General features: G+C 37.4%; 5 protein-coding genes and 2 long non-coding RNA genes across 7 annotated transcripts; 2 read left to right on the top strand and 5 right to left on the bottom strand.

Annotated features, from left to right (window-relative positions):
• Window positions 1-17,958: 17,958 nt before the first annotated feature.
• On the bottom strand, window positions 17,959-19,054 carry LOC123322475. The gene is made up of 2 exons (XM_044910451.1): window positions 18,508-19,054; window positions 17,959-18,115 (listed from the first exon to the last, which is right to left on the bottom strand). The coding sequence occupies exons 1-2, from the start codon at window positions 19,011-19,013 to the stop codon at window positions 18,094-18,096; spliced, it is 528 nt and encodes a 175-aa protein (XP_044766386.1). The 5' UTR covers window positions 19,014-19,054; the 3' UTR covers window positions 17,959-18,093.
• An 11,092-nt stretch (window positions 19,055-30,146) lies between these two features.
• Window positions 30,147-30,749, bottom strand: LOC123322471. Its single transcript, XM_044910447.1, has 2 exons — window positions 30,403-30,749; window positions 30,147-30,258 (listed from the first exon to the last, which is right to left on the bottom strand). The coding sequence occupies exons 1-2, from the start codon at window positions 30,747-30,749 to the stop codon at window positions 30,147-30,149; spliced, it is 459 nt and encodes a 152-aa protein (XP_044766382.1).
• A 180-nt stretch (window positions 30,750-30,929) lies between these two features.
• LOC123322470 lies at window positions 30,930-34,770 on the bottom strand. The gene is made up of 2 exons (XM_044910446.1): window positions 32,257-34,770; window positions 30,930-31,439 (listed from the first exon to the last, which is right to left on the bottom strand). Exons 1-2 carry the CDS (start codon window positions 34,768-34,770, stop codon window positions 30,930-30,932), a joined length of 3,024 nt encoding a protein of 1,007 aa, XP_044766381.1.
• An 81-nt stretch (window positions 34,771-34,851) lies between these two features.
• On the bottom strand, window positions 34,852-35,216 carry LOC123322466. Its single transcript, XR_006539122.1, has 2 exons — window positions 34,975-35,216; window positions 34,852-34,917 (listed from the first exon to the last, which is right to left on the bottom strand). It is a non-coding gene; the product is annotated as an uncharacterized LOC123322466 (long non-coding RNA).
• A 564-nt stretch (window positions 35,217-35,780) lies between these two features.
• On the top strand, window positions 35,781-36,130 carry LOC123322467. The gene is made up of 2 exons (XR_006539123.1): window positions 35,781-36,007; window positions 36,065-36,130. It is a non-coding gene; the product is annotated as an uncharacterized LOC123322467 (long non-coding RNA).
• An 81-nt stretch (window positions 36,131-36,211) lies between these two features.
• LOC123322469 lies at window positions 36,212-38,737 on the top strand. Its single transcript, XM_044910445.1, has one exon. The coding sequence runs from the start codon at window positions 36,212-36,214 to the stop codon at window positions 38,735-38,737; it is 2,526 nt and encodes an 841-aa protein (XP_044766380.1).
• A 28,611-nt stretch (window positions 38,738-67,348) lies between these two features.
• LOC123322468 lies at window positions 67,349-68,877 on the bottom strand. The gene is made up of 2 exons (XM_044910444.1): window positions 67,898-68,877; window positions 67,349-67,505 (listed from the first exon to the last, which is right to left on the bottom strand). The coding sequence occupies exons 1-2, from the start codon at window positions 68,875-68,877 to the stop codon at window positions 67,484-67,486; spliced, it is 1,002 nt and encodes a 333-aa protein (XP_044766379.1). The 3' UTR covers window positions 67,349-67,483.
• Window positions 68,878-72,089: the final 3,212 nt, after the last annotated feature.

The raw sequence follows: 72,089 nt of genomic DNA, 5'->3' as shown, positions 1-72,089 counted from the left end.
GACCTCTTCCAGTCCTTCGTAATTCAACTCCTCAATTTCTAATGCGAACGCCTCCATTACCTCAGATCTTCTCTTCAGTCGACTCCTCTGAAGTAGATCTGTCGCTTGGCTCTCACTGGCACACCTCACTTCCCATAGCTTGGGGAAGTCTCATTTCTCAATACGAGGACAAACATCTCCTCTTGGCTGCTCTTTGCTATAAGATCTTCTCGACCCCTCAATGTTCGTCTCAAACAAGTCCTCGTTTCTATTATGAGACCCAGCTCTAGACCGAAATCTTCGTACTCTCACGATGCCGCCTCTTATATCGCCTCTTCCAAAGTCTCCTCTAAGATCTGCTCAAAAATAGCCTTCTCATTTAATGGCCACACGACCCCTCAGCCGAGACGTCTCACCAAAGTCACCTCAAGCCTTCTCATCCAAGCCAACTCAAAAGACCAGCGAAGCCAAGCCAGTCACCTCGAAAAGGGCCTAAAGTGCTCAGGCAGTCATCAAAACCCCTCCAAGACAGCTCATCTCATTATCGACCGCTCATCACACCAGTCATCTCGTACAACGCAAGACTCCTCGACGAATCTGGATCGGAACTCTCGTTCATCTCTGAAGACTTCTCAAGACAGCTCAGCCTTCCTCGAAGCCAATCCAAAGTCACCATCGTTGGAATTGGTGGAGCCGCCTCAAGATCAAGAGGATCAGTACTGATCACACTGAAATCTCTTCACAATCACAAAACCGTGAATATAAATGCTCATATCTTGTTATCTCCATTCACTAATCTACCATCTTTCAATTGTTGCACACGACCACGTTTGCCACACCTCGACAATTTGAAGCTCGCCGATCCAGAGTTCTACACCTCAAGGCCAATCGACATCATATTGGGTGCTGATGTCTATGGTTCCATCATTCTTCCTCAACTCCGACAAGGGCCAGATGGGTCAACTTCAACAGCTCAGCTCTCGATCTTTGGATGGTTGGTCCTAGGTCCAATATGCCCTCATCAAGAAGTCTGCTCAAGTGTGTCTCCTCAATACCATGCCACTCAAGAATCTGACCTTCAAAGCCTTCTCGAAAAGTTCTGGGAACAAGAAGAAGTCAAGTCCACCTCCGTAAGTCACCTCACTGCTGACGAGCAGGAATGTGAAGACCACTTCAAGACCACTCACTCTCGACTTCCTTCTGGACGATACATGGTAAGACTCCCATTAAAATCATCATCTAATCTTTTGGGATCTTCCAGACAACGTGCCTTCCGATGCCTCCAAGGACAATTTCGCAAGTTCGAGGGAAACCAAGAATATTGCCAGCTCTACACGGACTTCCTCACTGAATACGAACAACTCAAGCACATGAAGAAGGCTCCCTCAGACATCTCGCATCCCAGATACTATTTGCCGCATCATGGAATTCTCAAGCCAGACAGCTCCTCCACCAAATTGCGAGTAGTGTTCAATGGTTCCAGTCCCACCTCAACCGGCCTCTCACTGAACGACATCATGCACACAGGAGCGAAACTTCAGTTAGATGTTATTGATGTATTGTTCTGGGTACGTCGCTTTAAATTTGTGTTTTCCACAGACATCACGAAGATGTACAGACAGATCATGGTGCATCCAGACGATTGGGATCTCCAATGCATTCTCTGGCGAAACTCAGAAGATGAGATAGCGACGTACCAATTCACCAACGTCACCTACGGAACCAAGGCTGCTCCCTTTTTGGCCATTCGAGTCCTCCTCCAGCTCATCAAAGATGAAGGTCACAAGTATCCACTCGCCATTCCACCACTCACCAAAGGTCGCTATGTTAATGATATCTATGGTGATGCAGACACGAAGGAAGAACTCTCAGAAATCGCTCTCGACTTGAAAAATCTCTGCATGGCGGGCGGCCTCCCCTTAGCAAAGTGGCAATCGAACTCTCCTAGTACGCTCAAGATGGTAACCGAGGAAGAAATGATACCATCGCCGATCTGATTTGATGACTGTCCTACTTCAACGAAACTTTTAGGCGTACTCTGGTATCCTCAATAGGATTACTTCTCATTCAAAATCAACTCAAGCTCATCTGGGTCTGTGGTAACTAAACGTACTATGTTATCTCATATCGCTCAACTCTTTGATCCACTTGGTTTAGTATCCCCTGTCACGATCAGGGCCAAAATGTTGTTGCAGGAACTTTGGCTCCAGAAACTGTCATGGGACGAACCACTGTCACCTCAACTCACAGAAAGATGGTGTAACATCAGAGAAGATCTCAAATCATTGATCAATGTACGAGCACCTCGCTGGGTAGGCACCCAAGAAAATGCTACCATAGAACTTCACGGCTTCTCTGATGCTTCTCAACTTGCCATGGCAGCAGTCCTCTATCTCGTAGTCCGCTCACCGTCCACAGGATCCAAAGTCACATTGCTCTGCTCGAAAACAAAAGTAACGCCTTTGAAACGCCTCACAATCCCGCGACTCGAACTCACAGCATCTCTCATCCTGGCCAGGTTAACTAATTATGCTCATCGTGTTTTAGATACACAGATACACTCAACGACTTTGTGGACGGACTCAACAGTCTCTCTCTCGTGGATCACTTCTCACCCAGCACGCTGGAAGGACTTTGTTCGAAACAGGGTAGAGCTCATCCAAGACCTAACTCCAACTGCGCAATGGAGATACGTTTCCGGCAAGGAAAATCCAGCGGACAGTGCTTCTCGTGGCTTCTCGTCATCTCAACTACTGAACAGCACTCTATGGTGGACGGGACCACCATGGATTTCCAAGTCACCAGATTCCTGGCCCAATCGTCAGCCGGCAACGACAATTGACCCCGAATCTGAAGCAAGACCCACCAAGAACCTCCTCACGGCCGTAACTCAAGACTACTCGTGGGATCTTATATACAGGTATTCTTCTCTCAATAAACTGTTAAGAATCACCTCTCTCTGTTTAAGAGTCCTCGCCCGACTCAGACACTCCTCAACTCTGAACTTCTCAACTCCGCTCACCTCAACTGACTTGGAAAAATCAAGGATCTATTGGATCAAGACTACTCAACAAGTGTATTTTCCTCAAGAACTCAAGGCTCTTCAAAATGGTACTGCTCTGTCATCCTCACATGTGTTCAGTAGACTCATGGCGTTCATCGACCATGAAGGTGTCATTCGTGTAGGCGGACGAATCACCAACGCTCTCTTAGACCCAGATAGCAAGCATCCTGCAATTATTCCTCGAGCTTCTCAATTGACTTCTCCGATTAAAGATTCTGCTCACAAACCAACACTCCATGGAGGTACACAACTCACACTGTCCACCATCCGACAACAATATTGGATCATTGGAAGAAGAGCCCCAGTGAAATCCCACATCCAGAAGTGTGTTATATGTGCAAGGCAACGAGGTATAAGAGCTCAACAACTCATGGGACAATTACCAGAACAACGTGTCAGACCATCTCGTTCCTTGTAAGTGGCCATTAGGGCGAGTAATGACCATGCACCCAGGGTCCCCTCAAGACCTCCACGTCCACTCTAACTAGACCGATCTCGAAGTTAGCAATTCTGCCAGTCTCCTCTCCAGAAGCAACCAAGAAAGAATTTCAACCTCTCTAGTCATCTCGATAACTAACGCTGTTAGTTATGGCGGGCGGAATGTTGAAAATTGACCGAAGCCCCCCTCCGACCTCTCTCTAGTCTACGCTCCTGACCAGCTCCGGTGGCCACGTATGGTACCACGATTCTGCGGTGCGCTGGTTGAACGACGCAGCGGCCCCACTTTCAGTGTTTTTCAGGAGTGAAAAACCACACATTTACATATTTTTCTGAAGATTCTCTTTGTTAGCTTCGTTGAATTAACTTCGCGCTGCTATCAATGTGATTTTGTAACGCCTCATTTTAAGTTCACCTCTTTTAGTTGTTCTCAATTTTTAAGTCTTCTCGCACAATCCTGGTGCTAAATTGCTCTTCTCATAAGGTAAAGTACACTCAGACTACTCAAAATTATTAATTACTCCATTTTCATGACAATTTCACTCTGAAGAAATTAAGTCCACGTGCAAGAGATTCAGAATCTAGAAATAGATTCCGAATCCTTGCGAGCACTGCTCAATTGAAATGTCTACTCAACTCAACTCGAACCATTGCCGGCTCAGAAATATATATTTTATTATATTTCATAATTTATATAGATTTTCAGACTTCTCTAGATCTTCTCACATGAAATTGGGTATGTAGCACCAGGATTGAAACTTCTCAAGTTCATCTCCATAAAATTGATATCTGATTCATTGTCTTCTCGTAACACTCATTATTATTAGAATCAGTTTAATCATTTTTATTACAACTCTTATGATCACCTCTTATACATATTACTAATTCATGGTGTTGAGTTTCAGATGAATGAATCCTCATATTCTCCAGGGTGGACCCTGGATGTAGCTGTTTTCCTCAGAACAGGATATGAACACCTCAAGTTTCGTTAAGTGATCATGATAATGCTCGATACACCTCGACCTAGGCTCCACCCTGGAAAGTCTGCTCGAACACTCATGTCTACTCATTTGGTATGGTCTACTCTTTATAATATGTACTCTCATTGTTTCTCTTCTATATTCATTCATCGGACTCAACATGCATGTTAGTTTTCTCAGCCTTCAGCACATCTCAAAATCTACGATTAGAGATTTATTCAACTCAGTACTCTCATGACTTCTCTTAATTTATCAATTGTTTCTTCTATTTTTCTGATGAACGTTCTAATCGTGCTTACTTGTAAGCAGTTCGTCTCTGTAAATGCTGAATTCATTGATAGATTTTTGCTCTCTTCAAGATCATCTCAATGTATATGAATTATACTATGTTCTTCTCAGATTAATTATGATTGTCATTTTCATTTAATTAATTATTATCGAACTTCTCATTTAATTAGAATTTATTGCCCTTTTCATATTATTTTTAATATTCTAGTGCTTCTCAAATTCATTAATTCTGTGCTTCTCATTCAACTTGTGCTACTCTTGTTCTGCTCATACTTACATTAACATTATTGATCAACTCAAATTTAATGTATCGATTTCTCGTTGATGATCAGACTTAGACATTGCAGTTTCACCTCTGGCCTATTTCTCTGTACTCTCGCGTCTTCTCTTTAAAATTCAGTATTCTAACCTTCGCGTTTTCTGATAGAAAAAGGAGGCTCTCGCAATCAATTTTCAATTGATTGCCCTATCACTGTGTAACCGTTGTGTTGATATTGAATTTATTGAACTCCTCAACGTCTAAGTCTGACATCAAGTGACTTCTCATTTGAACTGCTCTGGACCATCTCTTGTTTTTTAATTGGATATTGTCTCTCTGAGTTTATAGATGTGGTTAATATTAGTTGCTCTTTACTGTATTAGCTTCATGCAGGTGACATATTCATTTTATGGTTGTGAATGATACTTAATAAATGTTTTTATACCATCTCCAACTCAATTATCTTTTAATACAGTCCACTACTCTTTAATTAAAAAATCATAACACCCTCGATTTTTTAACAACGATCCTGATCGATTTATGGCATAAAAAAATTACGACCAAAAAAGTGCTCCACCGCCACTCGCAAGATCCACCCTGTATATTTTATGGTCGCAATCGGTTCTGTGACCTCCAAAGATCATACGTACCAAGTTTCATCGAAATCGGACCACCCCATCCCTCAAAAGTATGCACACCCCTGTTTATTAAGGCATTCCACCCCTACTACAATACTCATGAATGGATCCAACCTATTTTTTAGCAATTCTACAATTGTTCAAATCACTATTCTCCATATATTAACCCACTCAGAGCCCCTTCTGCCCCCCTTCCCCGTTAGAGTGTTGATACTACTAAAAAATTAAAACTATAATACTATATCTCGTAATTTATTCATAATATTACCGTACCTATTAGTTCGAAAGATTCGCAATTGTAAATAACATATACCTACAGGACATCTAGCAATATGAAAACTAAACGCCCAAACCATAGCAAGGTAGGCCCAATCCGTGCTGGCCGACCATGTATATATCTAGCAGCGACGTAATACGATGTATTCTACAGTCCAACTTGGTGATAACTGCGTGCGACGTAGGTGCTGTACGGTACCATAACTCGAAGCGTTTCGCTAGGCTCCTGCGGCTGGCCGACCTAACCTAGCGTGTTTAGCGTGAGGAAAGAGAACTTCGAAATAAAGTAATTCAGGGCGACTGGGGCGTCATAATGATCGAATTAAGTTGTAGTACGTTATACTAGGGAATAAATCGAGATTTGAATATCGAAATTGATCATTTGAAATAAGTTTCGAAGAATAAAATAATTATAATTATTTTCTATTTCTCGATTATTTTTGGGTCGGCCCGGCCGACCCTGCATACCCTGACGAGCCGTCATTGAAGAAAAGTTTTAAAAATGGTGAGACATTGTTATATTTGCAAAATTAATCCCAAGGATCCTGGAAATGAAGGAATATCGTTACATTCGTAAGTATACGTTAACTCAATGTTTGTTTATGAATTCAGTGTAGACTCGTATCACGTGAAATTTTACCGTATACGTTTTTATTGTTATAGACTTCCCAATAATATAGAATTCAGAAATGTTTGGTTCTCTCTGCTTGGCTTAGAAAACGATGGGACGTATCCCAAAGTGATCTATATATGCTCGAAGCATTTCATGCCTGATGATATTATTTCTAATAAAATTGGTAAACGTTTATTGAGGCCAAATGCTCTTCTAATACCAATTCATAATGCATTTGAGCCCGTTGAGACTGAGACTTAAAGGTGAGAATTATCAGTGTTCGAAATAATTTTTTAGACAGTAATAACCAAATTGATATTTTAGCACTTCTCCCAGCAAAAGTATGGTAAGCGTTTTATCTGTATCAGACTTATCAGAGAGCAGCCCTCCGAAGAAGATACCTAGGGTTGAATTATTTACCGATTTCGATGTGTAAGTTTCAATTTGTCAGTGTTCCATAATATTCTATAATATTTAATTCTTATTTACTTTCCTTCAAGTCCCTTTAGAAATGTTGCATCACCTTCAAAAAGCACGGCATCTGAAGGAGTCAATAGGTATGTTGAAACTTTCACTAAATATTTAAAAAGTGCTGAAAATAATACATGAATAAAATTTACAGACCTTCCACTTCCTTCCAAAGTGGATGCACCACTTCCTTTCGAAGTGATGCATCGTCCTCAACATATACTGCATCTGAAGAGGCCAATATATCTAGTTCCACATTGACTGCACCAGAGACATAGGAAGTTTTGAGTATGACAGCAAAGGCAGAAAAAGTATCAACAAAACAGGGAGCCATTAAACCTAAGAAACTTCTAATCAAACGAAAAAGGTAAAGCTAGGTGTGGCATTGAAAGTTTTGGTTTTGAAGTATGGTTTTTGTTTTTAGAAAAACCTATGTTGGGGACATGGATGAAGAAGAATTCAGATCTCCCAGAACAAGAAAAGAATTTGTTATTTTGAAAAGAACAATTTTCTCTCTTCGGAAAAAAGTTCAAACCCTTCAGTCAAAGCTGTGGAAATCAAAACAAAAAATAAGTAACTTGAATGATCTGCTGAAATATTTTAAAGAAAAATCTTTCATAACAGAATCATCTGAAAGTGTCCTAAAGGTATTGTGTTTTTAAAACCTAACATAAAACTATTTAATTTTTCATAATGAATACGAATATTGTATAATTTATGTTTTTTTTTGTAGGCTTCTCTTTCTGGTTCAAACAAAGAAATGTTCGAGAGGATGTTGAAAGGGCCATCAACACAGAAATATAGTCCAGCATTGAGATCATTTACGTTGACTTTGGCGTTTTACTCACCAAGAGCATACAATTTTGTGCGTAGTACATTCAATCGTTCCTTGCCACATCTGAGTACAATTACAAAGTGGTATAAGTCAGTTGACGGTAGTCCAGGTTTTTCTCAGGAAGCTCTCAATGCACTGAAAATTATTCATTCCGAAGCAGAAAAACAAAGCAAATTTGTATTATGCAACTTGGTGTTTGACAAAATGTCAATCCGTCGTCAAGTAGAATGGACAGGTAAAAAGATGTGTGGCTATGTGGACATTGCTGCAAATATAGATTCGGATGTTTTACCTGAAGCTAGAGAGTTGTTGGTTTTCATGCTAGTTGGTTTGAATGGGTCATGGAAAATTTCTGTAGGCTACTTTTTCTTGGCAGGACTTACAGCTTTCGAAAAGGCAGAGTTAGTAAAAAAATGTTTAGTTTTTTTATCTGAATCTGATGTAATAGTAGCTTCTCTCACGTTCGATGGCGTCCCAGTTAATTTCAATATGGCTACTGAATTGGGTGCAAATTTTAATGATCCTCGCAGTTTGAAGACTCACTTCTCCCACCCTGTAACTGGTGTTACGTTTGGAATAAACTTAATGATTAATCAAAGACCTGTTGAGGGTGCTGGTTTATTCTAGAACTAAACTACATCTTCCTATAAATCAAGTTACATACATATGTACAAAAGAGACATGCGTCATAATGATAAAATCAAGATCCTAACATCTCCCTTCTTTTATTACAAAAATAAAACTTTTAATTTCCATAATTCAAAAACAAATTGTAATTACATCTGTACTCCTAATAATTTTCCTATTCTATACTAAGCTTAAACTAGTCATACCCAATAATAAATCATTGAATTCAATCATAAGATTTAGAAGTAAAATCTTTTATATTCAAGAAATTTGGATATTTTATTGTTCTACCACTAGATCTAGTACCTGCATTGACATAATTTTCTGAATTTGCTGAATTATCGATATTGCTCTTATTTCTACAATTTTCTATATCATTTTCCTTTTCGATTTTCATAATATTATGTCCAGAATTATATTGTTTTGGACGTAGGAATTTTCTATTCCGTCTCAAAACATTGCCATTTCTGCCTAGCTTCACTAGATATGATCTATCATTATGTAAATCTACAACAATACCTTCTTCCCATTTGTTATTCAGAATATTTCTTACTAATACTTTTTGATTTATTTTCAATTTAGGCAGTGATTTCGCATTTCTATTATAATATTTCCTCATTGATAAACGTTTCCTATGAAAACTCTTTATTTTATTTCTATCATAAACTTCCGGAGATAATGATTTTTCCAGAATAGGTAGAATTCCTCTCAGTCGTCTGCTGTTGAGAAGTTGTGACGGACTTCCAACATTATTCGATAATGGCGTGGTAACTCAGGGTGGGGGATTGTTTCACCACTTTTTTACTAGATTAAAACACTCGAAATTGTAAAATGCTTTATTGGAGAGCATGTCATCTCTTCATCGCAGTGGACTGTACTCTACTGACTTGACTTGCACACTCGCGGTGCCCATCTGCCTTTTTATTGCTTTTTACAATGTTGCCGGATCACTAACATACCGCCGGCCTTGAAATGGCTACATTTAAACAAAAACAAAACAAAAAAAATACTGCTACAGATAATGTTTTCAAAATAAAACAGTGTTGTGAATACATGAACAATGTAAATGGTAAGTATGCATACAACTAAGTTTTTTCTTTCAATCTTAAATTTTAACATTCCTTCTTCTCGCAAATTGAGTTCATATTCTCGTCAATAGGAAGAACACACACTTTTGTTACAGGCCTTTTGAGAATGCTACCGTCGCTGTAGCGCACTGACACAACGCACACAACGCTGTCATCACCTGGATGGAGACTTACGATTCTTCCCATTTTCCACATCAGAGGAGGTACGTTGTCTTCCTTTACCAATACCAATGCTTCATTCTTGATGAGGTTGGAACCATTGACCTTCCATTTCAACCTAGTCTGCAAGCCATTGATATACTCATTGCTCCATCGTTTCCAGAATAACTGTACCATCTTTTGCCTCTGCTGATACACCTTCAATCGACCATCAGGAATATCTACATAATTAGATTCAGGCAAACTTGTGAGGGGTCGCCCAATGAGAAAATGCGCAGGCGTGAGTGGGGACATATCATCAGGACTAGAGGAAAGGGGGGTAAGTGGTCTGGAATTGAGTATGGATTCAATCTGACACAATATTGTTGAAAAATCTTCATAACGCAATTGACTATTACCTATTATTCTTTTTAGATGATGTTTCGTACTCTTAACGCATGATTCCCAAATGCCTCCAAAATTGGGCGCCTTTGGTGGAATAAATTTCCAAGTTATCCGCTCATTACTAAAATGCGAAGCGATCAAATCACCATTAGACTTGAAGAAATTCAAAAGTTCATTGTTCGAGCCTACAAACTGGGTTCCATTATCGGAAAAAATCATGTTTGGTCTTCCTCTTCTACTTATAAATCTCTTAAAACATAAGAAAAATGCTTGAGTACTCAATTCTGTCACTAACTCAATATGAACTGCTTTTGTAACCATGCATACAAATATGCAAATCCAAGCCTTGGTTACAGTTGGCTTACGAGCCTTACCTTCCTTCAAATAAAAGGGACCAGCGTAATCGCATCCTACATTGATAAAAGGAAATGCCTGAGATAGTCTTTCTGAAGGTAAACTACCCATAATGTACTCGCAAGCCTTTGGGTTTGCCTTAAAACATCTAACGCATTGATGGATAATTTTGCGGGCCATATTTCTACCTGCTAACGGCCAAAACTTTTCTCTTATCGTGAATAATAATTGTTGTGGACCACAATGAAGTAATTTTTGATGCTCATTGCGCATTATAGAAATTGTAAGTGGATGGTTTTTAGGTAAAATTATTGGATGCTTTTTATTATAAGCAAAGTTCGCTCTCGAAATTCTGCCTCCTACCCGTAAAATATTTTTTGAATCAAGAAACGGATATAAGCTTACAAGTGAACTTGAATTTTTCACACATTTTCGTTTTCTTAAATCAGATATTTCTTGACTAAATGAATCAAATTGAGCTACTCTTAATAAAGTGTCGAATGCCTCATCTATCTCGCTTATACTTAAAGGACCAGCCTTCTTATGACTAGACTTCCTTGCATTGAATATAAATCGCCAACAATAGGCAACAACTCTTTTCAGTTTTCCTAAATCTGAGAATTTCGTGAAAATTGAATCATCATTGTTCGAAGCAATATTTGAAACCGTTCTTGTTTCTGGAATTTCTTCCAAAGTATTACAGTCTTTGCCTATAGGGTATTCATCACTGTTTAATTGCAACCAACAAGGACCTTGAAACCAAAATTCAGTTAGATCACTTACTACGGCGCCCCTTGATATCAGATCGGCAGGATTTTCTTTGGATCTGACATGATACCAATCATTGCTGTCCGTCAAATTCTGTATTATCGATACTCGATTTGCTACAAAGGTTTTCCATCTCTCCGGCGAACCCTTTATCCAATGGTATGCTACAAGCGAGTCTGTCCAACAAAATGTTCTTTGAAATTCTATTTGCATTGCAGTTTTGACCTTATTTAATAATTTTGAACCTAAAAATGCCGCACAAAGCTCTAATCTCGGTAGTGTTAATTGTTTGATAGGTGCAACCTTACTTTTTGAACAAATCAAGTGACATTCTCTTCCGCTTGAACCTTGACTCTTTATATATATGCATGCACCGTAACCTTTTTCAGATGCATCAACAAATAAATGAATCTCTAAATATCGTGCATTTTCACAAATAACATGTCTAGGAATTTTAACAATTTTTAATTCTTGGAGATGAGTTAAGAAATCAATCCAATTTCTGTTCAAACTATCTGATACTGAATCGTCCCAATTTCCTTTTTCTTTCCAAACCAACTGAAGAATGAATTTAGCCTTTATTACTATAGGACTAACCAAGCCCATGGGATCAAATAGCTGACTGATTGTGGATAAAATTGATCGCTTTGTTATGTTTTTACTCTGTTTCAAATCATTTAATTCTCGATTTATTTCATACTCGATAGTATCAGAAGATGCATTCCAACGCACACCTAAGGTTTTACTATTTTGATTTTCACTCAAATTAAGTACGCTAGATTTAATATCCCTATCAATATCGAAACGACCAACAAGATTAGGTGCGTTTGTTAACCATTTTCTCAATTGAAACCCTGATTCTCGCAATAAATTTGTTACTGTTGATTGTAACTGTAAAACATCTGATTCATTGTTTCCGCCATCTAAGTAATCGTCAACATAAAAATTTAATTTTATAGATTTAGCAGCTGCTGGATATTTTTCCACATTTTCATGAGCTATTTGTTGCAGTGCTCTAATTGCTAAAAAACTAGAAGACTTACTCCCGTAGGTAACTGTCAATAGTTCGTAACATTTTAATTTTTCTGTTTCAGAATTCCGCCAGAAAATTCTTTGAAATTTAGTTTGACTGTGGTGAAGCCATACCTGTCTGTACATTTTGGAAATGTCTGCCGTTATAACGTAGGTTGGTACTCGAAATCTTAAAAGTATATCAATCAGTTCACTTTGTATAGAAGGTCCTGATAATTGTAGGTCATTTAAAGAAATATTATTGTCTGATTTTGCTGAGAAGTCAAACACAACTCTGCATGGGGTGGTATCACTATCCTTTAAAACTGGATGATGTGGAACATAATATGCTGAACCATCATCTTCGAGATCATTGATATCAACCTCTAATTCCCTAAGGTGTCCTAATCGTAAGTATTCGTCAATGAAATCTATGTATTGTTGTTTAACGTTTGCGCTCTTTGCCAGTTTGCGTTCTAAGTAATAGAATCTTTTAATTGCCATTTCCTTTGATTTTCCCAATTGAAAAGACTCGTCCTTAAATGGAATTTTTACTACAAATTTATTGTCTGGAGCCCTACTGAAATTTGAAATGAAATGTTTCTCACAAACATCATCTCTTATGTCAATGTTTGTACAATTTTCAATTTGCCAAAACTTCTCTAAGTTCTCATTCAACAACTCGTTCGCTTCATTGTCAATTAATTGCCACGTTACTAGAAACATGATTCGTTGCTCTTAATCCAAAGTTACTTATCTCTCCGCCTAATATCCAACCTAATTGAGTGTTTTGCAATATCAGACCGTTGTCAAGCCTTATTTGCTCCATGAGTAATAAATGATAGAATATACCTACTCCGCACAAAATATCAATTTCTTGACTCTTATTGAAATCTGGATCTGCTAATAACTTATCTCTCGGAATGTTCAAAACGCTTGAATTAAAGTCATGACTTGGCAAATATTGTGTGATCTTAGGTAAGATAAGACATGGAATAGTTTCAGAATATTCATTTACCTTAGAGTATATTCTAATTATCATCTTGTATCTAGCGATTGCACTGAAACTGTTACCAATACCTGATATAGTGTATTTTATTGGAATTTTTTCTAAACCTAACATATTTGATAATTTTTCAGATATAAAATTACTTTGTGAACCTGGGTCAAGTAACATTCGTGCCTTTATGAACTTTCCATATTTATTTTTAACATTTATTATTGCAGTTGATAGTAAAGACAATGTTTTGCTGCCTGCCATGGCTGCTAATGATATTGATTCAGAAGTATTTATTTCCGTTGAAATGCCACAAACATTATCTTTAGTATTGTCACGCTTACATTTATCCTTATCCGTGGTATTGACTCGACTATTAGCATTAGATTTATTTTCGCAGTGTAATAAAGTATTGTGATACTTATTGCATTTTCTACAGCTCGATCTGTTGCATTCATTAACGCTGTGATTGGGATTTAAACAATTTTTACATAACTTGAGCCTTTCACTTTCTTTCACTCTATCCTCAATATTTAAACTCAAAAACTTGTCACATTTAAATATAGAATGATCTTCCTTACAGAAATAACATGAATACTTTTGATTTGTTTCTTGTCTCGTCATAAATGCGTTCGTTTTTCTTTCTCTAAAACCTATCTTATGATTTTCTTGTTTTTTCTCAGAATTTAATCCTAATTTATCTAATAATAAAAATTTTTGTTTCAGGAATTCACTAATCTCGTCCATTGTGGGTAATTCACCTTTCAGGTTAAAACCTTCCCAGTCTCTCCTGGTCCTGTTATCGAACTTTGAGACAATTAAATGTATAAGAAGTGTATCCCACTCCTTCACTGGTTGACCAAGATTTTCTTAAGATCGCAAATTCTTAGTGAATGAATCGTAAAGATTTTTTAAATCGGAACTATTTTCTTTTGTCATTACTGGTATTTGAAATAAATTATTGACATAGGTTTCGATAATAATTCTTTTATTTTCATATGCATCCTTGAGAATTGAAAATGCTACTGAATAATTAGCACTAGTAATTGGGATGGATTCTATTTTTTGGGAAGCTTCGCCACTCAAACATGATTTTAGATAATAAAACTTTTGAATTTCATCAACTTGCTTATTGTCATGAACTAATGAAATGAATAAATCTCTGAATTCAAGCCATTTTTCGTATCTTCCGCAGAAACTAGGTAACTTTAATGGTGGTAATTTGACTGGTGTTGAACTGTTTTTAATACTGGATATGCTATTAATCGATTTATTGTCTGAGTCACTTAAATGCTGTTCATAGTTTAATAAAATTGACTGAATTCTAGATGTAACCTCGAAAAAAACATCTTCAAACATTTGTCTTTCCTTTTCTTCTAGATCGCAATCACCTTCTTTAGATTTTTCATCGTACTGAACTAAATATTCAATATGACCTTGATATTCTTCAAATTGCGAATATGTTTTATTAATTGCATCTAATCTTACTCTAAATTGCATAATAATACTATCATCTATTTGTAAATCTTGTTTTTCCAAATAATTTTTTAATCGAGTCAATGCTGCCTTGCATTGACCACGCTTGAAACGTAGTTGCGTTAAATCTAAATCCGCCATTATTAAATTCAAAACAACCGTCTAAATAATGAAATTGTCGGAAGGTGGATGGGAGTTGGAGGTACTCACAATTGCCTATGTGCGCTATCTCGCGACTTGGATACTTGGATTATTGTTTATTATTGCGCCTGCCTAGGTGATCGTCGTCTCCTGGGGCCTGCGTGCTCGTCGTCTCCTGGTGCCTGCGTGGTCGTCGCCACCTTGTGCCTGCGTGATCGTCGTCACTCGTCACCTGCTGCCTGCGTGATCGTCGCCACCTGCTGCCTTGTGTCCTTGTCTCGGTCGTCGCTGTTGACTCGGACCTCTCTGTCTCTCGCTTGATGCGTACGATGCCTCGTGGAATTTTCCGTGCTCAATTCACTTGTTATTTCCTTTCCTGGATTATTTTCCAATCCAATCCGGTTGAATGGACCAAATTTATGGTAACTCAGGGTGGGGGATTGTTTCACCACTTTTTTACTAGATTAAAACACTCGAAATTGTAAAATGCTTTATTGGAGAGCATGTCATCTCTTCATCGCAGTGGACTGTACTCTACTGACTTGACTTGCACACTCGCGGTGCCCATCTGCCTTTTTATTGCTTTTTACAATGTTGCCGGATCACTAACATGGCGTATTACGATATTCTAGTAAGGCTAAAAATGGATCATTACCGCTATGTAGAGATTTCTTTAATATATTTTTTACTGTTTGTACTGCTCTTTCAACCATTCCATTCGACTGATGATGATGTGGACTTGACAAAGTATGCTTAAAATTCCAATTATTAGCAAAAGTTTTAAATTCGTAAGAGGTAAATTGTGGACCTGAATCTGAACAAACTTCTTTTGGTATTTCTTGTCTAGAGAAAATATTTTTTAAATTTGTTATGATATTATTTGTAGTCGTATTAATATTCAAATTAGATATTTCTATGAATTTAGAATAATAATCCAACATTAATAGATAATTTTTATTATTGAAGTAGAATAAATCGATTCCAACTTTAATCCACGGCTCATTAGGAATATCATGATTAATTAGAGGTTCTTTCACATTTTGTTTTCTATATAGGTTGCAAGTTTTACAAGAATCACTCAATTTATCTATTTGTAATGATAAACCTGGCCAAAATACTAGTTCTCTAGCTCTGTTTTTAATTTTTTCTTTACCCATATGTCCTATATGTAATTGTTTTAATGTATCTTGTCTTAATTCTTCCGGTATTAAAATTTTATCACCTTTGAAAATTAAACCTTCCATAAAAGTTAATTCATCTCTATAGGTCCAATAAATTTTCATGTCATTTTCTAAATTCTTTTTGTTATTAGGAAAACCATTTTTTATTAATTTCACTAAATTTTGCAAGTGACTGTCAGTTTTGATGATTTGTTTGATTTTTTCTATTTTTAAATCGGATACAGGTAAATTCTTTACTATTGAGCAAATATGCAAATCAATATCTTTTGTGAATACATATTCTTCATCAATATAGGCTCTTGATAAAGCATCAGCAATTTTCAATTCTTTCCCCGGTTTATATACTAATTTAAATTGGTAAGGTTGAAGTTTCAAAGGCATTCTTTGCAACCGAGGAGGTGTTTTAACAAGAGGTTTTGAGAAAATTGATATTAATGGTCGATGATCAGTTTCAATAGTAATCTCTCCATTTGTAAATAAATATTGACAACTAAATACTACTGCGAGCATTTCTTTTTCTATTTGCGCATAAGATTTTTGAGATTCTGTCAAGGTCCTCGATGCATAGGCAATTATTTTATTTTTCTGTTTGATACAAGTACCAAGACCTTTTGAAGATGCATCACATGATATAATTATGTTTTCATTTGGTTGAAAATATCCTAATATAGGTTCTTTTGAAATAATATTTTTTAACGATTCGAATGAATTTTGTTGTTCATGATTCCATTGAAATTCAATATTTGATTTTAATAGATTTCTTAGCGGTTCTGTTATACTAGATGCATTTGGAATAAATCTTTGTAAATATGTAATCATTTCTAAAAAAATTTCTACGTCTTTTTTATTCTGAGGAGTTTTATAAAATTTAATGGCTTTAATTTTTTCTTCATCTGGTTTTATTCCACTAGAAGTTAATATATGACCCATATATTTGATTTCGGTAATGCCAAATTTACATTTGTTTTTGTTCAGTTTAATATTATTTTTTCTACAAATATCCAATGCAATCTTTAAAATCTTGTCATGTTCCTCAATGCTTTTTGCAAATATCAAAATATCATCTACATAAATTTTGATACCTTTAACCGAAGAAAATAAATCACTTATACGTTTGAAAAATATTTCCGATGAATTACGGAGACCATATGGCAATCTTTTGAAACAGTATCTTCCGTAAGGAGTATTGAAAGTTGTAAGTTTCTTACTTTCATCATCCAATTTAACATGCCAAAAACCGTTACTACAATCTAGAGTGCTGAAATACTTAGCTCCTGATAACTCGTACGTTAATTCTTCTAATGATGGCATATGGAAATGTTCTCGTTTTATGGCTTTATTCAAGTCCTTGGGGTCAATGCAGATTCTTATATCATTACTAGCTGACCCGGCAAACGTTGTTTTGCCATATAAATAATTTCCATGTTGTATCATAAAAAAATAGAAATTAAAAATTTTGTCTAAAAAATAAAAAAAAATTTAGGGGTGGACTACCTCTAACATTTAGGGGGATGAAAAATAGATGTTGGCCGATTCTCATAGATAGCTGACCTGGCAAACGTTGTTTTGCCATATAAATAATTTCCTAATGATTAAATTACTAAAATGGCTATTAAAAAAAAAGGGTTGATCGTAGGAGGGTGAAAATTGAGGATTGTATGTATTTTTGTATGTTGTATCATAAAAAAATAGAAATTAAAAATTTTGTCTACAAAATACAAAAAAAATTTTAGGGGTGGACTACCCCTAACATTTAGGGGGATGAAAAATAGATGTTGGCCGATTCTCATAGATACCGGATAAGCACAAAAAATTTCATCAAAATCGGTCAAGCCGTTTCGGAGGAGTATGGTAACGAAAACTATGACACGAGAATTTTATATATTAGATTGGGCTTACGAACGATCACCATTGAGCTGACCCAATCGGTTGGCTCCGATAATTTCTCTATAATATTTTCGTCTTCTAAGTCTTGAAGTTTTTGTTTCAGTTTTTCGTGAAGATTGAATGGAATTTTTCGCGGTGGTTGAATTATTGGAGTTATATTTGGGTCAACGTCTATGTGATACTCATCTTTCAAACATCCGATACCTGTGAACAGATCATTATAATTAGAAAAAATTTTAGCATAAATTTCATTTTTATTTTCGTTTGATATTTCAGAAATACTATGATCTTCATTATTTTTAGTCAATATCTTGAATTTAATTATTTCTTGTAAACCTAATATTGCGCATTTTTCAGTATTCATTACATGAAAGTCTACATTTTTAATAACGTTTTTATATTTTGTTTCTAATGTACAAATTCCCAAAATTTTTAAAGTTTCATTTCCATAAGTATTGATATTTCCGGTAAATTTTTCTAGTTTGACATTTTTTAATTTTTTAAATTCATAATATGGCAATATATTAACACCTTTTGCTCCTGTATCTAGTTTAAATTTAACATTCAAAAAATTATTCAATTTCAAATTTTCATACCACTCAGTTTCATCTGCAATATGAGATATTTCTAAAGAACCTAGAAAAAATTCATCTTCTGGAGTATTGTTCTCTAAAAGACTGATATTTTTAGATTTACACATTTTCGAAAAATGATTTAGTTTATGACACTTGTTACACTTAGCTTTATATGCTGGACATTTCCCACGTTGATGTTGTAGACCACATCGTTGACATTGGCGATGAAATTGAAGTTGGTTCTTGTTGATTGATAGTTTCTTCTGACCTGCATGATTTTGTTGATACGATTGAATTGGATGCTCTTGTGGTCTTGATGTTGTTGGCCTTTTATAGTTTTCAGTTTGTTGAATTCTATTCATCTTAAATTTTCTTCTGGACATTTCATTCAATTCCTGGGATGAACAGATTTTTTCCAATTGATTTTGTGATTGCTCTGCTGCTTTGCACGTATTTATTGCTGTTTGTAGATCTAACTTTGGTATTCTTAGGAGAGTGTCTTTCAAATTTCTGTCTGTGATTCCCATGACAATACGATCTCGAATTAAACTATCGGTTAATTTATCAAATTCACATGTGGAACTCAGTCCTCTTAGTGCATTCACATATTCGTCGATTGTTTCTTCCACTTTTTTATCTTGTAGAAAAAACATGTGTCGTTCGTAGGTAACATTGATATGTGGCAAGAAATATTTGTCGAATTTATTGATGAGATCTTCGTAATTTTCTTCATTGTTTTCATTTGATGGAAAATTATTATAAATACGAATCACATTCAAAAATAATGCTGCTTTATACTTCGAGTCCAAATTCGTTTGTCTTGATGCCTTCAAATAAATTTCGAATTTTTGTTTGAAGAATCGATAATTGTTGGCTAGATTTCCGTTGAAATTCATTTCTGATGGAATTTTCACATTGGTGTTCATTCTTGAATGTTGAACTGATTGATTCGAAGATGATGATGACGTTCCTGGTTTTGGATTCTTCGATTCTTCTGTCATTTAGCCACAATTTTCACTACTTGAATTTTTAATTTTTTGTAGTACACTTAAATTAGAATTCGAATCAATTTGAAACAAATCCTAATACCGACTGCGCCATGTTACGTTTGGAATGAACTTGATGATTAATCAAAGACCTGTTGAGGGTGCTGGTTTATTCTAGAACTAAACTACATCTTCCTATAAATCAAGTTACATACATATGTACAAAAGAGACATGCGTCATAATGATAAAATCAAGATCCTAACAGATGTATTCATTTTTTTGGATCCCTCTCACATGATAAAATTGGTAAGAAATACATTTGGCAGTCAAAAATCCTTGGTAGATTCCAGGAATAACAAAATTGATTGGAATTTTTTGATACGGTGTAACGGGGTTTTCCTCGGTGTACTCGAGCGCCAGCTATTCTTTAAGGGAGAATAGCAAACCTACCCTGGCAGCTACTAGCCGGAGACAGGGTTCCCTGGTGTCTAGGATGTTAGCGACGCACAATGATAGGCAGAATCAACGTATACAACTTTTATTGGTCGATTCGTAAAAGGGGAACACAAATGGCACTATTACAAAATTCTTACAGTGACTCGAAATCAGTGAGATTTACAGGGCAAAACGGATGGAATGACACGGGATCCGATCTCAACGAGCGAGATATAGGGTGATCCTTATCAGAGCAAAAGGTCAATAACTCCGAAACCGCTGGATATCCAGCTGTACCTAAGGATCTCAAAGATGCGTCTTTGGTAGTAGAATCTGTTGAATATTATGTTTATTTAGTGTTGAGCTATTTTAAATACAAGAATGTGTATTATTTGTTGCATAGCGAAAGCCACTGTAATGTCAATCAAGTCGTTTTCTATGAAAGTATACTGACATAAAGGTGAATAACGATTGTGAAGCTGAAGCTGATGTAGTATTGTGGTTGATGAGATAATAAAGAAAGTAGTGTACACTTTTGTTTAATTAAAAGGATCCACCAAAACCTCTTATCAGTCTTATCATCACAACAGGTTATGGGCCCAGAAGTGCTAGTATAATTGGAGATTAGAAGATTACTCTTTATTGTCCACCCGAAGAAAAACCACAGCGAAGATTAATACAAGATGGCCGGCAGTGACGAATTTCGTATTCCAAAACTTGAAGATAACAATTACTACCCATGGTCTATCCGAGTGAAGGCAGCTCTCATACAAAAAGGTTGTTGGGAAGCAATAGATCCTGGATTCATAGGGGAATTATCGAATGAACAGAAAAGGTCCAATCAGAAGGCCCTTTCTTTTCTACTCTTATCAGTTAATGACAATTACATTGAAGACATTGGTGATGTCAAAATGCGAAGGATGGTTGGCAAATACTAGAAGAATTACACAACAAATTTGGCCTATTACACACTGTAATGCTACTGAAGGAAATGGTTACAGTGAGTAAAAGTGAAGACATCTCAAAGCAAGAATATTTGAGTAAAATACAGGATTTGAATAGAAAAGTAATGAAGACAGGAATCCACTTTCCTGATAATCTTTTAGCCTGTATTTATCTAATGGGGTTACCGATAAACAAGTATGAAGGATTAGTACGTAATCTAGAGAAGGAAGATTTAAAACTAGACACAAAAACTGTAAAAGCGAAATTATTACTAGAAGAAAAACGACTCAGAAGAGACGCCGAAGAAGAAAATGAAGTTAAAGCACTGTTATCAAAGAATAAACACTGGAAGAAATCTGAAAATGGAAACATGAGTAAAAACAAGAAGGAAGTTCAAACAAGAGTTGTTATTTGTTTCACTTGTGGTGGTAAAGGACACATATCCAAATTTTGTAAAAAAGCTAAACAAAATGAAGACAAACCAGATAATGAGAATGAAGAAAAACGACTAGCTGCCACAGTCACAACAGAATATAGAGCTCTTTGTGTTCGTGGAAGTAAAGTAGGTGAACCATATAAATGGACTTTGGATTCTGGAGCATCTGATCACATGACACCATACAAAGAACTCCTACATGAATTCGAAGAAACAGATATAGGAAATGTAGTAACAGCAGAAGGAAGAATTATGAAAATCAAGGGAAGAGGAAAGATTTTCTTAGATGTCCAAGAAGAATATGGAGGACATAAACTTGAAATATCAAATGTTTCATATGTACCACAACTTGAAGACAATTTGTTGTCAATAAGTCGAATAGAAGAGAAGAATTCAAGGATTGTCATCGGAAAAGGTATGGCAGAAATTATTAATAATAATGAAATTGTTTTAAGGGCCAAAAGAAGAAACAATTTATATGTTTTTGAGACGAAAAATGTAATGAAGGCAGGAAAAGCGACAAGTACAAGTATCACATGGCATAGAAGATTTGGACACCTGAATATGACATCTTTAAGCAAAATACCAGTCATAAAATGCACAAATGACAAGCTGGACGAAGAACAAAGGTGTGACATATGCATTCAAGGAAAAATGAAGAAAAACCGCTTTCCGGAGGTAAGCTTAACAAAGACTAAAGCAGTATTAGATCTTATTCATACAGATGTTGGAACGATATCAACACCATCTCTCGGTGGGGCAAATTATTTTGTCACATTCCTAGACGACTATTCTAATTACATAGAAGTTGCTGTAATGAAGAAGAAAAGTCAAGTATTTTCTGAATTTAAGAAATATAAATTAAAATGTGAAAATTTCCATAACAGAAAAATTAAAAACCTACAAAGTGACAACGGTGGAAAATATACAAGTAATGATATAAAGAACTATTTAGAAGAAAATGGTATTAATCATAGAAAAACAGTTCCTTACAACCCCCAACAGAACGGTAAGGCAGAAAGGCTCAACCTTACTCTGTTGGATATGGTGAGATGTATGTTGGTAGAATCTGGATTGCCACATGAATTTTGGGCTGAAGCCCTTAGTACAACTTGTTACATAAGGAACAAGATTTGGTGGGTTAACGTCCATTTCTTTAGATTTGGAAATGAAATATCGGGAAATTGGACTATTTTGTAACTTTTATTTCTCAACTATGCCGACGTTTCGAGGAAGTTTACCTCTTTTTCAAGGCTAAAAAATTTTTTATACAATAATTAATGGGAGAGTATAAACAATATTATCAGCACCTACCTAGTTAATTCCTTAAAAGTTGAAGTCATATAAATTATTCAAAAGTAGAGCTAAGGAAGCATTAATCGTGCGATACATTTGGAGTGGAACTAGTGAATGGCGCGAGACACGAGGTCGTGAGGTCAGAATCCTTGAACTCCCTCCTCTATGATCACAGAATGTAGACTAGAATAGTATGTTGTCATCTAGATTATATCTAAGTTGACAGTACAAAATTATCATCAACAGATTTGGACAATACAAAGACATCTACAACAATTGGCTTATGATCTTATCTTAGATTATGAAGAAAATAGATATGCAAGAAACATAAGTGAAATGATTTTTATAAAAAAGAACAAAACGGTAAACCATAGAGAAGATGTACAGGGCCTAAGTATTTTATACAGCCAATTGTTGTAGATGTCTTTGTATTGTCCAAATCTGTTGATGATAACATAGAAATACCAAACGAGAAGAAGTCCGACTCCCGTACTAAATTTATTGACACTGTTTGTAATCTATGATTTCTAGGCACTACAACAGCGCTGCTCCAAAATCGCACCGACGGAAATCGGAACTACTGCTCTGCGGCATCGGTCGTAGGTGGCACGCCAAAACCTATCCATTCAATTTGAAATTTTGAACCCCAGTAGACTTTGCGTCGTCTTACTTGTAATTCACAAATGAAACTATTTCATTCATTTGCAACAAAACTAAAGATACTACATTAGGTACCGATAAATTGATGACAAATTTGTTGATTGAAAAATGAATCGTGATTGTAAAAGTATTCAAGTACAAATTATTGGAAAATAAAATAAGAGCAGTTTAGGAAGGAGCGGAATTTTTATTGACCCTTAAACCATATCCCTAAGGAGTTGTTCTGCAGAAAATGATATTGGTTAGGAATATAACGACATAACTATTACATTAAACCAGGAATGAAATATAGGTATTCTTGTAATTGCTCCTGTTGACTGGATATTCGAAGTCTTCTCTTCGGTAAACTCTCTGTTTCTTCTGGTAAACCATTTTCGAGAAAAATTTGTTGAAGGAATGTTGAGTTTTCAAATACTGAAAATACATCCATAAATAAGTAGGTACTCAGTTGCAAAATTGTACTTCATCTTAAATTAGTAGGATTTTCATAAAAATAACGCTTGGTTTTGTATGAACTTTGGGTATTCAACTCGGTCGTATTCAAACTCAATGGTATTATTTTTTGAACGAATATGATATAGAATCATATTTTCCAACTTTTTCGACAACCCAAAAAGCACTCCTTGTGGCCAAGCGGCCTGTTATGAGGTTTAAAGAATAGCCACAATTGAGTTGGAGTGATTTTGGTGACAGCGGTCTCATCGAACCGCTGGCCTTAAACCGAGTCAACTTTAAACGTGTTAAAATACAATTTTTCTTTGAAGAACTTATACTTTCTCAAGCCATCGGTGAGCAGACAAATTCCAAGCTTCATGATTAAACAAACATATTATAATTATCAAAAAACCAATCACTTACCAGTAAAGCAAGAAACGGAACTAGAAGAACGTATATGATTCCCACTAGTCAAACAAATTATTGAAGAAATAAGAACATTTCTTGGAAAAACTTCGCCAAAATAAATCTGTCATCAGAACAGTATTTCATAGATTGAAAATCTATGTAGGATTTCTATCAAAGATATTATTTTTGATTTCTATAGTAACACGACTCGACTCTAGCGCCCCAAAGTAATCGCACCGACAGAAGGGCGAACTAAAGCGGTTGCATTTCTGCCTTTATAAGTTGGAAGGGGTTGATGATAATTTTGTACTGTCAACTTAGATATAATCTAGATGACAACATACTATTCTAGTCTACATTCTGTGATCATAGAGGAGGGAGTTCAAGGATTCTAACCTCACGACCTCGTGTCTCGCGCCATTCACTAGTTCCACTCCAAATGTATCGCACGATTAATGCTTCCTTAGCTCTACTTTTGAATAATTTATATGACTTCAACTTTTAAGGAATTAACTAGGTAGGTGCTGATAATATTGTTTATACTCTCCCATTAATTATTGTATAAAAAATTTTTTTGCCTTGAAAAAGAGGTAAACTTCCTCGAAACGTCGGCATAGTTGAGAAATAAAAGTTACAAAATAGTCCAATTTCCCGATATTTCATTTCCAAATATAAGGAACAAGTGTCCATCTACCGCAATAAACAATAAAATTCCCCATGAAATATGGAACTCGAAGCAATTAACAGAAGGTGATATAGAACCAATGCGAGTATTTGGATGTTGTGCTTGGGTACAAAACAACCAGTTCAAAACCAAATCAGATCCCAGAGCCACGAAGTGTGTATTTTTAGGATACCCTGAAGGAGTAAAAGGATACAGAGTATGGAACATAAGCGAGAAGAAACTAATAGTAAGTAAAGACATTATTTTCCAAGAAAATATATTTCCATTCAAGGAAAATAACATTGGTCGACCACCAGAATTTATAACTTTGGGAAATCTAGATTGTGAAGATTCAAATGAAGTTGACACTCCCAATACGTCAAACGAACGAATTATTGTAGAGAATGAACACGTTGCAGATGATATTGAAAATCCAATGAATTTAGAGACTTCTGATCCAGGGGAAGCAGAGATTAGAAGATCTTCAAGAAGAATTAAAGATTGAATTTAGAGACTTCTGATCCAGGAGAAGCAGAGATTAGAAGATCTTCAAGAAGAATTAAAAATTGCCATTGTTGTAACAAGGTCACAAATATAATGGAAGAAGAACCAAAATCAACAACTCAAGCATTAAATGGAAAAAATGCTGAAAAATGGTATGAAGCAATGAAAATTGAGATGAGTAATATGAAGAAAAATGAAACATTGGAACTTGTTAAAAGACCTCCAAATGTCAACATCATAGGATGTAGATGGGTTTTTCAGATCAAAAAGAAATATGAGAATTTAAAATTCAAAGCTCGTCTTGTGGCACAAGGATTTAAACAGATTCGTGGAGTCGATTTTGAAGAAACCTACAGTCCAGTCATTTATAAAAATACTTTAAAAATACTCTTAGCAATTGCAGTTGAAAAGGAATGGCATTGTGAGCATATAGATATAAATGCTGCCTACTTAAATAGCAAAATTGAGGAAGAAGTAAATATGGAGCAACCAGAGTACTTCGAAGAGGAAAATAGAGAAGAATATGTATGTAAGCTGAAGAAAACCATCTATGGTTTATATCAGTCAGGACGTGACTGGAATCTAATATATAAAATTCTCGTGTCATAGTTTTCGTTACCATACTCCTCCGAAACGACTTGACCGATTTTGATGAAATTTTTTGTGCTTATCCGGTATCTATGAGAATCGGCCAACATCTATTTTTCATCCCCCTAAATGTTAGGGGTAGTCCACCCCTAAATTTTTTTTTGTATTTTTTGACAAAATTTTTAATTTCTATTTTTTTATGATACAACATACAAAAATACATACAATTCTCAATTTTCACCCTTCTACGATCAACCCTTATTTTTTAATAGCCATTTTAGTAATTTAATCATTAGGAAATTATTTATATGGCAAAACAACGTTTGCCGGGTCAGCTATCTATGAGAATCGGCCAACATCTATTTTTCATCCCCCTAAATGTTAGGGGTAGTCCACCCCTAAATTTTTTTTTTTTATTTTTTAGACAAAATTTTTAATTTCTATTTTTTTATGATACAACATACAAAAATACATACAATCCTCAATTTTCACCCTTCTACGATCAACCCTTATTTTTTAATAGCCATTTTAGTAATTTAATCATTAGGAAATTATTTATATGGCAAAACAACGTTTGCCGGGTCAGCTATCTATGAGAATCGGCCAACATCTATTTTTCATCCCCCTAAATGTTAGGGGTAGTCCACCCCTAAATTTTTTTTTTATTTTTTAGACAAAATTTTTAATTTCTATTTTTTTATGATACAACATGGAAATTATTTATATGGCAAAACAACGTTTGCCGGGTCAGCTAGTAGACATATAAATTCGATATTTTCTATCCTTAATCTTATACGATCAAAGAGCGATGCTTGTGTATATTTCACTAAAAACAAGAAGTTGATCATAGGTATTTATGTTGACGATTTTCTTTTATTAGGAGAACCAGAAGAAATCACAGAAATCAAAGCAAAGCTTTCGAAAGAATTAGAATTGAAGAATCTGGGTCCTGTATTCAATATATTGTCGATAAAAATTCAGAGACCAGCCTTTAACGAATTGATTTTAGATCAGCAAAATTATATCGAAAAGGTCTTGAGGGAATTCAACATGAGTGAATGTAAAGGGATATCGACACCTCTAGATCCAACAAATACTGAAGGTACAGATAAATTTGATGAGAATACATACAGGAGAGCTATTGGAAGTCTTCTGTATATATTTAATGGAACTAGACCTGATCTATCGTTTCCTGTTTCATATTTGAGTCAGTTCAACAACGCTCCTATGAATTGCCACTGGAATCAAGTTAAACATTTACTTCGTTATCTCAAGGGTACTTTGAACACCAAATTATTTTTCAAGAAAACTGGTGAAAAATTGAAATTTTTTGTGGATTGAGGCAATAACAAAAGTGAAAGAAAATCATGGAGTGGAATGGTAGTTATCCTTGCCGGAGCTGCTGTTATATGGCAAACAAGAGAGCAGCGCAGTGTATCATTCTCGACAGTGAAGGCGGAATATGTTGCGATGACCGACATAACAAAAGAATGGCTGTGGATAAAAGATTTTTTTATTGAAACTGGATTGAGTGAGTTTTTACCTGAACCATGTACGGTTTTTTGTGACAATCAAGGTGCCATTAGTTTAGCTAAAAGCAGTGTAATCTCAAGTAGATCCAAGCATATTGGCATAAAATTACATTTCTTGAGAGACATGGTAGAAAAGAATGAATTTTTTTTTAATTATGTTTTTTCTGGTGATAACTTGGCAGATATTTTTACTAAAATTCTACCTGCTCATAAAACCAAGGAGATCAGATGCATTTTAGGATTGAAATGTTTTGATTGAGTTTATATTTGTAGTTTTGTAGTGCAAACATTTTTTTTTATTTTTGTTAAAAAATTACCTCAACAAGGGGAAGTGTTGAATATTATGTTTATTTAGTGTTGAGCTATTTTAAATACAAGAATGTGTATTATTTGTTGCATAAGCGAAAGCCACTGTAATGTCAATCAAGTCGTTTTCTATGAAAGTATACTGACATAAAGGTGGCAGCTTTGTGTTCTATGGATTATTGTTTTATTTTCTGGTAGTTTTCCAGCCTTAAGATAGCCCAGAATACCCTGGGCCCCTCCAGTCAATGGCCTGAGGAACTTCAACTCCGGTATACCCTTAGCGGCGCTGCCACCACTACTTCTCCGCCCCCCTCCACATTTGTTATTCTGTTTTCTGTTGTACTAGTTCTGTATGCCTCCGCTGGCCATTTCGCCTCCAGTAACTCTTTCAGCTCCTCACGTGACATATCCTCCTTTATTCTTCCCTGAATGGTTGCCACTGATAGATCGAGGGATATTTCCTCTAGATCAGCCTGACAGCTGAAATCGGCTCTTTCCTATTGCTCTCCTATTCTCTTCGCTTCGAATATCTCCTCTGTTATCAGGTCTCTTATCCTTTTTAACTCCTTCATCATCGTTTCCTTTATTACAGCTTCTGTATTAAGCAGCTTTGTTAACTCTTCTTCAATCTCGGTCATATTCACTATTAGGTTATCCAGGCTCTCTTTTTTTATACTCAGGTTCTTGGGAGTTTCAACTCTCTTTCGCTTGCTCGGGTTTGTTCCCACTGCGAAGTCAAAGAACCAATCCGATAACGACTCTTCCGGTGACACAATTTCCTCTTGCCCAGATATACCCATATCCACGTATTTCTGTTCTACTTTCGGGGAGCTCGTTACAATTTGCTTTCCTCTTATCGTTTTGTCTTCTGTGGGCTTCTGTGCCTCGGATGTTTCCATCTCTTCCTTCTGTTTTTCCCTACTTTCATCTTTCGTAGGCTTACCGGCGTCCTCCTTTTCCTCTTCCATCCTCCTCTGTCTTGCCTCCCTCAACCTCTGTGCTGTCTCGAAGATTTCAGCGCCTTCTCGGTGCCTCCTCCTCTTCTTCTTCCCCATCCTCCCAGTCTCCTCAACCGGTAACACAGCCTGGTCGCCCAGCGATTTCCCGGCTTCCTTCATCTCCAGTGCAGACTTTTCACTCTCGTCTCGTCTACTAGGTGGAGTCCTTTTTAACTTCGTACTCTTCCCAAATATATTGACCTGGGTGTCACTTTTTTTATTCGGCGTTTCGTTGCCCCCCCCCCAGAATCCGTGGGGCAGCCCGCAATAGCAGGGAGGGATTCTGGATCGATTTCGATCCTACCCTCCTGGGGTACATCATACGTTTTAAGATCCGCCATAGTTGTTTAGTTTACCGCCTTCGCGTTCTTTCCCGATGGTTGCCCATCGGTGTGCATGGGTTTTCTGTCAGGGTTTTCCTTCCCTTAGCCTTTGGGGTCCGTTCCCCGACGCGCAAGGCAGCGCGGATTTGGTCCGCCCCGGGTATTTGATTTCCCCGGTACCCCCCATATCTGGGAGGCATCCCCCTATCCGCCACCTGGGGAGGCGCTCCTCATGGGAACCTTTTTTTTTTGCCCACGAGGTAGGGGGAACCGATACCGGCTTCTCCGCAGCGGACTGTGCAATACTGCGGATTCGTGTGGGGCTCTCACCCACCAAAACCCCCTCCTCAACAACAAAGTCGAGGTCTCAGGGACACTGACCTGTACGACTAAGTTGTTGCGCACTAGGGCAAGAACCGTTTCCACCAAGGCGATTGGTATTTACGGTATCTTCCCTGCGTGGAATGCCACTCCCTCCTTACACCTCTTGGACGTCTGGAAGGAGGGGAGGAGTTAGGACCCCGTCTCACGGATCTCACAGTCTAGTGACTGGCTTGAAACGTTCCGTAGTATCCCCCTGGCTCTGGTTACGGAACTCGAGCTGTCCGGGGTAGATCCTCGGAAGGTCTTGACCCGACTCCCATATAGAATCGCAGTTCTGTGACCTATTTATAGGGAGCCGTTGGCCCTGGTCCCTCGGAGATTGCGCAGAGAGGTTGTGGTATCTGTCAGACAATAACGGTACTCCTTGGGTCTCCTCCGGATCCCGAGATACCGGGGGCCAAGCGAGTCATAGTTTCTCCAACGTATCACCACGAACTATGTCCACCTGGTGGTTCCGAGGGGGAAAGTGAGACGTACTCCTTGCGGCCACGCTCGGATTCCCGCCGAGATAGACAAGTCGTAGATCCGGGTCGAAGCGCTAACATTGCTCCCCGGGTCTTCCCCGTGTCCGTGGACTCGAGGTGCCAACAAAGCCATAGTTGCTTCTTGCAGGTGGTACTAACGGTACTTCTTGGGTCTGCCTCTTGTCCGCAGACTAGAGGGGCCAAGAAAGCCATAGTTAACCACGCCCCTTCCTCCTGCGAATCGTCCGAAGCCTTTTCTCGATAGCTCTGTCTCCGGCGAGCTGGTCGCCAAGACTTAAGCCCTTGGAATGTGAGAGGAATTGGGGTCGGGATGGTCGTAGTCAGGCTTGGTCGTCATCTTGGGCTGCATCATTCCGTCGTCTCCATATCTGGCTTGTTCGGGCTTCCTGAAACACACTTTGTCTAGGGTTGGTTATTATTGTCGTAATCGGGTGGTGTTGTCTTCTTCGGGTGTTTGGTGTCGTCATCTCGGTATTTGCTTTTTGGTGGTCTTTTCCTGAAATTCTTAATTTATGGTTCACTAATCATACCTTCCGGCGTTTTCCCGTTCTCTCTCCTCTTCTGCCTTCGCCTTCATGACGGTCCGGATCCATTCTGTGATAAGATTCCACTTAACCTCATTCTCGAGAATCTTTGCTACGATGTTGTGCTTGGTGTATTTAAAGTCCGGGTTTCCGTCTGTTGCCCTTGCCAGGTCTTTCCTGGTATCTTCCCATTTTCTGCAGAAGAGGATGTGGTCCGGCTTGTCCAATCTTTGGCAGTTCCAACATTGGGCGCTATTACTCTTTCCTATCTTCTTTCTATAGGTCCCAAAGCAGCCATGCCCGCTCAGGAATTGGAAGGTTTCGTACTCGAGATCTCCGTGTGCCCGGTCCATCCATTTCAACGGGTCTTGTATCAGTTCTTTAGTCCATCTAGCGCCTCTGTGGCTTCTTATTTCTTCTATCCATCAGGTATAGCGCTGCTATACCTGAAACATTTCTATAAGCTCGGATAGAACTTACCACGACTCCTCTCTGCGCCTTTCTAATCTTATCTCTGGCGGTGGTGTAGGTACTTAGGCTCTCTGCCCATAATTCAGCCCCATACATCTTGACATGGCTGCGGCAACCAATACTCGTCTCTTTCTTGATGTGGGTCCTTCTATTCTGGGCATAAGTTTTCTTAGGGCGTTCGTCGTCTCTCTCGTTCTCTCTACGGCGTAATCTATGTGCCGGAGGAAGGTGAGGTCTTTGTCCAAAATTACTCCTAGGTATTTAAGCTGTCTCTTTGCCTCAACCTCTACGCCTTCTATAGTTGCCTTGGTCCGTTCTATTGGCCGTCTTCCGGTTAGCGGGAGTATTTCCGTTTTGTGTGGAGCCAATTGCAGTCCTCTGCTTCTCAGCGAGGCTCCAACACGAGCTGCCATTTGTTCGGTTTTCTCCCAGGCTTCTTCTTCTGCTTTCCCCGTCTTTATCATTCCTAGGTCATCTGCGTATGCCACCAGTTTTGTATCGGGGTCGTCGTCGGCTAGCTCTAATACTCCGTTGTACGTTATATTCCATAACGTGGGACCTAAAACAGAACCCTGGGGGACCCCACATGTTAGACATACCTTTTTGTGCGCTGTCCTCAGCGTCCTATTCTGGAAGTAGCTTCGTATAACATTCTGTAGGTCGACTGATATTCCTTTATTCTTCAGTTCTTCGAGGGTCTCTTTCCATCCAACTGAATTAAACGCGTTCAGATTGGGGGTTATTTGGGATTGCAGTCAAAAACGAATGGATCACTCTTTATTCTTTATACTCGAGCTTTCGGAATGTGTTCATTCCTTCCTCAGGAGCAGCTACAATTAAAAAACACAATAGATTAAATCGTACAATTAAAACAATTTTTTTCTTACAATGTGAGGTTTTCTCGTTATGGTTATTCGATTCGATTCTTTTACTATGGTAATTAGGAATCCTGTGCCAAATCATAAACTTCACTAATGATAACTTTTGTAAAATGATGGTCCAGATAAACATACATAAATGATGGTACAGACAAACAGAAAAAATCCTTTCATGCATTAGTTAACTTTGATTCTTGGTTATGTCGAAAAATTGCTGACATGTCATGTTGACGTTCATTATTTGTAGTCATAGAATCACAACTTACATTCTTCTTTTTTTATTATTTTTATATTATATTTCTTACAATTTATACTTCCGACATTATTAGAGTTAAAACAATATTCATCTAAAGGGAATCGTGATCATAAGTTTTCAAGTCATTTAGTTATTCATTAGTGTTTGGGTCATTTATTAGTTATTACGTTATTTACTATTCATTCAGTTATTTTTTTCTGTTTTTTCTAGGTCTTTTATTCTTTCTTGTTCCACTCTTACACTTCAACAACTCACTAGCCTTTGTAAACTATCAACTGCTACACTGTCACTGTGAACACCCGGTGCGCTTCTTCTTCTTTTCTTCTTATCCCATTCAATTAATAGCGAATAGATGTTGCTTAAATTTTGTATGTCTTTTCTTGCGTTCATACAATGATCTTCTTGTGAAATACGAACCATTTCTAGGAATAACCTCCTGTTAAAATCTTTTTCTCTGTCCAATATTGCGACCTCTTCAAAATTGGGATGGTGATCCTCCTCTATAGTATGTATGGCCAAGGCACAAGTCTTTTTTTTGTTGTTAATATCACTGCGATGACTAGATAGACGTTGTTTTAAGGTGGTCGAAGTTTGACCAACATATACTTCCTCACAATCATTGCAGGAAATTTTGTATACCACTCCATTTTGTTGTAGAGTAGGTGTGGGGTCTTTTAGTTTGGTAAAGATGGATTTAAGTGGTTTCACATTCCTTGTTGCGATTCTAAACTTGTCCTGAGGTATCAGTTTCCTGAGTAGAGGTGTTAATTCCTCAATGTGTGGTAGGGTGATATATTTCTTATTAGGTTCTTCCTCATTTCTTGTCTGTACTGGGTTTTCTAGAGAGTTGGGTGTGCTGTAAATTATCTTGCTCAGGAGTTTATAAGGGTAATCATTCTCTCTCAATATTTCCACTAGTTTTTTCAAGTTTTTGTCTCTAAATCTGGGGTGACATATTTTCGTTATTCTTGTTTTCAAATTCTTTATTATGTTGATTTTCATGCTCATTGGATGATATGATTTGTGGTGTATGTATCTGTCGGACGATATCATCTTTCTGTACCAATCTGTCATCAGTGTGCTTCCTTCATTTGTTTCTTCTCTTATTACTTTCATATCTAAGAACGGTATGGATCTGTCGCTTTCCTCCTCTACGGTGAACTGTAGTGTTTTACTGGTGTCAAATGAATTTAATACTTGTAAGGACTGTTGAACCAGTTCTTTTGGAATGGCTGTTATGATGTCATCCCTATATTTTTTGCAGAAGGGTAGTTGGCATGGTAGGTTTTGTTTTGTATAGTCTAGAGCTTCATCAATTACATATTCGGCTACTATCCCTGAAATTTTCAATCCCATGGGAGTGCCTTCTTTTTGTTTGTAGTAGGATCCATTAAAAGAGAATGATATGGTGTTGAATAAGAACTCGAACAATCCGAAAAAGGTATCTTTGTCAATCGGGCTGTTAGGTCCTATGTCCTCCCATTTGTTGCCGATGCATCTTTTGGCTGTGTCCAAGGTGGTGTTGGTGAACAAGGAGACTGCGTCCCAACTTACCAGTACATAACCATTGGGTAGTTTGAAGTTATTTATAAAGTCTGCAAAATCGAATGAGTCTCTAATGTAGTATTGGTTTTCTCGGTTGTAGGATTTAGCTAGAATATCTGTCAAAAAATTCGTTATTCGTGTATTTGGGCTATCAATTGAAGAGATTATTGGTCTCAGGTTCAATTCGGCTTTATGTATTTTCGGTAGGCCATAATATCTTGGGCAAGTTCCTCGATAAAATGTGAGTTGTCTCGCCTGGTCTTCATCGATTATGTTCTTCTTCTTCATTTCTGCACTCATTTTGTTTCCTCTTTGTTGGTACGTGTTGGAAGGATCTCTTCCTAGTTTTTTATAAAAGGTTTCATCTGATAGTTGGTTTGTTGCCAGCTGGTTGTACTGCTCTCTGTCCATCACTGTTGTTACATTTCCTTTATCTGACTGGGTTACTATCAGTTCAGGATGTTCTTTTAAGAATTGTCTAGTTGCTTTTAGCTTTCTTTGAAGTGGGTTGCAATTGGGGATGTCTTTTTGAACATAGTTTGTAATTATGTTGGCTATCTTGGCTGTTGTTATGTTCTTATCTTTGTTTTGGATAATCTTTGTGGTCTTCTCCATTTCTGCTAGTAATTTTGGGATCTGTATATCACCTTTTGTTGGTGGGAGGCAGAATTTAGGTCCCAAGGATAAAACTGTTTTCACATCTGCTGGCAGCTCTGTTGATGACAGGTTCTTGAGCCATTTCTCCTGTGTGGTGACCTGGATAACTTGGTCATGTATTAATCTTTGCAGTTTGTTTCTATTCTTCGTCAGTATTCTAAAAAAGGATCTATTGTATGTTGTGGAATTCTTCCTCAAAAATTCTTCCCACAGTAGTTCCGGGAGGTCTGTGCTTATTAACTGGGTTAAGGTTTGTTGTCTGTTCTCTAAGTACTTGAGATTCTTATGTGTTAATTCTATTTCTTTATTAGTCACCTTATGTCCCAACTTAATCGTAAATTTGTTCATCTGCTGTGCTGTTTTTCCATCTTTATATTCCAGTTGTTGGCATATTCTCTTCATTCCGCTATCTATGTGTTTCGGCTGGATTCCTTCTTGTCTGCATCTTAATAAAAAAATTCTGCGGTTCCTCAAATTAGCTATTTTCCTTAAGTTGTTCATAAATTCTTTCATCTGTGTTACTTTGTTTCTGCCATAGTTGTGTTGGATGTTCTCAAAAAATCCCATTATGTTCTAATTCAGGTAAAAGGTATCGACTGTTTTTCTTATATTCAGATTGGGGGTTATTTGGGATTGCAGTCAAAAACGAATGGATCACTCTTTATTCTTTATACTCGAGCTTTCGGAATGTGTTCATTCCTTCCTCAGGAGCAGCTACAATTAAAAAACACAATAGATTAAATCGTACAATTAAAACAATTTTTTTCTTACAATGTGAGGTTTTCTCGTTATGGTTATTCGATTCGATTCTTTTACTATGGTAATTAGGAATCCTGTGCCAAATCATAAACTTCACTAATGATAACTTTTGTAAAATGATGGTCCAGATAAACATACATAAATGATGGTACAGACAAACAGAAAAAATCCTTTCATGCATTAGTTAACTTTGATTCTTGGTTATGTCGAAAAATTGCTGACATGTCATGTTGACGTTCATTATTTGTAGTCATAGAATCACAACTTACATTCTTCTTTTTTTATTATTTTTATATTATATTTCTTACAATTTATACTTCCGACATTATTAGAGTTAAAACAATATTCATCTAAAGGGAATCGTGATCATAAGTTTTCAAGTCATTTAGTTATTCATTAGTGTTTGGGTCATTTATTAGTTATTACGTTATTTACTATTCATTCAGTTATTTTTTTTTTTTTTTTTTTTCTGTTTTTTCTAGGTCTTTTATTCTTTCTTGTTCCACTCTTACACTTCAACAACTCACTAGCCTTTGTAAACTATCAACTGCTACACTGTCACTGTGAACACCCGGTGCGCTTCTTCTTCTTTTCTTCTTATCCCATTCAATTAATAGCGAATAGATGTTGCTTAAATTTTGTATGTCTTTTCTTGCGTTCATACAATGATCTTATGATCGTGAACTTATGATCACGATTCCCTTTAGATGAATATTGTTTTAACTCTAATAATGTCGGAAGTATAAATTGTAAGAAATATAATATAAAAATAATAAAAAAAGAAGAATGTAAGTTGTGATTCTATGACTACAAATAATGAACGTCAACATGACATGTCAGCAATTTTTCGACATAACCAAGAATCAAAGTTAACTAATGCATGAAAGGATTTTTTCTGTTTGTCTGTACCATCATTTATGTATGTTTATCTGGACCATCATTTTACAAAAGTTATCATTAGTGAAGTTTATGATTTGGCACAGGATTCCTAATTACCATAGTAAAAGAATCGAATCGAATAACCATAACGAGAAAACCTCACATTGTAAGAAAAAAATTGTTTTAATTGTACGATTTAATCTATTGTGTTTTTTAATTGTAGCTGCTCCTGAGGAAGGAATGAACACATTCCGAAAGCTCGAGTATAAAGAATAAAGAGTGATCCATTCGTTTTTGACTGCAATCCCAAATAACCCCCAATCTGAATATAAGAAAAACAGTCGATACCTTTTACCTGAATTAGAACATAATGGGATTTTTTGAGAACATCCAACACAACTATGGCAGAAACAAAGTAACACAGATGAAAGAATTTATGAACAACTTAAGGAAAATAGCTAATTTGAGGAACCGCAGAATTTTTTTATTAAGATGCAGACAAGAAGGAATCCAGCCGAAACACATAGATAGCGGAATGAAGAGAATATGCCAACAACTGGAATATAAAGATGGAAAAACAGCACAGCAGATGAACAAATTTACGATTAAGTTGGGACATAAGGTGACTAATAAAGAAATAGAATTAACACATAAGAATCTCAAGTACTTAGAGAACAGACAACAAACCTTAACCCAGTTAATAAGCACAGACCTCCCGGAACTACTGTGGGAAGAATTTTTGAGGAAGAATTCCACAACATACAATAGATCCTTTTTTAGAATACTGACGAAGAATAGAAACAAACTGCAAAGATTAATACATGACCAAGTTATCCAGGTCACCACACAGGAGAAATGGCTCAAGAACCTGTCATCAACAGAGCTGCCAGCAGATGTGAAAACAGTTTTATCCTTGGGACCTAAATTCTGCCTCCCACCAACAAAAGGTGATATACAGATCCCAAAATTACTAGCAGAAATGGAGAAGACCACAAAGATTATCCAAAACAAAGATAAGAACATAACAACAGCCAAGATAGCCAACATAATTACAAACTATGTTCAAAAAGACATCCCCAATTGCAACCCACTTCAAAGAAAGCTAAAAGCAACTAGACAATTCTTAAAAGAACATCCTGAACTGATAGTAACCCAGTCAGATAAAGGAAATGTAACAACAGTGATGGACAGAGAGCAGTACAACCAGCTGGCAACAAACCAACTATCAGATGAAACCTTTTATAAAAAACTAGGAAGAGATCCTTCCAACACGTACCAACAAAGAGGAAACAAAATGATTGCAGAAATGAAGAAGAAGAACATAATCGATGAAGACCAGGCGAGACAACTCACATTTTATCGAGGAACTTGCCCAAGATATTATGGCCTACCGAAAATACATAAAGCCGAATTGAACCTGAGACCAATAATCTCTTCAATTGATAGCCCAAATACACGAATAACGAATTTTTTGACAGATATTCTAGCTAAATCCTACAACCGAGAAAACCAATACTACATTAGAGACTCATTCGATTTTGCAGACTTTATAAATAACTTCAAACTACCCAATGGTTATGTACTGGTAAGTTGGGACGCAGTCTCCTTGTTCACCAACACCACCTTGGACACAGCCAAAAGATGCATCGGCAACAAATGGGAGGACATAGGACCTAACAGCCCGATTGACAAAGATACCTTTTTCGGATTGTTCGAGTTCTTATTCAACACCATATCATTCTCTTTTAATGGATCCTACTACAAACAAAAAGAAGGCACTCCCATGGGATTGAAAATTTCAGGGATAGTAGCCGAATATGTAATTGATGAAGCTCTAGACTATACAAAACAAAACCTACCATGCCAACTACCCTTCTGCAAAAAATATAGGGATGACATCATAACAGCCATTCCAAAAGAACTGGTTCAACAGTCCTTACAAGTATTAAATTCATTTGACACCAGTAAAACACTACAGTTCACCGTAGAGGAGGAAAGCGACAGATCCATACCGTTCTTAGATATGAAAGTAATAAGAGAAGAAACAAATGAAGGAAGCACACTGATGACAGATTGGTACAGAAAGATGATATCGTCCGACAGATACATACACCACAAATCATATCATCCAATGAGCATGAAAATCAACATAATAAAGAATTTGAAAACAAGAATAACGAAAATATGTCACCCCAGATTTAGAGACAAAAACTTGAAAAAACTAGTGGAAATATTGAGAGAGAATGATTACCCTTATAAACTCCTGAGCAAGATAATTTACAGCACACCCAACTCTCTAGAAAACCCAGTACAGACAAGAAATGAGGAAGAACCTAATAAGAAATATATCACCCTACCACACATTGAGGAATTAACACCTCTACTCAGGAAACTGATACCTCAGGACAAGTTTAGAATCGCAACAAGGAATGTGAAACCACTTAAATCCATCTTTACCAAACTAAAAGACCCCACACCTACTCTACAACAAAATGGAGTGGTATACAAAATTTCCTGCAATGATTGTGAGGAAGTATATGTTGGTCAAACTTCGACCACCTTAAAACAACGTCTATCTAGTCATCGCAGTGATATTAACAACAAAAAAAAGACTTGTGCCTTGGCCATACATACTATAGAGGAGGATCACCATCCCAATTTTGAAGAGGTCGCAATATTGGACAGAGAAAAAGATTTTAACAGGAGGTTATTCCTAGAAATGGTTCGTATTTCACAAGAAGATCATTGTATGAACGCAAGAAAAGACATACAAAATTTAAGCAACATCTATTCGCTATTAATTGAATGGGATAAGAAGAAAAGAAGAAGAAGCGCACCGGGTGTTCACAGTGACAGTGTAGCAGTTGATAGTTTACAAAGGCTAGTGAGTTGTTGAAGTGTAAGAGTGGAACAAGAAAGAATAAAAGACCTAGAAAAAACAGAAAAAAATAACTGAATGAATAGTAAATAACGTAATAACTAATAAATGACCCAAACACTAATGAATAACTAAATGACTTGAAAACTTATGATCACGATTCCCTTTAGATGAATATTGTTTTAACTCTAATAATGTCGGAAGTATAAATTGTAAGAAATATAATATAAAAATAATAAAAAAAGAAGAATGTAAGTTGTGATTCTATGACTACAAATAATGAACGTCAACATGACATGTCAGCAATTTTTCGACATAACCAAGAATCAAAGTTAACTAATGCATGAAAGGATTTTTTCTGTTTGTCTGTACCATCATTTATGTATGTTTATCTGGACCATCATTTTACAAAAGTTATCATTAGTGAAGTTTATGATTTGGCACAGGATTCCTAATTACCATAGTAAAAGAATCGAATCGAATAACCATAACGAGAAAACCTCACATTGTAAGAAAAAAATTGTTTTAATTGTACGATTTAATCTATTGTGTTTTTTAATTGTAGCTGCTCCTGAGGAAGGAATGAACACATTCCGAAAGCTCGAGTATAAAGAATAAAGAGTGATCCATTCGTTTTTGACTGCAATCCCAAATAACCCCCAATCTGAATATAAGAAAAACAGTCGATACCTTTTACCTGAATTAAACGCGTTCTTCACTTCGAAGGCTGTTAGGATAGTTACTTTTCTGGTTCTATGTGTTCCTCCTCTGGCCCATCTTGCGTAGTTAAGGACTTCTTCTATGGCCGTTATCGTGGATCTGGCTTCCCTAAAACCGTGTTGATTATCGGAAATTATGTTCTTACCTTCTAGTTCCTTTAGCAGCCTTTCTCTTATCAGGTGTTCGTATAGTTTTCCTACTACACTCAGGAGGCATATGGGGCGGAAACTGCTAGGCTCCGTATCTGTTTTTCCCGACTTCCTTATAAGGACTAACTCTGCCTCTTTCCATATGTCCGGGAATTCTGCCTTTTGCCATGCTCCGTTGTACATTTCTAGTACTTTCTCGCTGTTGTCCTCCATTATTATCTTGAGTATTTCTGCCGTTATAACATCGGGCCCTGGTGCTTTCTTCTTCTTCATTTTCTGGGCAGCGAGTTGTAATTCTTCCATTGTGAAGGGTTCGGCTTCGGTTTCTGGTCTTCTGTACTCTATATCTCTAAAACATCTCTTGTGGGAAATAGAGTACTTACTACACGATCCTCTGTCTCTTTGTCGAGGTTTTCTCTTGCGTGTAGGCCCATTCTTTTCACCAGTATTCTGTCTCCTTGTCCCCATATGTCATCGTCCAGGTCATTGATGAGGTCTTTCCATTTTCCTCTTTTGCTTCTTCTTATAGCATTCTTTAGGTTCCCTCTGGCCTTTGCGTATTCTTCATTATTGGATCCGTGTAGCCTCTTATTGAGCTTCTTTTCAACATTGCATATTCGGCTGAGTTCCCTGATTTCGTCATTCCACCAGTAGGCCGGTCGTTTGCTGCTCCCCTCCTCTTTCCTAGAAGCAAATTCATTAATTGTGTCACTTACCAGTTGGTTAAATAGAGCTGCTTCTAGCTCTGGTGCTTCGGTCCTCAATCTTGGGTGATCTTTGAATCTGTCCTTCAGGTCCTTGAGTATGGCCTCGTCTAGCTTCCAGGTGCCTTTATTTTCCATTTTCTTCTTGGCGTCTTTGGTACGGACGGTGAATCGGATATCGGCGTGGTCGGAGAACGCCTCTTGCCATGTGACTCTCCAGTTCTCAATTCTATCGGCCAAGTCGTCCGTGGATAGGGTTAAATCTATTCTGCTTCGCTGCGCTCCTCTGATAAAGGTAGGTTCTTTTCCCACGTTGTGAATTACCAGACCGAGCCTCTCTATCCATTCCATTACCGCCTTTCCTCTGTCATCTGTGCACTCCGAACCCCATTGTTCGGATTTCGCATTGAAGTCTCCTGCGATGATGGCTGTCCTCCCGTCCTGTATTGCTACTTCCATGTCATTTAGCCATTTCTTCAGATTCTTCTTACTCTTATCGTTTGGGGAGAAGTAGCAGCTGATCATTCTGATTCCTTCGATGTCCATCCAGCAAAAGCCTCGGCCTCTTCCGTTTCTTCCTCTTCTTAGGTCGCCTCCTGCTACTATGGCGCTTACGGCTTGTTCATCTGTCAGTATCTTCTTCTGTTGGGCTATTCTTTCGTTTGGTTCCTGTAACAGAGCTAGATCTCTGTTCTGTGTTGTTATCTTACCCCACAGGACATCGTGTGCTTTCTTGCATCTTTGTAGGTTATTCTGAGGACCGATATTCTCTTTTCTACGGTTGGCTCTTCCTCTTCGTTGTCTTCTCTTTCGTGCGCTTCTGCAATTTCCTGCAGTTCCCTGGTGCATTCAGTGCTCTCCCTTCGGGCTCTTAGTAGGACCGGGCATTCCTTGCTATCAGCTTCGTGTTTCCTTGGTCGAAGTCGTTCTTCCTGGCAGTTGGGGCAGTTGGGTTTACTCCTGCATTCTTTTCTATTGTGTCTCCCTCCGCATCTTCTGCATTTGATCTCTCTCTTGCATGTTGTCTGGAGGTGTCCGATCTCGCTGCACCTGTAACATATGGTTATTTCCTTGGCCGGGGTTACCTGTATTTCTGTCTTTTTGAGGGAGAATTTCCCCTTCCCAGTGAGGTAAATTTCTAGGACTGGTGTAACCTCCATTAGCCATTCTTCATGTGTTCCATCCTTGGTCCTTTTTAAAAGCTTCATTGCTTCCCAGTCTGTCTTGAATCGAGTTGCTAGTTCTGGATTGTTCTTGAGTCCCCCCTCTATTAAGTATTTCTGTCTCATATCCTTCTTAATGTTTCTGAAAATGACTTGTTTGTTGGCTTTTATGCTGGTACTTATCTGTGTCTTCTTTTTCTTCCCGTCTCTTCTTTGTTCCTCTGTCTCTCTTTTCCTCTTATCTTGCCTTCTCCCCTGTTCTTCTGGGGTGGCAGTGTGGGTTTCTGAGGTCAGTGGGGTATCGATGTCGTCTGTTCTGCACTGAGTAACCTGGACTTCGGTTTTCTTCAGCTGGAATCTGCCGGCTGATACTAGGTAGCTTGCGAGTGCTGGAGCTAATTCTACTGTCCACTCTTCCTTTCCTGCTACCTTTAGCCGGTCGGGGACGTTCATTTCTTCCCATTCTTTTTTGTAATCGTCCGCAATTGTCGGGTTGTTCTTAAGGCCCTCTTCTCTCATATATTCTTGTCTCATCTCATTCCGGATGTTCCTGAAAATCACTCTCTGATTACCTTGTTGACTACTGGTAATACTTATCTGGGAACTCCTGGACTGGCTCGGAGCCTTCTTCCTTCTCCTCTTTCTGCGTGGTTGGCCGCTGTGTTCTTCCGAGTAGCAATATTAGCGTCCACAGCTCGGGGTCCCTGTGGGGCTACGCAGTAGCTGGATTTCGGTCGGCTGGTGCCTGCGCTGCACACTCCACCTACCGTGCTGAGGTATTCCTCCTCCGCTCGTTCAATCTCCTTCCGATCCATGTTCATCATCATTAGTGTTTTGGGCAGTGCGAGGCACACATCCCTGTTGGGGTATAGGAATGGGAAAGACAGGAAGAAGTCTTAAGCTTCCTCGCAACTACTTAAGCCCGTGCACCACGACAAGGTGATGACCATCGCACGGGCCTCACGGGAACCTAACCTAACCTAACCTTTTTTTTTTTGTCCACGAGGTAGGGGGAAACCGATACCGGCTTCTCCGCAGCGGGCTGTGCAATACTGCGGATTCGTGTGGGGCTCTCACCCACCAAAACCCCCTCCTCAACAACATAGTCGGGGTCTCAGGGACGCTGACCCGTACGACTAAGTTGCTGTGTTCCAGGACAACTCGTATCGACCAAGGCGATGGGTATTTACGGGTTGCAGCGTGGTGCGCATATCCCTCCCTTACCCCCCTTGGAAGTAGGGATCGGGGGGGGGGGGGGGGGGGGAACGAAGACCTCGCCTTACGCTCTCACAGTTTGCAGCCCCCGCAAGGAGCTTGTGGGGCCCGCTGACTGGCTTGAGTAGTTCCGTGTATGTCATCTCCCAGACAGCCTATTTATAGCAGTTCGTTGGTCCTGGTCCCTCGGAGGATTGCGCGGAGAGGTTGCGGTATCTGTCAGACAATAACGGTACTCCTTGGGTCTCCTCCGGATCCGAAGATGCCGGGGGCCAAGCAAGTCATAGTTTCTCCGACGTATCACCACGGACTATGTCCACCCCGTGGTTCCGAGGGGGAAAGTGAGACGTACTCCTTGCGGCCACGCTCGGATTCCCGCCGGGATAGACAAGTCGTAGATCCGATTCGAAGCACTAACATTGCTCTTTGGGTCTTCCCCGTGTCTGTGGACTCGAGGTGCCAACAAAGCCATAGTTGCTTCTTGCAGGTGGTACTAACGATACTTCTTGGGTCTACCTCTTGTCCGCGGACTAGAGGGGCCAAGAAAGCCATAGTTAACCACGCCACTTCCTCCTGCGAACCCTCCAAAGCCTTTTCTCGATAGCTCTGTCTCCGGCAGGATGCCTAGACTTTAGCCCTTGGATTTGAGGGATTTTGGGTTCGGGATATTGTGATGGAAAGCACTAACATTGCTCTGTGGGTCTACCTGAAGTCCTAAGATTTCAGGGGCCACTTAAGCTATAGTTACTCCCCATCCAATCTCGAATTTGATCCTGTTGGAAGCCCTCTTCTTTGTTTCCCACTGTCGGTTTCGCTGTTTCCTGTAACATAGAAATCTTTGTAGTGGGGAACTCGTCAGAGATCGGAACACAACAGTACTAACACTGAAGTACTAACAGTACTCTCTGGGTCTGCCCCGAGTCCATGAATTCATAAACTCTGGGAGCCAGAAAGTCATAGTTACTTCCTGTTGCTGTTGGTCATTCTTAGTTTTCATTGCTCCCCTCAAAAACAAGTCTTGAGATTCCTCGCAATTACTTAAGCCCGTGCACCACGACAAGGTGATGACCATCGCACGGGAACCTAACCTAACCTAACCTAACCTTTTTTTTTTCGGTGTGGAAAAAATCTGCTCACAGATTCAACCACGACCCGTGTCGTGGGATATGTCGGGTTGGCTAGATGTTGTTGCCGACCGACTAAAAAAACCACACTCAGGGGGGAGTATATATGGATGCGCCTGAAAAGTCATCTTTATCCGTACTTCGTCGCACCCTTCCCCAGTTCTACGTTTATCCCTGCCTCTCTCGGTCCTCCGTCTCCTTCCTCTTCATCACATCGACTACATACGTGTATATGTCGTCCCAGCATGCTCTTTCTTTGGTCGTATAGTCGATTATATTTCCTATAGAGGGCAACACGCCTATCTTCTCAAGCAAAGCAGATCTCTCCTCTCTCCATCTGTTGCATACATAGAAAATGTGCTCTGGATCGTCCCTCGTATCGCACACATGGCATAGATCGTTCTGTGTCTTCCCGATCCTTTTCGTGAAAGTGCCGTAAGAGCCATGTCCTGTCAAAAACTGTGTAAAAAAATATCCAGTCTTTTTGTGCTTGCACTCCAGCCATGGCTCGATGTTTTTGATCAGCCTTCTCGTCCAGTTTGCAGTCCGTTCAACATGGTCCCATCGCTGCTGCCACTTTTTGATGGCCCTTCTCCTAGCCATGCGCCTATTTCCAGGCAGTGCTCCTCCAACGGTGTACAAGAAACACCGCTCCGCCACCATCAGGTCAATCGGTGGGAAGCCTGACACCACTTGAACCGCCTCAGCCGAGACAGTCCTGTATGCCGATGCCACCCTCAGTAGCCTCAATCTTTGAGTCGACACCATAAGGGCTAGGTTCCTCCGGATTTTGAGTGCATCTCTCCAGACCGGTGACGCCCCGTTAGAGTGTTGATACTACTAAAAAATTAAAACTACTATATCTCGTAATCTATTAATAATATTACTGTATTTATAGGTTCGAAACATTCGCAATTATAAATAACATATACCTACCAAGTTTGATCGAGTTCGGCCGGGTAATAAACGAGATAGAGGGTCTTTTTTACCAAGTCCAAAAGGTCAATAACTCTGGAACCGCTAAAGATATCTCCAAAAATAAGTTGTCAAAATACTCCTTTTTGAAAGGGATTCTACGTACCAAGTTTGATGAAAATCGGCTGTGTAGAAACCGAGATATAGGGTGTCCTTCGAAAACTCAAAATCATAAATAACTCCGAAACTACTGAATATCTCACTGTACCTAAAGGTTCAAAAGACTCGTTATAAAAAATACATTCTTCGTACCAAGTTTGGTCGCGATCGGTTGGAAAACGAGCGAGATATAGGGTGATCATTGTCAGAGCAAAAGGTCGATAACTCCAAAACCGTTGAATACCCAGCTGCACCTAAGGGTCTCAAAGATGCGTCTTTTGTAGTAGAATCGGCACAGCAAATTTCATCGATATCGGTCGAAGCATAAGGGAGAAAATGAGAAAACCTTCAAATCACAAAAACGTCTATAACTCCGAAACCGTTGGGAATACGGCTGTACCTAAGGGTTCAAAAGAACCTTCTTAACGAGAGGAACATCCTCACCGAGTTTCGTGGAGATAGGACACATAATAAGCAAGATATTGGCAAAACCTTGTAAAAACAAAAAATCTCCATAACTTTTACAATTTTCAAGATACAGAATAATTGTATTATGTTACTCTTTCTAGGAGACATCTCGACGATTGTTGAAAATTGAGCGAAGCCCCCCTCCGACCTCTCTCTAGTCTACGCTCCTGACCAGCTCCGGTGGCCACGTATGGTACCACGATTCTGCGGTGCGCTGGTTGAACGACGCAGCGGCCCCACTTTCAGTGTTTTTCAGGAGTGAAAAACCACACATTTACATATTTTTCTGAAGATTCTCTTTGTTAGCTTCGTTGAATTAACTTCGCGCTGCTATCAATGTGATTTTGTAACGCCTCATTTTAAGTTCACCTCTTTTAGTTGTTCTCAATTTTTAAGTCTTCTCGCACAATCCTGGTGCTAAATTGTTCTTCTCATAAGGTAAAGTACACTCAGACTACTCAAAATTATTAATTACTCCATTTTCATGACAATTTCACTCTGAAGAAATTAAGTCCACGTGCAAGAGATTCAGAATCTAGAAATAGATTCCGAATCCTTGCGAGCACTGCTCAATTGAAATGTCTACTCAACTCAACTCGAACCATTGCCGGCTCAGAAATATATATTTTATTATATTTCATAATTTATATAGATTTTCAGACTTCTCTAGATCTTCTCACATGAAATTGGGTATGTAGCACCAGGATTGAAACTTCTCAAGTTCATCTCCATAAAATTGATATCTGATTCATTGTCTTCTCGTAACACTCATTATTATTAGAATCAGTTTAATCATTTTTATTACAACTCTTATGATCACCTCTTATACATATTACTAATTCATGGTGTTGAGTTTCAGATGAATGAATCCTCATATTCTCCAGGGTGGACCCTGGATGTAGCTGTTTTCCTCAGAACAGGATATGAACACCTCAAGTTTCGTTAAGTGATCATGATAATGCTCGATACACCTCGACCTAGGCTTCACCCTGGAAAGTCTGCTCGAACACTCATGTCTACTCATTTGGTATGGTCTACTCTTTATAATATGTACTCTCATTGTTTCTCTTCTATATTCATTCATCGGACTCAACATGCATGTTAGTTTTCTCAGCCTTCAGCACATCTCAAAATCTACGATTAGAGATTTATTCAGCTCAGTACTCTCATGACTTCTCTTAATTTATCAATTGTTTCTTCTATTTTTCTGATGAACGTTCTAATCGTGCTTACTTGTAAGCAGTTCGTCTCTGTAAATGCTGAATTCATTGATAGATTTTTGCTCTCTTCAAGATCATCTCAATGTATATGAATTATACTATGTTCTTCTCAGATTAATTATGATTGTCATTTTCATTTAATTAATTATTATCGAACTTCTCATTTAATTAGAATTTATTGCCCTTTTCATATTATTTTTAATATTCTAGTGCTTCTCAAATTCATTAATTCTGTGCTTCTCATTTAACTTGTGCGACTCTTGTTCTGCTCATACTTACATTAACATTATTGATCAACTCAAATTTAATGTATCGATTTCTCGTTGATGATCAGACTTAGACATTGCAGTTTCACCTCTGGCCTATTTCTCTGTACTCTCGCGTCTTCTCTTTAAAATTCAGTATTCTAACCTTCGCGTTTTCTGATAGAAAAAGGAGGCTCTCGCAATCAATTTTCAATTGATTGCCCTATCACTGTGTAACCGTTGTGTTGATATTGAATTTATTGAACTCCTCAACGTCTAAGTCTGACATCAAGTGACTTCTCATTTGAACTGCTCTGGACCATCTCTTGTTTTTTAATTGGATATTGTTGAGTTTATAGATGTGGTTAATATTAGTTGCTCTTTACTGTATTAGCTTCATGCAGGTGACATATTCATTTTATGGTTGTGAATGATACTTAATAAATGTTTTTATACCATCTCCAACTCAATTATCTTTTAATACAGTCCACTACTCTTTAATTAAAAAATCATAACACCCTCGATTTTTTAACATTTGGTCCTTCGGGCCGGATAATTGAGTTGGAATTTAATCATCGTTCACTAATCATATTTCTCCTCTCTGCCCTCTCATGAAATTGTGCACCTCGACCACGAATACTTTGAGTAAGATAAATTCTTTCTTAATAAGCCTGCTCATGCCTTCATCTCCACAAACATTCGTCATCTCAAGGAGTCTCTCGAGCCACCTCAAACGCCATCTCAACCGGTTGCTTCGTCCTCGTCTGCTCAGACGTCTCATTACCAGTCTTCTCTGGCGACTACTCAAGTTGGACCTCTTCCAGTCCTTCGTAATTCAACTCCTCAATTTCTAATGCGAACGCCTCCATTACCTCAGATCTTCTCTTCAGTCGACTCCTCTGAAGTAGATCTGTCGCTTGGCTCTCACTGGCACACCTCACTTCCCATAGCTTGGGGAAGTCTCATTTCTCAATACGAGGACAAACATCTCCTCTTGGCTGCTCTTTGCTATAAGATCTTCTCGACCCCTCAATGTTCGTCTCAAACAAGTCCTCGTTTCTATTATGAGACCCAGCTCTAGACCGAAATCTTCGTACTCTCACGATGCCGCCTCTTATATCGCCTCTTCCAAAGTCTCCTCTAAGATCTGCTCAAAAATAGCCTTCTCATTTAATGGCCACACGACCCCTCAGCCGAGACGTCTCACCAAAGTCACCTCAAGCCTTCTCATCCAAGCCAACTCAAAAGACCAGCGAAGCCAAGCCAGTCACCTCGAAAAGGGCCTAAAGTGCTCAGGCAGTCATCAAAACCCCTCCAAGACAGCTCATCTCATTATCGACCGCTCATCACACCAGTCATCTCGTACAACGCAAGACTCCTCGACGAATCTGGATCGGAACTCTCGTTCATCTCTGAAGACTTCTCAAGACAGCTCAGCCTTCCTCGAAGCCAATCCAAAGTCACCATCGTTGGAATTGGTGGAGCCGCCTCAAGATCAAGAGGATCAGTACTGATCACACTGAAATCTCTTCACAATCACAAAACCGTGAATATAAATGCTCATATCTTGTTATCTCCATTCACTAATCTACCATCTTTCAATTGTTGCACACGACCACGTTTGCCACACCTCGACAATTTGAAGCTCGCCGATCCAGAGTTCTACACCTCAAGGCCAATCGACATCATATTGGGTGCTGATGTCTATGGTTCCATCATTCTTCCTCAACTCCGACAAGGGCCAGATGGGTCAACTTCAACAGCTCAGCTCTCGATCTTTGGATGGTTGGTCCTAGGTCCAATATGCCCTCATCAAGAAGTCTGCTCAAGTGTGTCTCCTCAATACCATGCCACTCAAGAATCTGACCTTCAAAGCCTTCTCGAAAAGTTCTGGGAACAAGAAGAAGTCAAGTCCACCTCCGTAAGTCACCTCACTGCTGACGAGCAGGAATGTGAAGACCACTTCAAGACCACTCACTCTCGACTTCCTTCTGGACGATACATGGTAAGACTCCCATTAAAATCATCATCTAATCTTTTGGGATCTTCCAGACAACGTGCCTTCCGATGCCTCCAAGGACAATTTCGCAAGTTCGAGGGAAACCAAGAATATTGCCAGCTCTACACGGACTTCCTCACTGAATACGAACAACTCAAGCACATGAAGAAGGCTCCCTCAGACATCTCGCATCCCAGATACTATTTGCCGCATCATGGAATTCTCAAGCCAGACAGCTCCTCCACCAAATTGCGAGTAGTGTTCAATGGTTCCAGTCCCACCTCAACCGGCCTCTCACTGAACGACATCATGCACACAGGAGCGAAACTTCAGTTAGATGTTATTGATGTATTGTTCTGGGTACGTCGCTTTAAATTTGTGTTTTCCACAGACATCACGAAGATGTACAGACAGATCATGGTGCATCCAGACGATTGGGATCTCCAATGCATTCTCTGGCGAAACTCAGAAGATGAGATAGCGACGTACCAATTCACCAACGTCACCTACGGAACCAAGGCTGCTCCCTTTTTGGCCATTCGAGTCCTCCTCCAGCTCATCAAAGATGAAGGTCACAAGTATCCACTCGCCATTCCACCACTCACCAAAGGTCGCTATGTTAATGATATCTATGGTGATGCAGACACGAAGGAAGAACTCTCAGAAATCGCTCTCGACTTGAAAAATCTCTGCATGGCGGGCGGCCTCCCCTTAGCAAAGTGGCAATCGAACTCTCCTAGTACGCTCAAGATGGTAACCGAGGAAGAAATGATACCATCGCCGATCTCATTTGACGACTGTCCTACTTCAACGAAACTTCTAGGCCTACTCTGGTATCCTCAAGAGGATTACTTCTCATTCAAGATCAACTCAAGCTCATCTGGGTCTGTGGTAACTAAACGTACTATGTTATCTCATATCGCTCAACTCTTTGATCCACTTGGTTTAGTATCCCCTGTCACGATCAGGGCCAAAATGTTGTTGCAGGAACTTTGGCTCCAGAAACTGTCATGGGACGAACCACTGTCACCTCAACTCACAGAAAGATGGTGTAACATCAGAGAAGATCTCAAATCATTGATCAATGTACGAGCACCTCGCTGGGTAGGCACCCAAGAAAATGCTACCATAGAACTTCACGGCTTCTCTGATGCTTCTCAACTTGCCATGGCAGCAGTCCTCTATCTCGTAGTCCGCTCACCGTCCACAGGATCCAAAGTCACATTGCTCTGCTCGAAAACAAAAGTAACGCCTTTGAAACGCCTCACAATCCCGCGACTCGAACTCACAGCATCTCTCATCCTGGCCAGGTTAACTAATTATGCTCATCGTGTTTTAGATACACAGATACACTCAACGACTTTGTGGACGGACTCAACAGTCTCTCTCTCGTGGATCACTTCTCACCCAGCACGCTGGAAGGACTTTGTTCGAAACAGGGTAGAGCTCATCCAAGACCTAACTCCAACTGCGCAATGGAGATACGTTTCCGGCAAGGAAAATCCAGCGGACAGTGCTTCTCGTGGCTTCTCGTCATCTCAACTACTGAACAGCACTCTATGGTGGACGGGACCACCATGGATTTCCAAGTCACCAGATTCCTGGCCCAATCGTCAGCCGGCAACGACAATTGACCCCGAATCTGAAGCAAGACCCACCAAGAACCTCCTCACGGCCGTAACTCAAGACTACTCGTGGGATCTTATATACAGGTATTCTTCTCTCAATAAACTGTTAAGAATCACCTCTCTCTGTTTAAGAGTCCTCGCCCGACTCAGACACTCCTCAACTCTGAACTTCTCAACTCCGCTCACCTCAACTGACTTGGAAAAATCAAGGATCTATTGGATCAAGACTACTCAACAAGTGTATTTTCCTCAAGAACTCAAGGCTCTTCAAAATGGTACTGCTCTGTCATCCTCACATGTGTTCAGTAGACTCATGGCGTTCATCGACCATGAAGGTGTCATTCGTGTAGGCGGACGAATCACCAACGCTCTCTTAGACCCAGATAGCAAGCATCCTGCAATTATTCCTCGAGCTTCTCAATTGACTTCTCCGATTAAAGATTCTGCTCACAAACCAACACTCCATGGAGGTACACAACTCACACTGTCCACCATCCGACAACAATATTGGATCATTGGAAGAAGAGCCCCAGTGAAATCCCACATCCAGAAGTGTGTTATATGTGCAAGGCAACGAGGTATAAGAGCTCAACAACTCATGGGACAATTACCAGAACAACGTGTCAGACCATCTCGTTCCTTGTAAGTGGCCATTAGGGCGAGTAATGACCATGCACCCAGGGTCCCCTCAAGACCTCCACGTCCACTCTAACTAGACCGATCTCGAAGTTAGCAATTCTGCCAGTCTCCTCTCCAGAAGCAACCAAGAAAGAATTTCAACCTCTCTAGTCATCTCGATAACTAACGCTGTTAGTTATGGCGGGCGGAATGTTGAAAATTGACCGAAGCCCCCCTCCGACCTCTCTCTAGTCTACGCTCCTGACCAGCTCCGGTGGCCACGTATGGTACCACGATTCTGCGGTGCGCTGGTTGAACGACGCAGCGGCCCCACTTTCAGTGTTTTTCAGGAGTGAAAAACCACACATTTACATATTTTTCTGAAGATTCTCTTTGTTAGCTTCGTTGAATTAACTTCGCGCTGCTATCAATGTGATTTTGTAACGCCTCATTTTAAGTTCACCTCTTTTAGTTGTTCTCAATTTTTAAGTCTTCTCGCACAATCCTGGTGCTAAATTGTTCTTCTCATAAGGTAAAGTACACTCAGACTACTCAAAATTATTAATTACTCCATTTTCATGACAATTTCACTCTGAAGAAATTAAGTCCACGTGCAAGAGATTCAGAATCTAGAAATAGATTCCGAATCCTTGCGAGCACTGCTCAATTGAAATGTCTACTCAACTCAACTCGAACCATTGCCGGCTCAGAAATATATATTTTATTATATTTCATAATTTATATAGATTTTCAGACTTCTCTAGATCTTCTCACATGAAATTGGGTATGTAGCACCAGGATTGAAACTTCTCAAGTTCATCTCCATAAAATTGATATCTGATTCATTGTCTTCTCGTAACACTCATTATTATTAGAATCAGTTTAATCATTTTTATTACAACTCTTATGATCACCTCTTATACATATTACTAATTCATGGTGTTGAGTTTCAGATGAATGAATCCTCATATTCTCCAGGGTGGACCCTGGATGTAGCTGTTTTCCTCAGAACAGGATATGAACACCTCAAGTTTCGTTAAGTGATCATGATAATGCTCGATACACCTCGACCTAGGCTCCACCCTGGAAAGTCTGCTCGAACACTCATGTCTACTCATTTGGTATGGTCTACTCTTTATAATATGTACTCTCATTGTTTCTCTTCTATATTCATTCATCGGACTCAACATGCATGTTAGTTTTCTCAGCCTTCAGCACATCTCAAAATCTACGATTAGAGATTTATTCAACTCAGTACTCTCATGACTTCTCTTAATTTATCAATTGTTTCTTCTATTTTTCTGATGAACGTTCTAATCGTGCTTACTTGTAAGCAGTTCGTCTCTGTAAATGCTGAATTCATTGATAGATTTTTGCTCTCTTCAAGATCATCTCAATGTATATGAATTATACTATGTTCTTCTCAGATTAATTATGATTGTCATTTTCATTTAATTAATTATTATCGAACTTCTCATTTAATTAGAATTTATTGCCCTTTTCATATTATTTTTAATATTCTAGTGCTTCTCAAATTCATTAATTCTGTGCTTCTCATTCAACTTGTGCTACTCTTGTTCTGCTCATACTTACATTAACATTATTGATCAACTCAAATTTAATGTATCGATTTCTCGTTGATGATCAGACTTAGACATTGCAGTTTCACCTCTGGCCTATTTCTCTGTACTCTCGCGTCTTCTCTTTAAAATTCAGTATTCTAACCTTCGCGTTTTCTGATAGAAAAAGGAGGCTCTCGCAATCAATTTTCAATTGATTGCCCTATCACTGTGTAACCGTTGTGTTGATATTGAATTTATTGAACTCCTCAACGTCTAAGTCTGACATCAAGTGACTTCTCATTTGAACTGCTCTGGACCATCTCTTGTTTTTTAATTGGATATTGTCTCTCTGAGTTTATAGATGTGGTTAATATTAGTTGCTCTTTACTGTATTAGCTTCATGCAGGTGACATATTCATTTTATGGTTGTGAATGATACTTAATAAATGTTTTTATACCATCTCCAACTCAATTATCTTTTAATACAGTCCACTACTCTTTAATTAAAAAATCATAACACCCTCGATTTTTTAACAACGATCCTGATCGATTTATGGCATAAAAAAATTACGACCAAAAAAGTGCTCCACCGCCACTCGCAAGATCCACCCTGTATATTTTATGGTCGCAATCGGTTCTGTGACCTCCAAAGATCATACGTACCAAGTTTCATCGAAATCGGACCACCCCATCCCTCAAAAGTATGCACACCCCTGTTTATTAAGGCATTCCACCCCTACTACAATACTCATGAATGGATCCAACCTATTTTTTAGCAATTCTACAATTGTTCAAATCACTATTCTCCATATATTAACCCACTCAGAGCCCCTTCTGCCCCCCTTCCCCGTTAGAGTGTTGATACTACTAAAAAATTAAAACTATAATACTATATCTCGTAATTTATTCATAATATTACCGTACCTATTAGTTCGAAAGATTCGCAATTGTAAATAACATATACCTACAGGACATCTAGCAATATGAAAACTAAACGCCCAAACCATAGCAAGGTAGGCCCAATCCGTGCTGGCCGACCATGTATATATCTAGCAGCGACGTAATACGATGTATTCTACAGTCCAACTTGGTGATAACTGCGTGCGACGTAGGTGCTGTACGGTACCATAACTCGAAGCGTTTCGCTAGGCTCCTGCGGCTGGCCGACCTAACCTAGCGTGTTTAGCGTGAGGAAAGAGAACTTCGAAATAAAGTAATTCAGGGCGACTGGGGCGTCATAATGATCGAATTAAGTTGTAGTACGTTATACTAGGGAATAAATCGAGATTTGAATATCGAAATTGATCATTTGAAATAAGTTTCGAAGAATAAAATAATTATAATTATTTTCTATTTCTCGATTATTTTTGGGTCGGCCCGGCCGACCCTGCATACCCTGACGAGCCGTCATTGAAGAAAAGTTTTAAAAATGGTGAGACATTGTTATATTTGCAAAATTAATCCCAAGGATCCTGGAAATGAAGGAATATCGTTACATTCGTAAGTATACGTTAACTCAATGTTTGTTTATGAATTCAGTGTAGACTCGTATCACGTGAAATTTTACCGTATACGTTTTTATTGTTATAGACTTCCCAATAATATAGAATTCAGAAATGTTTGGTTCTCTCTGCTTGGCTTAGAAAACGATGGGACGTATCCCAAAGTGATCTATATATGCTCGAAGCATTTCATGCCTGATGATATTATTTCTAATAAAATTGGTAAACGTTTATTGAGGCCAAATGCTCTTCTAATACCAATTCATAATGCATTTGAGCCCGTTGAGACTGAGACTTAAAGGTGAGAATTATCAGTGTTCGAAATAATTTTTTAGACAGTAATAACCAAATTGATATTTTAGCACTTCTCCCAGCAAAAGTATGGTAAGCGTTTTATCTGTATCAGACTTATCAGAGAGCAGCCCTCCGAAGAAGATACCTAGGGTTGAATTATTTACCGATTTCGATGTGTAAGTTTCAATTTGTCAGTGTTCCATAATATTCTATAATATTTAATTCTTATTTACTTTCCTTCAAGTCCCTTTAGAAATGTTGCATCACCTTCAAAAAGCACGGCATCTGAAGGAGTCAATAGGTATGTTGAAACTTTCACTAAATATTTAAAAAGTGCTGAAAATAATACATGAATAAAATTTACAGACCTTCCACTTCCTTCCAAAGTGGATGCACCACTTCCTTTCGAAGTGATGCATCGTCCTCAACATATACTGCATCTGAAGAGGCCAATATATCTAGTTCCACATTGACTGCACCAGAGACATAGGAAGTTTTGAGTATGACAGCAAAGGCAGAAAAAGTATCAACAAAACAGGGAGCCATTAAACCTAAGAAACTTCTAATCAAACGAAAAAGGTAAAGCTAGGTGTGGCATTGAAAGTTTTGGTTTTGAAGTATGGTTTTTGTTTTTAGAAAAACCTATGTTGGGGACATGGATGAAGAAGAATTCAGATCTCCCAGAACAAGAAAAGAATTTGTTATTTTGAAAAGAACAATTTTCTCTCTTCGGAAAAAAGTTCAAACCCTTCAGTCAAAGCTGTGGAAATCAAAACAAAAAATAAGTAACTTGAATGATCTGCTGAAATATTTTAAAGAAAAATCTTTCATAACAGAATCATCTGAAAGTGTCCTAAAGGTATTGTGTTTTTAAAACCTAACATAAAACTATTTAATTTTTCATAATGAATACGAATATTGTATAATTTATGTTTTTTTTTGTAGGCTTCTCTTTCTGGTTCAAACAAAGAAATGTTCGAGAGGATGTTGAAAGGGCCATCAACACAGAAATATAGTCCAGCATTGAGATCATTTACGTTGACTTTGGCGTTTTACTCACCAAGAGCATACAATTTTGTGCGTAGTACATTCAATCGTTCCTTGCCACATCTGAGTACAATTACAAAGTGGTATAAGTCAGTTGACGGTAGTCCAGGTTTTTCTCAGGAAGCTCTCAATGCACTGAAAATTATTCATTCCGAAGCAGAAAAACAAAGCAAATTTGTATTATGCAACTTGGTGTTTGACAAAATGTCAATCCGTCGTCAAGTAGAATGGACAGGTAAAAAGATGTGTGGCTATGTGGACATTGCTGCAAATATAGATTCGGATGTTTTACCTGAAGCTAGAGAGTTGTTGGTTTTCATGCTAGTTGGTTTGAATGGGTCATGGAAAATTTCTGTAGGCTACTTTTTCTTGGCAGGACTTACAGCTTTCGAAAAGGCAGAGTTAGTAAAAAAATGTTTAGTTTTTTTATCTGAATCTGATGTAATAGTAGCTTCTCTCACGTTCGATGGCGTCCCAGTTAATTTCAATATGGCTACTGAATTGGGTGCAAATTTTAATGATCCTCGCAGTTTGAAGACTCACTTCTCCCACCCTGTAACTGGTGTTACGTTTGGAATAAACTTAATGATTAATCAAAGACCTGTTGAGGGTGCTGGTTTATTCTAGAACTAAACTACATCTTCCTATAAATCAAGTTACATACATATGTACAAAAGAGACATGCGTCATAATGATAAAATCAAGATCCTAACATCTCCCTTCTTTTATTACAAAAATAAAACTTTTAATTTCCATAATTCAAAAACAAATTGTAATTACATCTGTACTCCTAATAATTTTCCTATTCTATACTAAGCTTAAACTAGTCATACCCAATAATAAATCATTGAATTCAATCATAAGATTTAGAAGTAAAATCTTTTATATTCAAGAAATTTGGATATTTTATTGTTCTACCACTAGATCTAGTACCTGCATTGACATAATTTTCTGAATTTGCTGAATTATCGATATTGCTCTTATTTCTACAATTTTCTATATCATTTTCCTTTTCGATTTTCATAATATTATGTCCAGAATTATATTGTTTTGGACGTAGGAATTTTCTATTCCGTCTCAAAACATTGCCATTTCTGCCTAGCTTCACTAGATATGATCTATCATTATGTAAATCTACAACAATACCTTCTTCCCATTTGTTATTCAGAATATTTCTTACTAATACTTTTTGATTTATTTTCAATTTAGGCAGTGATTTCGCATTTCTATTATAATATTTCCTCATTGATAAACGTTTCCTATGAAAACTCTTTATTTTATTTCTATCATAAACTTCCGGAGATAATGATTTTTCCAGAATAGGTAGAATTCCTCTCAGTCGTCTGCTGTTGAGAAGTTGTGACGGACTTCCAACATTATTCGATAATGGCGTGGTAACTCAGGGTGGGGGATTGTTTCACCACTTTTTTACTAGATTAAAACACTCGAAATTGTAAAATGCTTTATTGGAGAGCATGTCATCTCTTCATCGCAGTGGACTGTACTCTACTGACTTGACTTGCACACTCGCGGTGCCCATCTGCCTTTTTATTGCTTTTTACAATGTTGCCGGATCACTAACATACCGCCGGCCTTGAAATGGCTACATTTAAACAAAAACAAAACAAAAAAAATACTGCTACAGATAATGTTTTCAAAATAAAACAGTGTTGTGAATACATGAACAATGTAAATGGTAAGTATGCATACAACTAAGTTTTTTCTTTCAATCTTAAATTTTAACATTCCTTCTTCTCGCAAATTGAGTTCATATTCTCGTCAATAGGAAGAACACACACTTTTGTTACAGGCCTTTTGAGAATGCTACCGTCGCTGTAGCGCACTGACACAACGCACACAACGCTGTCATCACCTGGATGGAGACTTACGATTCTTCCCATTTTCCACATCAGAGGAGGTACGTTGTCTTCCTTTACCAATACCAATGCTTCATTCTTGATGAGGTTGGAACCATTGACCTTCCATTTCAACCTAGTCTGCAAGCCATTGATATACTCATTGCTCCATCGTTTCCAGAATAACTGTACCATCTTTTGCCTCTGCTGATACACCTTCAATCGACCATCAGGAATATCTACATAATTAGATTCAGGCAAACTTGTGAGGGGTCGCCCAATGAGAAAATGCGCAGGCGTGAGTGGGGACATATCATCAGGACTAGAGGAAAGGGGGGTAAGTGGTCTGGAATTGAGTATGGATTCAATCTGACACAATATTGTTGAAAAATCTTCATAACGCAATTGACTATTACCTATTATTCTTTTTAGATGATGTTTCGTACTCTTAACGCATGATTCCCAAATGCCTCCAAAATTGGGCGCCTTTGGTGGAATAAATTTCCAAGTTATCCGCTCATTACTAAAATGCGAAGCGATCAAATCACCATTAGACTTGAAGAAATTCAAAAGTTCATTGTTCGAGCCTACAAACTGGGTTCCATTATCGGAAAAAATCATGTTTGGTCTTCCTCTTCTACTTATAAATCTCTTAAAACATAAGAAAAATGCTTGAGTACTCAATTCTGTCACTAACTCAATATGAACTGCTTTTGTAACCATGCATACAAATATGCAAATCCAAGCCTTGGTTACAGTTGGCTTACGAGCCTTACCTTCCTTCAAATAAAAGGGACCAGCGTAATCGCATCCTACATTGATAAAAGGAAATGCCTGAGATAGTCTTTCTGAAGGTAAACTACCCATAATGTACTCGCAAGCCTTTGGGTTTGCCTTAAAACATCTAACGCATTGATGGATAATTTTGCGGGCCATATTTCTACCTGCTAACGGCCAAAACTTTTCTCTTATCGTGAATAATAATTGTTGTGGACCACAATGAAGTAATTTTTGATGCTCATTGCGCATTATAGAAATTGTAAGTGGATGGTTTTTAGGTAAAATTATTGGATGCTTTTTATTATAAGCAAAGTTCGCTCTCGAAATTCTGCCTCCTACCCGTAAAATATTTTTTGAATCAAGAAACGGATATAAGCTTACAAGTGAACTTGAATTTTTCACACATTTTCGTTTTCTTAAATCAGATATTTCTTGACTAAATGAATCAAATTGAGCTACTCTTAATAAAGTGTCGAATGCCTCATCTATCTCGCTTATACTTAAAGGACCAGCCTTCTTATGACTAGACTTCCTTGCATTGAATATAAATCGCCAACAATAGGCAACAACTCTTTTCAGTTTTCCTAAATCTGAGAATTTCGTGAAAATTGAATCATCATTGTTCGAAGCAATATTTGAAACCGTTCTTGTTTCTGGAATTTCTTCCAAAGTATTACAGTCTTTGCCTATAGGGTATTCATCACTGTTTAATTGCAACCAACAAGGACCTTGAAACCAAAATTCAGTTAGATCACTTACTACGGCGCCCCTTGATATCAGATCGGCAGGATTTTCTTTGGATCTGACATGATACCAATCATTGCTGTCCGTCAAATTCTGTATTATCGATACTCGATTTGCTACAAAGGTTTTCCATCTCTCCGGCGAACCCTTTATCCAATGGTATGCTACAAGCGAGTCTGTCCAACAAAATGTTCTTTGAAATTCTATTTGCATTGCAGTTTTGACCTTATTTAATAATTTTGAACCTAAAAATGCCGCACAAAGCTCTAATCTCGGTAGTGTTAATTGTTTGATAGGTGCAACCTTACTTTTTGAACAAATCAAGTGACATTCTCTTCCGCTTGAACCTTGACTCTTTATATATATGCATGCACCGTAACCTTTTTCAGATGCATCAACAAATAAATGAATCTCTAAATATCGTGCATTTTCACAAATAACATGTCTAGGAATTTTAACAATTTTTAATTCTTGGAGATGAGTTAAGAAATCAATCCAATTTCTGTTCAAACTATCTGATACTGAATCGTCCCAATTTCCTTTTTCTTTCCAAACCAACTGAAGAATGAATTTAGCCTTTATTACTATAGGACTAACCAAGCCCATGGGATCAAATAGCTGACTGATTGTGGATAAAATTGATCGCTTTGTTATGTTTTTACTCTGTTTCAAATCATTTAATTCTCGATTTATTTCATACTCGATAGTATCAGAAGATGCATTCCAACGCACACCTAAGGTTTTACTATTTTGATTTTCACTCAAATTAAGTACGCTAGATTTAATATCCCTATCAATATCGAAACGACCAACAAGATTAGGTGCGTTTGTTAACCATTTTCTCAATTGAAACCCTGATTCTCGCAATAAATTTGTTACTGTTGATTGTAACTGTAAAACATCTGATTCATTGTTTCCGCCATCTAAGTAATCGTCAACATAAAAATTTAATTTTATAGATTTAGCAGCTGCTGGATATTTTTCCACATTTTCATGAGCTATTTGTTGCACTGCTCTAATTGCTAAAAAACTAGAAGACTTACTCCCGTAGGTAACTGTCAATAGTTCGTAACATTTTAATTTTTCTGTTTCAGAATTCCGCCAGAAAATTCTTTGAAATTTAGTTTGACTGTGGTGAAGCCATACCTGTCTGTACATTTTGGAAATGTCTGCCGTTATAACGTAGGTTGGTACTCGAAATCTTAAAAGTATATCAATCAGTTCACTTTGTATAGAAGGTCCTGATAATTGTAGGTCATTTAAAGAAATATTATTGTCTGATTTTGCTGAGAAGTCAAACACAACTCTGCATGGGGTGGTATCACTATCCTTTAAAACTGGATGATGTGGAACATAATATGCTGAACCATCATCTTCGAGATCATTGATATCAACCTCTAATTCCCTAAGGTGTCCTAATCGTAAGTATTCGTCAATGAAATCTATGTATTGTTGTTTAACGTTTGCGCTCTTTGCCAGTTTGCGTTCTAAGTAATAGAATCTTTTAATTGCCATTTCCTTTGATTTTCCCAATTGAAAAGACTCGTCCTTAAATGGAATTTTTACTACAAATTTATTGTCTGGAGCCCTACTGAAATTTGAAATGAAATGTTTCTCACAAACATCATCTCTTATGTCAATGTTTGTACAATTTTCAATTTGCCAAAACTTCTCTAAGTTCTCATTCAACAACTCGTTCGCTTCATTGTCAATTAATTGCCACGTTACTAGAAACATGATTCGTTGCTCTTAATCCAAAGTTACTTATCTCTCCGCCTAATATCCAACCTAATTGAGTGTTTTGCAATATCAGACCGTTGTCAAGCCTTATTTGCTCCATGAGTAATAAATGATAGAATATACCTACTCCGCACAAAATATCAATTTCTTGACTCTTATTGAAATCTGGATCTGCTAATAACTTATCTCTCGGAATGTTCAAAACGCTTGAATTAAAGTCATGACTTGGCAAATATTGTGTGATCTTAGGTAAGATAAGACATGGAATAGTTTCAGAATATTCATTTACCTTAGAGTATATTCTAATTATCATCTTGTATCTAGCGATTGCACTGAAACTGTTACCAATACCTGATATAGTGTATTTTATTGGAATTTTTTCTAAACCTAACATATTTGATAATTTTTCAGATATAAAATTACTTTGTGAACCTGGGTCAAGTAACATTCGTGCCTTTATGAACTTTCCATATTTATTTTTAACATTTATTATTGCAGTTGATAGTAAAGACAATGTTTTGCTGCCTGCCATGGCTGCTAATGATATTGATTCAGAAGTATTTATTTCCGTTGAAATGCCACAAACATTATCTTTAGTATTGTCACGCTTACATTTATCCTTATCCGTGGTATTGACTCGACTATTAGCATTAGATTTATTTTCGCAGTGTAATAAAGTATTGTGATACTTATTGCATTTTCTACAGCTCGATCTGTTGCATTCATTAACGCTGTGATTGGGATTTAAACAATTTTTACATAACTTGAGCCTTTCACTTTCTTTCACTCTATCCTCAATATTTAAACTCAAAAACTTGTCACATTTAAATATAGAATGATCTTCCTTACAGAAATAACATGAATACTTTTGATTTGTTTCTTGTCTCGTCATAAATGCGTTCGTTTTTCTTTCTCTAAAACCTATCTTATGATTTTCTTGTTTTTTCTCAGAATTTAATCCTAATTTATCTAATAATAAAAATTTTTGTTTCAGGAATTCACTAATCTCGTCCATTGTGGGTAATTCACCTTTCAGGTTAAAACCTTCCCAGTCTCTCCTGGTCCTGTTATCGAACTTTGAGACAATTAAATGTATAAGAAGTGTATCCCACTCCTTCACTGGTTGACCAAGATTTTCTTAAGATCGCAAATTCTTAGTGAATGAATCGTAAAGATTTTTTAAATCGGAACTATTTTCTTTTGTCATTACTGGTATTTGAAATAAATTATTGACATAGGTTTCGATAATAATTCTTTTATTTTCATATGCATCCTTGAGAATTGAAAATGCTACTGAATAATTAGCACTAGTAATTGGGATGGATTCTATTTTTTGGGAAGCTTCGCCACTCAAACATGATTTTAGATAATAAAACTTTTGAATTTCATCAACTTGCTTATTGTCATGAACTAATGAAATGAATAAATCTCTGAATTCAAGCCATTTTTCGTATCTTCCGCAGAAACTAGGTAACTTTAATGGTGGTAATTTGACTGGTGTTGAACTGTTTTTAATACTGGATATGCTATTAATCGATTTATTGTCTGAGTCACTTAAATGCTGTTCATAGTTTAATAAAATTGACTGAATTCTAGATGTAACCTCGAAAAAAACATCTTCAAACATTTGTCTTTCCTTTTCTTCTAGATCGCAATCACCTTCTTTAGATTTTTCATCGTACTGAACTAAATATTCAATATGACCTTGATATTCTTCAAATTGCGAATATGTTTTATTAATTGCATCTAATCTTACTCTAAATTGCATAATAATACTATCATCTATTTGTAAATCTTGTTTTTCCAAATAATTTTTTAATCGAGTCAATGCTGCCTTGCATTGACCACGCTTGAAACGTAGTTGCGTTAAATCTAAATCCGCCATTATTAAATTCAAAACAACCGTCTAAATAATGAAATTGTCGGAAGGTGGATGGGAGTTGGAGGTACTCACAATTGCCTATGTGCGCTATCTCGCGACTTGGATACTTGGATTATTGTTTATTATTGCGCCTGCCTAGGTGATCGTCGTCTCCTGGGGCCTGCGTGCTCGTCGTCTCCTGGTGCCTGCGTGGTCGTCGCCACCTTGTGCCTGCGTGATCGTCGTCACTCGTCACCTGCTGCCTGCGTGATCGTCGCCACCTGCTGCCTTGTGTCCTTGTCTCGGTCGTCGCTGTTGACTCGGACCTCTCTGTCTCTCGCTTGATGCGTACGATGCCTCGTGGAATTTTCCGTGCTCAATTCACTTGTTATTTCCTTTCCTGGATTATTTTCCAATCCAATCCGGTTGAATGGACCAAATTTATGGTAACTCAGGGTGGGGGATTGTTTCACCACTTTTTTACTAGATTAAAACACTCGAAATTGTAAAATGCTTTATTGGAGAGCATGTCATCTCTTCATCGCAGTGGACTGTACTCTACTGACTTGACCATAGAGAAAGAAGGAAAAGAGTGCCGACTCAGTGGTAAAATAAATTACGCGTGATTGAAGCGCCCTTATCGGCAGTAGACGCGAACTAACATGTTCCGAAAATTGGCACCAGGTGGCGCATTGATCGTTTTGAATTCGCATTTTGGCGCCTCAAATCATACAATCAAACAATTTGAATTAATACTCCACTGAAAATTGATAATAAACTGTAACTTCCAGTTTATTATCAATCTTCAGTGAGGTTTTCTTCTTGTAATACTTGTTTTTAGAAATGATAATCGACAAATATCAAAATACTTTTTATTAAACATTATATTGTAATACACATTGAGTTTTCTCAAACAAAAAGTAATGAAATAATTTAGTAATGTCAGATTAAATATTATTTTGTATAACCAAATTATTGAAGAAAAGAACATCCAGATTGAAGACTACACATAATTAATTGAATTCTTCTGACTTTCTAAAATTGCAACGATTACATCATGCATATGAGCAACGTATATACAGAATTGCTCACAAACATAACGTAAACACCTCTTGTCATCACCATATTCCTTAAAACATTGTAAACATATAAAACTCTCAAACTTGAGTTCTTAAAAGACATTCTTTGCATTGATGCCACTTACATAAACAAGAGCTTGGTCATCAATTTCAGCAATATTATTGGGAGGTTTTATATTTTGAAATTTTGAAAAGTCAACTGAATTGGTGGGATAATTTCGATTTTCGTCACATTTAAAATCCAAAAATTTTTTCAAATCTTCAAGTATATCTATGCCATCGTCTTCACAATTTTTCCATGGCTCCTAGGTGTAACAAGGCGATTCAAAAAGCAGGTCTTAAGTACTGATATAAATTGATATGGAGTGGGATTCGTATTTGCATGGCCATGTTGCCTGATCACAATGAAGAGATTCTCAACAAAATCTTGGTTCATCATTCTAGTTAGCAAGTATTTGAAACCAGCTTCACGACATTCATCCCACACCATAATTATACTTTCAAGTGTGGTAATCCAACCTTCCTTACATCTGGGAGGTCCTCAAATTTGATATTATAAGACTTTAAGGCATTACATGTGTTTTTCAATAAATGTGGAGGATCATGTAACACAACAACTTTTTGATCATTTACAATGAAGTGAGGTCCTGGAGAATTAGTATGGCATTCATCGATCAACTGTTTAATAGCAGCTGCCTTGGTAGTGCCTTGATCACAAACTGTACAAATCACCCGAAGACTTATTTCCTGCAGAGCAACTATGACTTCTCCAATAAGAATTTTGAGAAGAGTTGTCTTTTTATCTGATCTTCAGTAGAATAGTAGGATATTGGCTGTTTCCAAGTAGAATCGTAGTCGTTGATATTCTTGAGGTCCCGAGGAGGTGCAGGAATCTTAGGGGAACCGATCCCCAAGAATAGTACAAGTAAATCGTAACAATCGTACAGGAACAAAACACTTTTACTACACTGACAGTAATATAAATCTTCGTCGTTAATTATTCAATAATATTTTCATATAATATTCAATTTTGGGACGCGTGGAAGTGGAAAAGTACACATCACGCCGTAACAACCATTTTGGAACTTCACATGTTCAAATTTAGGTTATGTTGTGCCGAAACGAACGAAAACATATTTCATCCTTTTCTACTATACAGCTATTTCAAACAATTAGTTCCATCTACTGCCCAACGGGGCGCCACCAGCAACGTTTTAAACGGCCAATGAGAGTTGTCTGTCTTTCCTTCCTTTGTCTATGGACTTGACTTGCACACTCGCGGTGCCCATCTGCCTTTTTATTGCTTTTTACAATGTTGCCGGATCACTAACATGGCGTATTACGATATTCTAGTAAGGCTAAAAATGGATCATTACCGCTATGTAGAGATTTCTTTAATATATTTTTTACTGTTTGTACTGCTCTTTCAACCATTCCATTCGACTGATGATGATGTGGACTTGACAAAGTATGCTTAAAATTCCAATTATTAGCAAAAGTTTTAAATTCGTAAGAGGTAAATTGTGGACCTGAATCTGAACAAACTTCTTTTGGTATTCCTTGTCTAGAGAAAATATTTTTTAAATTTGTTATGATATTATTTGTAGTCGTATTAATATTCAAATTAGATATTTCTATGAATTTAGAATAATAATCCAACATTAATAGATAATTTTTATTATTGAAGTAGAATAAATCGATTCCAACTTTAATCCACGGCTCATTAGGAATATCATGATTAATTAGAGGTTCTTTCACATTTTGTTTTCTATATAGGTTGCAAGTTTTACAAGAATCACTCAATTTATCTATTTGTAATGATAAACCTGGCCAAAATACTAGTTCTCTAGCTCTGTTTTTAATTTTTTCTTTACCCATATGTCCTATATGTAATTGTTTTAATGTATCTTGTCTTAATTCTTCCGGTATTAAAATTTTATCACCTTTGAAAATTAAACCTTCCATAAAAGTTAATTCATCTCTATAGGTCCAATAAATTTTCATGTCATTTTCTAAATTCTTTTTGTTATTAGGAAAACCATTTTTTATTAATTTCACTAAATTTTGCAAGTGACTGTCAGTTTTGATGATTTGTTTGATTTTTTCTATTTTTAAATCGGATACAGGTAAATTCTTTACTATTGAGCAAATATGCAAATCAATATCTTTTGTGAATACATATTCTTCATCAATATAGGCTCTTGATAAAGCATCAGCAATTTTCAATTCTTTCCCCGGTTTATATACTAATTTAAATTGGTAAGGTTGAAGTTTCAAAGGCATTCTTTGCAACCGAGGAGGTGTTTTAACAAGAGGTTTTGAGAAAATTGATATTAATGGTCGATGATCAGTTTCAATAGTAATCTCTCCATTTGTAAATAAATATTGACAACTAAATACTACTGCGAGCATTTCTTTTTCTATTTGCGCATAAGATTTTTGAGATTCTGTCAAGGTCCTCGATGCATAGGCAATTATTTTATTTTTCTGTTTGATACAAGTACCAAGACCTTTTGAAGATGCATCACATGATATAATTATGTTTTCATTTGGTTGAAAATATCCTAATATAGGTTCTTTTGAAATAATATTTTTTAACGATTCGAATGAATTTTGTTGTTCATGATTCCATTGAAATTCAATATTTGATTTTAATAGATTTCTTAGCGGTTCTGTTATACTAGATGCATTTGGAATAAATCTTTGTAAATATGTAATCATTTCTAAAAAAATTTCTACGTCTTTTTTATTCTGAGGAGTTTTATAAAATTTAATGGCTTTAATTTTTTCTTCATCTGGTTTTATTCCACTAGAAGTTAATATATGACCCATATATTTGATTTCGGTAATGCCAAATTTACATTTGTTTTTGTTCAGTTTAATATTATTTTTTCTACAAATATCCAATGCAATCTTTAAAATCTTGTCATGTTCCTCAATGCTTTTTGCAAATATCAAAATATCATCTACATAAATTTTGATACCTTTAACCGAAGAAAATAAATCACTTATACGTTTGAAAAATATTTCCGATGAATTACGGAGACCATATGGCAATCTTTTGAAACAGTATCTTCCGTAAGGAGTATTGAAAGTTGTAAGTTTCTTACTTTCATCATCCAATTTAACATGCCAAAAACCGTTACTACAATCTAGAGTGCTGAAATACTTAGCTCCTGATAACTCGTACGTTAATTCTTCTAATGATGGCATATGGAAATGTTCTCGTTTTATGGCTTTATTCAAGTCCTTGGGGTCAATGCAGATTCTTATATCATTACTAGCTGACCCGGCAAACGTTGTTTTGCCATATAAATAATTTCCATGTTGTATCATAAAAAAATAGAAATTAAAAATTTTGTCTAAAAAATAAAAAAAAAATTTAGGGGTGGACTACCTCTAACATTTAGGGGGATGAAAAATAGATGTTGGCCGATTCTCATAGATAGCTGACCTGGCAAACGTTGTTTTGCCATATAAATAATTTCCTAATGATTAAATTACTAAAATGGCTATTAAAAAAAAAGGGTTGATCGTAGGAGGGTGAAAATTGAGGATTGTATGTATTTTTGTATGTTGTATCATAAAAAAATAGAAATTAAAAATTTTGTCTACAAAATACAAAAAAAATTTTAGGGGTGGACTACCCCTAACATTTAGGGGGATGAAAAATAGATGTTGGCCGATTCTCATAGATACCGGATAAGCACAAAAAATTTCATCAAAATCGGTCAAGCCGTTTCGGAGGAGTATGGTAACGAAAACTATGACACGAGAATTTTATATATTAGATTGGGCTTACGAACGATCACCATTGAGCTGACCCAATCGGTTGGCTCCGATAATTTCTCTATAATATTTTCGTCTTCTAAGTCTTGAAGTTTTTGTTTCAGTTTTTCGTGAAGATTGAATGGAATTTTTCGCGGTGGTTGAATTATTGGAGTTATATTTGGGTCAACGTCTATGTGATACTCATCTTTCAAACATCCGATACCTGTGAACAGATCATTATAATTAGAAAAAATTTTAGCATAAATTTCATTTTTATTTTCGTTTGATATTTCAGAAATACTATGATCTTCATTATTTTTAGTCAATATCTTGAATTTAATTATTTCTTGTAAACCTAATATTGCGCATTTTTCAGTATTCATTACATGAAAGTCTACATTTTTAATAACGTTTTTATATTTTGTTTCTAATGTACAAATTCCCAAAATTTTTAAAGTTTCATTTCCATAAGTATTGATATTTCCGGTAAATTTTTCTAGTTTGACATTTTTTAATTTTTTAAATTCATAATATGGCAATATATTAACACCTTTTGCTCCTGTATCTAGTTTAAATTTAACATTCAAAAAATTATTCAATTTCAAATTTTCATACCACTCAGTTTCATCTGCAATATGAGATATTTCTAAAGAACCTAGAAAAAATTCATCTTCTGGAGTATTGTTCTCTAAAAGACTGATATTTTTAGATTTACACATTTTCGAAAAATGATTTAGTTTATGACACTTGTTACACTTAGCTTTATATGCTGGACATTTCCCACGTTGATGTTGTAGACCACATCGTTGACATTGGCGATGAAATTGAAGTTGGTTCTTGTTGATTGATAGTTTCTTCTGACCTGCATGATTTTGTTGATACGATTGAATTGGATGCTCTTGTGGTCTTGATGTTGTTGGCCTTTTATAGTTTTCAGTTTGTTGAATTCTATTCATCTTAAATTTTCTTCTGGACATTTCATTCAATTCCTGGGATGAACAGATTTTTTCCAATTGATTTTGTGATTGCTCTGCTGCTTTGCACGTATTTATTGCTGTTTGTAGATCTAACTTTGGTATTCTTAGGAGAGTGTCTTTCAAATTTCTGTCTGTGATTCCCATGACAATACGATCTCGAATTAAACTATCGGTTAATTTATCAAATTCACATGTGGAACTCAGTCCTCTTAGTGCATTCACATATTCGTCGATTGTTTCTTCCACTTTTTTATCTCGTAGAAAAAACATGTGTCGTTCGTAGGTAACATTGATATGTGGCAAGAAATATTTGTCGAATTTATTGATGAGATCTTCGTAATTTTCTTCATTGTTTTCATTTGATGGAAAATTATTATAAATACGAATCACATTCAAAAATAATGCTGCTTTATACTTCGAGTCCAAATTCGTTTGTCTTGATGCCTTCAAATAAATTTCGAATTTTTGTTTGAAGAATCGATAATTGTTGGCTAGATTTCCGTTGAAATTCATTTCTGATGGAATTTTCACATTGGTGTTCATTCTTGAATGTTGAACTGATTGATTCGAAGATGATGATGACGTTCCTGGTTTTGGATTCTTCGATTCTTCTGTCATTTAGCCACAATTTTCACTACTTGAATTTTTAATTTTTTGTAGTACACTTAAATTAGAATTCGAATCAATTTGAAACAAATCCTAATACCGACTGCGCCATGTTACGTTTGGAATGAACTTGATGATTAATCAAAGACCTGTTGAGGGTGCTGGTTTATTCTAGAACTAAACTACATCTTCCTATAAATCAAGTTACATACATATGTACAAAAGAGACATGCGTCATAATGATAAAATCAAGATCCTAACAGATGTATTCATTTTTTTGGATCCCTCTCACATGATAAAATTGGTAAGAAATACATTTGGCAGTCAAAAATCCTTGGTAGATTCCAGGAATAACAAAATTGATTGGAATTTTTTGATACGGTGTAACGGGGTTTTCCTCGGTGTACTCGAGCGCCAGCTATTCTTTAAGGGAGAATAGCAAACCTACCCTGGCAGCTACTAGCCGGAGACAGGGTTCCCTGGTGTCTAGGATGTTAGCGACGCACAATGATAGGCAGAATCAACGTATACAACTTTTATTGGTCGATTCGTAAAAGGGGAACACAAATGGCACTATTACAAAATTCTTACAGTGACTCGAAATCAGTGAGATTTACAGGGCAAAACGGATGGAATGACACGGGATCCGATCTCAACGAGCGAGATATAGGGTGATCCTTATCAGAGCAAAAGGTCAATAACTCCGAAACCGCTGGATATCCAGCTGTACCTAAGGATCTCAAAGATGCGTCTTTGGTAGTAGAATCTGTTGAATATTATGTTTATTTAGTGTTGAGCTATTTTAAATACAAGAATGTGTATTATTTGTTGCATAGCGAAAGCCACTGTAATGTCAATCAAGTCGTTTTCTATGAAAGTATACTGACATAAAGGTGAATAACGATTGTGAAGCTGAAGCTGATGTAGTATTGTGGTTGATGAGATAATAAAGAAAGTAGTGTACACTTTTGTTTAATTAAAAGGATCCACCAAAACCTCTTATCAGTCTTATCATCACAACAGGTTATGGGCCCAGAAGTGCTAGTATAATTGGAGATTAGAAGATTACTCTTTATTGTCCACCCGAAGAAAAACCACAGCGAAGATTAATACAAGATGGCCGGCAGTGACGAATTTCGTATTCCAAAACTTGAAGATAACAATTACTACCCATGGTCTATCCGAGTGAAGGCAGCTCTCATACAAAAAGGTTGTTGGGAAGCAATAGATCCTGGATTCATAGGGGAATTATCGAATGAACAGAAAAGGTCCAATCAGAAGGCCCTTTCTTTTCTACTCTTATCAGTTAATGACAATTACATTGAAGACATTGGTGATGTCAAAATGCGAAGGATGGTTGGCAAATACTAGAAGAATTACACAACAAATTTGGCCTATTACACACTGTAATGCTACTGAAGGAAATGGTTACAGTGAGTAAAAGTGAAGACATCTCAAAGCAAGAATATTTGAGTAAAATACAGGATTTGAATAGAAAAGTAATGAAGACAGGAATCCACTTTCCTGATAATCTTTTAGCCTGTATTTATCTAATGGGGTTACCGATAAACAAGTATGAAGGATTAGTACGTAATCTAGAGAAGGAAGATTTAAAACTAGACACAAAAACTGTAAAAGCGAAATTATTACTAGAAGAAAAACGACTCAGAAGAGACGCCGAAGAAGAAAATGAAGTTAAAGCACTGTTATCAAAGAATAAACACTGGAAGAAATCTGAAAATGGAAACATGAGTAAAAACAAGAAGGAAGTTCAAACAAGAGTTGTTATTTGTTTCACTTGTGGTGGTAAAGGACACATATCCAAATTTTGTAAAAAAGCTAAACAAAATGAAGACAAACCAGATAATGAGAATGAAGAAAAACGACTAGCTGCCACAGTCACAACAGAATATAGAGCTCTTTGTGTTCGTGGAAGTAAAGTAGGTGAACCATATAAATGGACTTTGGATTCTGGAGCATCTGATCACATGACACCATACAAAGAACTCCTACATGAATTCGAAGAAACAGATATAGGAAATGTAGTAACAGCAGAAGGAAGAATTATGAAAATCAAGGGAAGAGGAAAGATTTTCTTAGATGTCCAAGAAGAATATGGAGGACATAAACTTGAAATATCAAATGTTTCATATGTACCACAACTTGAAGACAATTTGTTGTCAATAAGTCGAATAGAAGAGAAGAATTCAAGGATTGTCATCGGAAAAGGTATGGCAGAAATTATTAATAATAATGAAATTGTTTTAAGGGCCAAAAGAAGAAACAATTTATATGTTTTTGAGACGAAAAATGTAATGAAGGCAGGAAAAGCGACAAGTACAAGTATCACATGGCATAGAAGATTTGGACACCTGAATATGACATCTTTAAGCAAAATACCAGTCATAAAATGCACAAATGACAAGCTGGACGAAGAACAAAGGTGTGACATATGCATTCAAGGAAAAATGAAGAAAAACCGCTTTCCGGAGGTAAGCTTAACAAAGACTAAAGCAGTATTAGATCTTATTCATACAGATGTTGGAACGATATCAACACCATCTCTCGGTGGGGCAAATTATTTTGTCACATTCCTAGACGACTATTCTAATTACATAGAAGTTGCTGTAATGAAGAAGAAAAGTCAAGTATTTTCTGAATTTAAGAAATATAAATTAAAATGTGAAAATTTCCATAACAGAAAAATTAAAAACCTACAAAGTGACAACGGTGGAAAATATACAAGTAATGATATAAAGAACTATTTAGAAGAAAATGGTATTAATCATAGAAAAACAGTTCCTTACAACCCCCCAACAGAACGGTAAGGCAGAAAGGCTCAACCTTACTCTGTTGGATATGGTGAGATGTATGTTGGTAGAATCTGGATTGCCACATGAATTTTGGGCTGAAGCCCTTAGTACAACTTGTTACATAAGGAACAAGATTTGGTGGGTTAACGTCCATTTCTTTAGATTTGGAAATGAAATATCGGGAAATTGGACTATTTTGTAACTTTTATTTCTCAACTATGCCGACGTTTCGAGGAAGTTTACCTCTTTTTCAAGGCTAAAAAATTTTTTATACAATAATTAATGGGAGAGTATAAACAATATTATCAGCACCTACCTAGTTAATTCCTTAAAAGTTGAAGTCATATAAATTATTCAAAAGTAGAGCTAAGGAAGCATTAATCGTGCGATACATTTGGAGTGGAACTAGTG

This window comes from Coccinella septempunctata (genome assembly GCF_907165205.1).
Source record: "Coccinella septempunctata chromosome 5 unlocalized genomic scaffold, icCocSept1.1 SUPER_5_unloc_1, whole genome shotgun sequence".
Taxonomy (NCBI): domain Eukaryota; kingdom Metazoa; phylum Arthropoda; class Insecta; order Coleoptera; family Coccinellidae; genus Coccinella; species Coccinella septempunctata.
This window is presented reverse-complemented; position numbering and strand designations above follow the sequence as displayed.

What these genes read in the sequence shown, in the direction of transcription:
- LOC123322468 (XM_044910444.1), bottom strand. Translation starts at nt 68,877, where the DNA reads ATGACAGAAGAATCGAAGAATCCAAAACCAGGAACGTCATCATCATCT. An exon ending in ATTGCAGATGAAACTGAGTG is followed by an intron (nt 67,506 to 67,897) that starts GTATGAAAATTT and finishes ATCTGTTCACAG; the next exon opens with GTATCGGATGTTTGAAAGAT.
- LOC123322475 (XM_044910451.1), bottom strand. Translation starts at nt 19,013, where the DNA reads ATGGGAATCACAGACAGAAATTTGAAAGACACTCTCCTAAGAATACCA. An exon ending in ATTGCAGATGAAACTGAGTG is followed by an intron (nt 18,116 to 18,507) that starts GTATGAAAATTT and finishes ATCTGTTCACAG; the next exon opens with GTATCGGATGTTTGAAAGAT.
- LOC123322470 (XM_044910446.1), bottom strand. Translation starts at nt 34,770, where the DNA reads ATGGGATTTTTTGAGAACATCCAACACAACTATGGCAGAAACAAAGTA. An exon ending in TTGATAGTTTACAAAGGCTA is followed by an intron (nt 31,440 to 32,256) that starts GTGAGTTGTTGA and finishes GGGGTCCCCCAG; the next exon opens with GGTTCTGTTTTAGGTCCCAC.
- LOC123322469 (XM_044910445.1), top strand. Translation starts at nt 36,212, where the DNA reads ATGGGATTTTTTGAGAACATCCAACACAACTATGGCAGAAACAAAGTA.
- LOC123322471 (XM_044910447.1), bottom strand. Translation starts at nt 30,749, where the DNA reads ATGGACCGGGCACACGGAGATCTCGAGTACGAAACCTTCCAATTCCTG. An exon ending in GAACGGGAAAACGCCGGAAG is followed by an intron (nt 30,259 to 30,402) that starts GTATGATTAGTG and finishes AGTGTGTTTCAG; the next exon opens with GAAGCCCGAACAAGCCAGAT.